The following is a 64,143-nucleotide window of genomic DNA, read 5'->3' on the forward strand; positions in this document are numbered from 1 at the left end:
TTGTCCAGTACTTTCTAATTTTGTTTGTTAAACGTTTCTCAGTTTAAAATGTTATATTAGAAGGATCTAGTATAATTAATATGAAATATAATATAAACATATAATATGAAATAATATGAAAATTTCCACGTAGGAAGAGAAGACGGTTGCATGGACCTCAGCCAGTAGAAGAACGGCCACTCCACATATCTATTGATATGGTATTTCATTAATAACTTTACTCACTACTTAATATCTGAACTAGCTGTAAAAAATTAACATAATAGTAATTACTCACCCTTTAAATTGTTTTATAAATGTCTTGCATTGTTCTATAAATGTCTTTTCCAAAAGAAAATATAAAAATGTAATGTTCATTATTTCAGTTGCCACCTCTAGTGTTGGAGGATATTTTTGCACTGGTTGTCCTCAGTGAAGGAGACGTGGCCATCCTGACCCTCTCCCTCGTTTGTCACCACTTCAGAGAAGTGGTGTCCACCAGGGTTTTTAGGAGGAAGGCACATTTTCTGTGGCTGAACAGTACGATTTTGAAACACCAAACTCATGTTATACCCATAAACCGCACTTTTTTCCAAGTTGAATGAATTGGTCAAAATTGTCTTACAGGTGTGGCATCTTGGAGCAGGTTCTCGGCAGGGTATCGAGCTGAGTACTATAAAATGTATTCACTTGATACGTGCAGAGAGTGTAACATTACATACAAAAACTGCATTCCAGGTAAGCAAAATGTTAATATGATAGATATTTTTGTTATTACCTCCAGAGATTGTAGTAGAGCACATTTTGAAACATTTGAAATTGTCAGTAATGATATTCAAGATAAGCACCAAATTCTAAAAATTAAGTGGGGACTCAAAAAATAACTCTTAATAAATTAATAAATCTTTTATTTACCCACAGGCTACGCAGGAAGGGGGAAGAGAGGGGAGCTGCAGGGGATTTACAGCGAGAGCTCACACCCGGCCTTCTGCCCCAACTTCTGCCAGATGTGCTTCCCTGAGTAGAGTTGTGAATTTATCGGTGAGTGTGTCTTATCTCAAAACATTTTTCAAAGCTCTGACAATATTTGATTTTTTTCATCCTTCATGATACGAAGCCTGCAAGGCTAGTTCAGGCAGACGACTCATGCTGCGCCCATCGTGATGAACTGATCAGTCACATGCTCTCCTCATTCAAATAAGGCGTGCTATTTAAACCCCCCCCAGCTTACCTGCTCATCCCAGGCTATGCTGCTGCTGCTTAGATCTTGCTGCTGCTGCTCCTATGGGGTTTTGGAAACCCACCTCCTACCTAGCATCCACCTGTGGGCTCTGTTTTTATGTTTCCCGATGGATGGGTCTGCAAAGCAGATCATTAAAGGAACGAATAACCAAGGCAGAGCCTGTCGCCAAACCTGCTGCAGCTATGCTCAAGGATGCCTGTGCTGTGCAACCATGCTCAAGAATATGCTACGGCAAATCGAGTAACATGTTATGCTTTCCTTTCAGGAGGGACAGAGATGACAGGACATGACCCTCTCTCATCATTCATGCTTCATTTATTTGTTTTCTACTGCTTATATTGGTCAGTTATATGTTGATATGTTTAACAGGCCAATAAATGAAAATAATTTTCTTGAGTCCTTGAGTCATTTTATCTGTAGTTAGATGCTGCAGATGATTTTTCAGTCTGTGGTGGCAAGATTGTCGTTTTCTTTTCTCATTCTGCTGGTGAGGTGGCATCAGACACAAGGATGCAAGGCAAAAAAACTGGGAAAACTACTTGGTGGTGGAGAGATGTACACTGAAGATGAGAGGCCATTCAGAACAACCACCAGGATCATCCACTTCATAACATCTTTATGGATCAAGAAAAAAGGCATTGAAATAACTTGGTCTGCATGAATGCTGCACCAATATTATATGTGTGTATACATATATATATATAGATGTATATTTTATTTTTTTTGCCTGACCTACTGAAACATTTCTTTTGGTAATGATTTGCATTATTTGCTATCACTGGCTTTTTCCAATCATCTATCATTATGATATTCCATGAAAAGGGTTGCACTTTTTTACTTAACCAGTCAACTGAGAACCACTGCCCTTGATTACCTGGACAAGTCCCAAAATACACTCCACATAAACGGGCACATACAGTAACAAAGGCAGTGACACATCAATACAGGTCATGATGCTGTATAGGTGAGAAGGGGTGAAAAAAAGTTTTTCAAGGTATGTTTTTTAGACTGATGCAGACCTACATCATTGGAAGATAGTAAAATTATAGAAAAATTATATAATGCTTTCTTTGATTGTTGTACAGTCTAATTTTTATAGCCTATATAATTGATGTAGCCTATAAAATAATCACTCACTTCTCTGCATTTTGCTGTTCTCGGGTTTCCGTTAATGACAAACAATGACAAACCTATCTATTAATAGCAAAAACACAATATGTCGCTGCAAAAGACATTGCAAAGACAGTTTTTATAGGGTAGTAGTAGGGGAAAATCCTCCCCAGGCGCTGTTTCTACTGAGTTTCCGAAATCCCGACTGTCCCTGAACTTCTACGCAGAGCTTGGCGTGTGACGCGTGTGTCATGGGCGGGGCTTGACCTGCTGGACGGTCAAGCCCCGCCTCCCGCTGCAGACGATTGTATTGCAGCAGGCCGCAGCCGTTACCCACTCAATTCTTTGGGGGGGGGGCACACAGAGACAGGGGAGAGCAAAGTAATGATCAGATATTCTCAGAGCACCTCGCCTAAAGCTTACTAGCTATTATGACATTTTTGCCAAATATTTCAGTAAAAAAATCACCTACCCTACCTTTAAGAAAGTGATGTGTAATATAAATGTATATGCTATATATATATGCAGCATATTACCATATATGCGCATATATGATGTATATATGCAGCATATGTGCAAATATCCTCATACAGGTTCTTAAAGATGTACGGAATGGAACAGAGAAGACGTCAACATGTTGTAACAAACTTGAATGGTTTAATGACCTTTTTAAAACGTAATTTGTACGTAATAGGATAAGAACAGCTTTCAAACTACTGGCTACTTATAGTTACAAAAGAATTGTGTAAACAGCTCAATACATTTTAAACACCTTGAGAACACCACTCAAGTATCACATTCTGGGGTTGCTATAAACAACTGCAACTGTAATAATAATATAAATCAATCAACTTGATTATGCAGGATAAGAACACCTGATACCTCATTTATCTTGATGTTACAAGATAAATGAGGTAAACATCTTTGGAGTTTTAACAATTTGTGTAAACAATTCACTTGCATTTCAAACACTTTGAGAACACTATACAAGGCTCATATTCTGGGGTTGCCAACTGTAATCAATCTACACCACATCCATTACCCACATTGAGCTTGTGAGAATGTTGTTAAATTCACTGCGAAAATCTGGATAGCTGTAGTAACCAATGGGCAGCTTCAGTACACATCCGCATGTGTGGGACTGTGGTCTGCGGAGGAAATCTGTGGTTTCTATGAACACAATTAGTATGGCCTTATCCAAGACATCAGATCCTGTACAGAACCGCAGGAAAAGCTGAAGGTTCTTGCAATCAATTTCTCCAATGTACCTCTTCAGGTAACGAGAAACTGTTGATTGGGCTGCTGTCATCTCCTCTGGAAAGTTTAGAAGCGCCTTCACTGTTTTTGCAGTTGGTTTTTTTTGTGCAATGAAATGATGCAGTCCTTCTGGTGGCAGTAAACTAGCTACAGAAACCATAACAGGACGCCAGCACTTAATGACATACATTGGGGCCTGAATAATTACTTTGTGTCCTATTTGTGACAAAACAGGAAGCAGAGTGTCCTTGGTAGGGACTTGTTTACATTCATGTGCATCAAGTACATCCAGTAATTCATCTGTGTCCACAGAATTAAAGTCCTCCAAAGGCTTCTCGAGGATAGATCTTTCCTCATGTGATACGTACAGCAAAAGAGAATCCTTGATACTACTGGTCGTCGAGCCACACAGCACCTCTTCCAGAAATGGTACCGCAAGTTTCACTGGGAAGTAACCAGCTTGTTTCCACCCTACTACAAACACTCTGGCTACAGCCTGCCATTCTTCCTGCTGAAAGTCATGCCTGATGAAGGGGACTTTCACTTCAACTCCCATCGTGCAGCTATCATAGAAATCCATCCAAAATTCTGTCAGGCAGTCTCGCAAGACACCACTTCCTTCCCCCTGTTCAAGCTCTTCATTTGGTAAACGCATTTTGATGCAGACCTCAGATGCCACAATTTTGGGGTCCTTGAAGGCATTGATCATGTCAGTGAGACAGTGACCTCTTCTTACAATCAGTGTTACAGGAGAAGATTGTGGTTCAGAAAGTGCTTGGGCTGAAACATCTGCCTCCCTTGCAAGCACTGGAGCAGACAGTGACTGATCCACTGTTTCAGAAGGTGCATCATCCTCCTTTTCTGGAATGGCTGTTTCAAGGTTTGGTTCATCTTCAGTTACATCCAGCCTGCCCTCACCTAAAAAAAAATCTGCATGGGAATCTTCGCCTTCGCCCAGAGTTAGCAGACCATCCCATGGTAATGTCTCGTCCAATTCCAAATATCCACTCGTGGAAGCTTCACCATTAACAACATGGTGGTGTGTTGATTCAGAATTTCTGTTCTCCACCAACAGATACTCAACAGCTTGATTCTGGTCAGTGCGATCTACTTCTGAGGGCTGGCTTGTTGTGTGATCATCCTCCACTCCTACTGGGGGCTGCTGTCCCATTTTCATTTTGGTGCACAGATAAAGTCTTAGCATTTTCAACTTGCTTTTGTTATACAGCTCATCTACTGTATTAGACACATTAATATGTATCTGTGAGCTCTCAATGTGAGTTGAATAGTTTGAAAGACTTTTTTTTTTTGGAAACGCCATTGGGGAAAAAAATATTTTCAGCCATAACATTGATATCTGCCACTGTTTCGTCCTTTTCAATAGAGATATGCCTGGTTCCTCCACCATTTGCAGACTTCACCTGTTTGTACCTTTCTTCGTCCTCATCATAATCCATCCAACCAACCTCCAGTCGTCTCACTTTACGTTTGGCATTTGTATTTCCTTCCAACTTAGATGATCTCTTTTTTGGAGGCATCCCCTCACCTCCAGACAGTCTTTGTCGTAGCCTTGAAAGTATGGATTCTTTCCTGGATGGTGATTTTTGTGACAGTGCTGCTTGTCTGCAGAAAGCCACAGTGGACACTCTGTCTCCAACTTTGGGGATGTACTTTGCCAGGTCACTGTCTGTCATTAATGGAATGACAGTTTCATCAATCTGGAAAAAATGGAAGATACTCCAATCAATAAATAAATGCATTAATACATCCACATGCATAATATAGAATGTCAATTGATATTTAAAGGAAATTAAGACCTATAAAGGGTTTAGGTATTCACGTCGTTTGTTTTTCATTTGACGTACTTTTGATAACATTTACATATGATAATGATATGAAATGATATTTTTCCAATTTAAGATGACTGAAAATTATTTTAAATTGCTGTGTAAACACACTTGACTTTTTAATGTATTAATGATGTATTGACTACATTAAAATATAATAGTCATAGTCAATATTAATCTTATAATAAAAATACACACACACAGAAAGACAGAGACAGAGACAGAGACAGAGAGAGAGAGAGAGAGAGAGAGAGAGAGAGAGAGAGCAAAGACAGCAGCTGGTGTGGCGTACATTTTCATCTTCAAGTTTCTGAATCACATCTTGCAATTTGCGCTCCTTCAAGAATTCTTGCAGTGGAGTATCCATAGTTGACCTGTAAAACACAGGAAAGTAAAATCAATAGTTAAACAGCCTTAAAAACTAATAGATTTTCCAGATTCTCAATCTATGAATACTGTTGCTGCAAATACTGGCGGCCCTGCTCCATCTTTCTTTCTTTTTTGATTCATTGTCGTGTGAGCTACTGGGCTAATTTGAATTCCCCTCCTAGGGATGAATAAAGTAGGATACAGTGTAAATGTATTTTACCAATCAACTCACTCTCAATTATTTTTTAAAGACAGATGCACATTGTTGAGCTCTGAGGTTGATTCAGCAGATTTAAACATCATCCTAGGCTACTGAAGAACAGCATCTGATAGCCTACTGTCCATGAAATTACTTTAATCTTTGATAAATCAAAGTGAAATGGTTTTATTATCAGTAGGCTGTGATAGACTGATCAATTTTCTAATCAGTGTTCTATCCAGGACCAACCGCATAACAGGAAACAAAATAGTTTTAAGGAATTGTATCACATCTCACTGCAGAGACTGATTAATAATATAGTGAACTATTTATCTGCTGTAATTCACCACCACTTTCCGGAGGATGACACTGGGTGTCGTCATGACACTGAGTGTCACCATAACACTCCATTCCACCGTTAGGCTACTGTATTGTTGATAGCATATTGGCTGTGATCATAGATGACTTTATTTATGATCATCACGTAATTTTAATAAGACAATACGGATAAGGTTTTAGCTATATGTCACATTTTCACGTCAATCACCGTTGCAACTACTCGGATGTTTGAAGTCTATAAAACGAATTGTTGAACAAACATTTTAGATTAGCTGGGCCAACCGTTAGCAAGATTGGCAAGTAGCTGTGTAATAAGCGGGATGATGTGTAGAACGTCGCCGGTCATTATCGAAAATAAGCCCCTTCAGGGCGAAGCAAGACACCTCCGCTGCACGTTGGTGTCCTGTTCGCCCTGTCTGGGATTATTTTCCCGATAATGACCGGCGTACTGTACATTATTCCTTACATTTATATTTAGCAGACTAGGCCTAAGTTGTGTACAAAGTTACACATGTATTAAAAAAATGTCGGGTTGAAATCGGGCTCGGGCTCATAATTACAGTTAATGTCGGGCCGGGCTCGGACAGAACGTGCTCGAATCGGGTCGGGCTTGATTTTCTGGCGGAAACACTGGCTGAGAGTCTACCGTAAAGATTGATTGCGGGGAACATAGGACCCTTTTTCTGAAAAAGGGTCCTATGTTCCCCGGTCACATACATATCGGGGAACATAGGACCCTTTTTGGGAAAAGCGGGGAACATAGGACCCGGGGAACATAGGACCCGGGGAACATAGGGATGACCGCCTTTATGCTCAGCATACCTCGCTCAGTTAGGCCACTGAGCTGAGAGCTCTACTTGAAAAGTGTGCTCCTGATGTCTGTGCAGGGCTGCAGCTCCGATGTGTTACCACCGCACATTGCACAACAGAACGCCGTGTAGTAGGCTAAGCGGTAGTATGGCAACGAAGTTTGTAAGTCGGGTGAGACGGTAGCTAACGTTACCGTTGTAATAAAGTATTAAACACAAACCTAATTAGCCTAAATAACTGTAGGGCATATCAAGAAGACAAGAACAGGACAAGAAAAGACACTCACCTTGGGCATCACGACACGACAGGCTTCTATTGGCGCTTGATTTGCTCACCCAGCTGTCCAGTGCACGTTAGACTATAGGCTACATATTTCGTGACCACAAATTACTATTTCGTGGGAACGAATTAATATTTCGTGACCACAAATTACCTATTTCGTGGCCACAAATTACCTATTTCGTGGGAACGAATTACTATTTCGTGGGAACGAATTAATAATTCGTGGCCACAATTTATTTATTTTTTTTCCCCATGACATATCCGGGGCTCCGTAAGTTTGTGGTGTAGGTTTCCAAATTTTTTATTGAACCTATCCCTAGTTTTCTTCAGAATTCTATTTTAAAGAGGAGGCCAGGAGCTGTCAAACACACAAAAAATATTTTTTCTATCATCTTTTCTAAAGATGAATGTATTTTAATCTTTGTATTTAAATTCGGATAACTAATTGTTTTGAATAATTTTATTTGAATATTTTAAACTATTTGCTTCACCATCATGCAAGATATAAGCCAAATGTTACCTGTAGAAAGTAGCAGCCCACCATTGGCAAGTAGCCTACTACAGCATCAGAATGAGAAAATGTGTAGACGCTCCGTAAAACAGATGGCAGCCGGAACGTAGATAAAAGTGCTGTTCTCGCCCAGGTGTCGATAGCAACAACTAAATGTCTGTGTAAGTTTTGGTCAATACGGTGTCCTATACGGTACTCAACAAACTACACCCGTAATGAATTGCAATTGTGTTGATCAATCCGATTGCAAAACCGAATATCCGACGAATATCAAACCTGCTGCTAACCAGCTCAGAGAGTCAGAATAGGTCGCATGCTGACACCTAGCGGTAGCTTTTTGAATATCACTCTTTAAATGTAAAAACATTGAACAATCAAAAAGCTACTGTTAGGGGTCAGCATGGGACCTCTCTTCTGGCCAATACTGCTCGGTAATCAAATTACAATTGATCCAATCATGTATTTTATGTTTGATATATTTGATTTTTATCATGTGTAGATTTAGATCACAGTATTAGTCAATCTATAACTGTATGTGTTCATGTTTGGCAATACAGTGTTCTGACTTGTATTCAGGGCTAGACTAACTAAATCCCTAAATAAGTTGTGGTATACAGGGTTTGAATCGTTCCTTCTTAACCCTAGGCGCAGCGCCACCTCTTGTACCAACACAAGGTTGCGAGCCGTAGGCTGCGTAGCCTTTAGAGAGGAACAGCCCTCTTGTGAACTGCAGCCCATGGAAGCAGGAAGAGGGTTGCTTCACCGACGTCCCCACACACATTAACATGGGAACCAACACTGTTCTCTCCTGGGTCCATAGCAGCAACTGAGCCCCGGGGGTTTCTACTGTGAGACGGAGGAATGCAGCGCGTGGGGGAGGGGGGGTCACGTGACAGGGGATTAGCGCCTCTTTTGTCTGGCTCCACCAATCCCACGCCCGAGAGTCACCGCCATGCTTTACCCAGAGTGCCTGTCGGTGTGGTGTTCCAGAATAGTCTAAACAACCATATACATAATATCCTATTCACACCAGATATTGGACTGGTGTAGCGAACCATTATGGCTTTGTGTTGTAGTGTTAGTCTGTCTGTGTCTTTTGTAGGTCCACACCAATAGAGAGTTTGCATAGTGTGAGTAGTGGTATATATATAACCCAGGATCAGGCTGTATTTGTGTTACTTCGGTATCACATATACTAAAATTGGAACGATACAGAGAAGATTAGCATGGCCCCTGCGCAAGGATGACACGCAAATTCGTGAAGCGTTCTATCTTTTAATTTTTAATTCATATCATAACTCTTATCATTTTAATTCTAATAATTTAGTTTTGGTTTTGGGTGAAACACTGACCCCTAGTGGCGGAGTGTTCCACTACAGCGGTGAAACAACGCCCCCTAGTTGCGGAGTAGTCCGCTACAGCGCTCCTCCGCTGCCCTGGACCACCGTTTACCAGGAGAATTTACGCCAGGAGGAGTTGAGCTGCTCTTTCTGAATTACTTAAATGGCCCATTTTCCCCCCCGGCTTATTGTTTTGTACCTGCATTTGTGTTTCATAACAAACTTATTTCTGCATTCAAATAACCGAATTCCCTGTTATCTCCCATGACTGAAGCGAATCTCAACCGTCAAAAATAGATTTATAATACTGCTTAATCGTATACACCCTTTGAAGATTCTTTATTTGTCATTGCACAAGTACAAGTACTTCACATGAAATGAGAGCTCTACATTTAACCATCATGATCAGCACTATGGGGTGCTGCTTAGAGCTCCGATTCGGGCAGCCACAGTGGTGCGCCCGCTGACCATCTCCAGGTCTAGTGCCCAATGCCTAGCTAAAGGGCACCGGCAGGAGTATTAACCGAGCAAGGATGTGTTTTAGTGTGCGAGGAAACCCAGGTGAACACGCGTTACACATGCGGTACAAGTGTATTCACGTCTAAACGTATACTCACTGGGAGGGTCGACCTCGTCGGCAGCGGCGAGCATTTCGGCGTCGGTGGGGTCCGAGTAGGAGACGCCTGCAAAGAACGACGACGAGACGACAACATGAACTGATGAATCGCTGCTGTGTTGTTTAAAACACCTCACGGGCTGTTTTGTAGACGGTGCAGTTACCTGGCCGTGGGAGGACATGTCGCGGCTCCGGTGCTGCCTTGGGCTCAGCGTCCCGGGCCAGCACATATTCCTTCAGGGCCCCCATCTTAGACATAGTTCCCACCTTCTGCTTCCTGAGCCAAGCCACAAAGCTGTAGCAGAGCAAAGAAAAAACACACTAAATTAACACACTCACACACGCAGCACGCACGCACACACACACACACACACACACACACACACACCCACACACACACACGTTGTAGGTCCGGTGTGAGTTCACCCCGAACCCCACCAGCTCGTCGTCCAGCCCCCTGGTAGACGGGGAGCCCTCGCACAACCTACGCCTGGCGACGGCCGTCACCATGGGTGGGAACAGCCCGGCGTAGGAGGCGAGGGCGTCCTTGTTCTCCATGAGGGGCGACTTGCTGGTGTCCCCTCCCTCTCTCTCCTTCTGGTGGGACGCCAAGATGGTGACGGCGTACCCCACCGCATTTTCCAGCAGCCACTGGAAAGTTTGGCCGCGGTACTGGCCAAACTGCACCTCGCTCTCGGCCAGCACAAACTCGTCCGACGCGCCACCCTTCTGCAGGGCTCTGGCCCTCGCCTCGGCTCGGACCACATCACCCCTCTTCACCTGTGACCCTGTGGCAGAGGCCTGGCGTTTGCTTGCCACTACGTCAGCGGCATCAGAGGGGCGAAGGGTGAGCTCGGAGGAAGAGGATTCAAAGCGGAAACGTGGAGCAAAAGACATTCTCTGAAAGACAAGAACAAACAAAACAAGTCAGTCAAGTGTATTATAATGCACTAATTGGGTGTTAAGATAACACTGTTGATATCAATGTCAGGATATCAGCCCATTAGGCACTCCCTATAGCAAAGTACACCATTAGGTTTGGCCTGATTAGGTCTCCCCCCACTATTAACACCTCTCCTATGCAAATCGCGGCTGCATTTCAAACACCGAAATCACACATTAATAATTCCACATTTAGACCAGCCTTTATACCAGAAATACAATACTACATTTTTCCCGATTTACCAGCTCTCGTTGTGAAGGCCGATCGCCGCGCCGTAGGTCTCAATGGGAAGCACGACGGTCCGTACTTTCAACAACTAATTGTACATATTTAAAATTCCAAGTTCTTCACAGCCTTTGTACCACATATACGGTAGGGTCTATAGCATATAACCGAGTCGTCTTCTCACATTTTAATGCATTTCTCCCGATTTACCAGCTGTCGTTGTGAAGGCCGATCGCCGCGCCGTAGGTCTCAATGGGAAGCGCGACGGTCCGTACTTTCAACAACTAATTGTACATATTTAAAATTTGAAGTTCTTCACAGCCTACAGCGTGTCTTCACAGTCTTCACTTCTACAGCGCTCCTCCGCTGCCCTGGACCACCGTTCACCAGGAGTATTTACGCCAGGAGGAGTTGAACTACTCTTTCGGAATTACTTAAATGGCCCATTACCCCCCCCCCCCCCCCCCACCCCCCCCCCCCCCCCCCCCCCCCCCCCCCCGGCTTATTGTTTTGTACCTGCATTTGTGTTTCATAAAAAAAATATTTCTGCATTAAAATAACCGAATTCCCTGTTATCTCCCATGACTGAAGCGAATCTCAACTGTCAAAAATAGATTTATAATACTGCTTAATCGTATACACCCGTTGAAGATTCTTTATTTGTTGTACAAGTACTTAACATGAAATGAGAGCTCTACATTTAACCATCACGATCAGCACTATGGGGTGCTGCTAGAGCTCTCATTCGGTCAGCCACAGTGGTGCGCCCTGGGACCAACTCCAGGTCTAGTGCCCAATGCCTAGCTAAAGGGCACCGGCAGGAGTATTAACTGAGCAAGGATGTGTTTTAGTGCGCGAGGAAACCCAGGTGAACACGGGTAGATCCTACTCCACTAAGAAAGGTAGTAGTAGTATCACATTTTGTCTATGTTCTACGTGACTGCTTAGTTGCGTATCCTTGCGCTCTTCTCATGTGGTTTTGCAATATTTCACTGTGCATTGAAGGCGATACAACAAAACACATTCAACTCACATGATTTTGTTTAATGAGAAACTTTTTGTTTAACACCAAACTTAACAAATTTAAATAAAATATAGTTGCAATTATTGACAAACTCTTTCCCATGTCTCGCCCACAAGCCTTGAAAGTTTAATGACGCTTATCTCTGCCTGTAGAAAATTAAACACATTTAAACTAGAAAGCCGAAAATATATAATATAATTGTTATATTGCAGTAGAGAACATATTCACTTCTGTCCATATATTTAGTCTATCCCAGAATACAATTAAGAACACTGTATTGCCAACACGAGTACATACATACAGTTATAGATATACTAATACTGCAATCTACTTCTACACAAAATAATTAAAAAATATATTTAAATAAACATAAGATTCTGTATCAGCCAGAAGAGTGGTCACATGCTGCCTCCTAACGGTAGCTTTTTGATTGTTAAATGTTTTACATTTTAAGTGAGATATTCCAAAAGTTACCGCTAGGTGCCGCATGCGACCTCTATCTCGAATTATAGAAAGTGCGCACAGTACAGAAACGATTGGCTCGGTGATTAGCCTTCAAAACGAGAGCTGGCAAATTGCATTCAACTGTAATCATCAGACAACCCAGTCATATGCTAGTATAGACTCTAGAGCACATGTGGTATAAATGCTGGTGTGCCTTTGTGCTTTTCTGATTCTTTGCACTGACTATATATATTCAACTTTTTATGTTACATGCTTGTCCCTTCTTTCTATTATGAGCAATAAGTCCAAAACAAGAATAATGGAATACACAAATGAAGACAGTCATAATACTTACAGCAAATATATTATACTACATTGGGCCAATCCCAAAAGCCATTATATCCATGAATAAGTTATTTCATTTCACAACAAGTCCACAACAATAATGAATCCTTTGTTTTTGGTTAATGTAATGTAAATGTATTTGTAAAGCACATTTAAAAAAACAACAGTTGACCAAAGTGCTGTAAAAAAAACTAAAGCTACAACAATAAAAAGAGTAACCAAATCATTTGAGAAAACGATAATAGTAACAATAGTAATAATAATCGCAGTAATAACAATGATAATTTAGGGTAGAAGTTGCCACAATGCAATGAATAAATGCGATCAGGATCAAAAGACTAAAAGATGAGAAAAATGAGGTAAAAGAAAGGTTATACTGAATTAAAGGCAATAGATTAGAGATGGGTGTTAAGATTGGATTTAAAAATAGCTACAGAGGGGGACAATTTATTATGCAGTGACAAGCTGTTCCATAGTTTAGGGGCAACAGCAGCAAATGCCCTATCTCCTCTACATTTGTCTCTAGTTTTGGGAACAGCCAGTAAGAGCAGGTCAGAGGATTTGAGACTTCTTATAGGAGTGTATTTGAATAGTAAGTCAGATAGGTACATGGGGGCTTTTCCATTTTAGCATTTAAATGTTAGTAGCGGGATCTTAGCATTTTTGAACCAACTGTAAGCGAAAGAGGGTGGCTTTGTTGGGACCAACATATAGGAAATTAAAGTAGTCCAGCCTGGGAGTTTCAAATGCATGGATTACTTTTTCAAAGTCAGTGACAGTCAGAAAAGGTTTTACTTTAGAAATATTTCTTAACTGAAAGAAACTTGATTTTGCAACAGACTTAAACTGTTTGTCAAAAGTAAGATTAGTATCCACCAGTTTAACATTAAACCCACGCTTCTTATAAGGGACTTGACATGGATTGAGGGTGCTTAAGTCCATACCATTGGTGTTACAAGTAGTACCTGGTCCTAATAATAGGACCTCCGTTTTGCTGTCATTGAAGCTCAAAAAATGTAAGGCCATCCAAGTTTTGACTTCCTCCAGACAGTTTAAGAGACATTTAATGGTGGTGGAGCTTCAGAAAAAACTCTGAGGCACACAGAGGCCTGGATGCGGCGGTCCATACACTACCTCAGCGTCATGGAGCCCTTCACGTCGGCGGATGTCGCCAGTGCACCCCACCGCAAAAACCCACGCCAGACGTGCCTCGGTACGGCTGGCTGTTGTTGGTGTACTGCCACGACATTCTCTCTCGCCTGGAGGACGTGAAAGCCCGGGCCACCTCTATCTTCGGAAAGACCCTGAAGATGGATTCGACCAATAAGGTAAATGAGGTAAACGCGTCAGGTGTCCCCATCGAGAGCTACCAGTTCTACCAGCCCTTCCTGCAGCAGCTGTCTGCCAGCGTCTTCCTGTGGGACCCAGAGGACGCAGCTCGGTTGCTGAACGCCAAGAAGAGGACGCTTGAGCTGTGTCGTGTCATTGCCATTGTATATGTCTTTTGCACATTTAAGAGCGACGCCGTCGCAGCAGTTGGTCCTGCGGGCATCCGATGCGGTGGTGGCCTTCACCGCCGCCATGGGGCCACGCGTGGCCCAGGCTACCGCCAGGGCCAAGAAGCCGGGGGAGGTGGAGGAGAAGGAGCCCGCGTCGTCTCCAAGGGCGGTGACCCTGGGAACCCCATGCTGGTGCTGGGCTGCCACAGCATCCAGCTGTGGAAGTACCAGGGTCAGACCTTCAGACAGCTCCTGGAGAACGACGTGGGCTACGCCTGCCATGTCGTCCCCAGTCACCAGCGGGAGCGGGAGACGAGTGCCTCGGACAGCCCGCTCATGGCCAACAAGGACAGCCTCGCCCAGTACTCCCGCGCCCTCCCCGCTTTTGCGGAGCACCTCAAGTTCCACCGGGCGCACGATGACGCCCAGGCGTGAGGGCGAGGCGCTTGTTGGATTCGGGATGTTCAAGGAGGCCAACCTGAAGGACCTGTACGCAGTGTTGGGAAAGTTCACTTTCTTCGTGAACTAGTTCAAAGTTCAGTTCACAAATTTTAAAATGAACTAGTTCAGTTAAACGTTCATAATTCAAAATTTTGAACTAAGTTCACAGTTCCAAAAAATGAACTAGTTCATAGTTCTTTTTTTCAAATGTTGCTGTGAGCTATTCGTTTATTCCGGTATTTTGAACATTGAGCACCCTTTGTGGTTTGTCTAGGATGACATAGAGTGGTTGAATCAAGTATCGTAGCGAAATACAGTTTCTATCGTGTTTTATTCCACATTTAGCGCATTTTGTAAATCCCATTGATTTCTGTTGGAAGACTCATTGCTCGTTGGCGGAAACGGAAAGGGGGGGTGTTCACGTTTGATTGTAGTCTTTTCGCTCGGTTCTAGCCCTACTGATGAGACGGAGAACCGAGCGAAAAGACTACAACCAAACGTGAACAGCCCCCCTTTCCGTTTCCGGCCAACAAGCAATGATTCTATGAGATATTCTACTCCGCTGAGCTGGGTCATTCCTAGTATTCGGTGCCATTTGAGTCCCCATAGCCTAATATGGTATATTTTTTGTAAAAATTGGCCAATACTTATTTTTAAAAGCTCATCTTATATCGTTAACCCCCCTCTACCGTAGAACACAACAGTATGTCCCCAGGATTAATTGCATTTTAAATAATTCCTCCAACTTTAGCACAAACAACTAAACTGCCATGTCCCCAATCGTGTTTGCTCAACTTCAGTTACAAATATAAGTAATAAAAATCAAAGAAATTCTACATTTGTCATTATTGTTGTATAGCTTTGGTTATAATATTCCTTACCAAATGTTATTTTTTGTGATTAAAACATTTTTAAGACTTTAAGTATTTAAAATATGTTGTGTCCCTGAATCGACTGTCCCCCCTGTTACTCTGATGCAAGTCCCCCTGAACACCCCCCTCCGACTATCCCTCTAGTCACATGACTCAACAAGTAACATTACTTTTTGGAGAGAAATCATCTACAAGAAGCAGAGTAAGTATCACTCTTTAATCAACCTTTTTTTCAATGTTTTAGAAAGCTTGACTGATGCGGTAAAGCATAACATGTCCACCCTGTTATGCTTATAAATAGTGGAAACTGATCCTTTTTTGTAATTTTGAAAATATGGTTAAAAAACATGTTAAAAATCCTCCTCAGTGGTCATCATTAGCTAGCTTCTTCTGCATCACATGAGTAGTAATAGCTAAATTTAGCATAAAATGTCCCCCCTGTTACTGTTTTACACAGTAACAGGGGGGACACATAGTAACAGGGTGGATGTAAGAGGGCTAGATGAAGTGTTTCCAGTTTGTATTGGATTTTTTATACATTATTATGCCTTTTTTGTTCCATACTTCCATAAGATTCCATAAGATTTTTTAAAAATGGTTTGCATGTAATTATCAGGGAATGGCGCCGTTGTCTGCCGCAGAAAAGCAACGGCGCTACAGGGCTCGTCGGGATGTAGACCATGAAAGACGGCAGCAATACCTCAATAAAGAGAAGGAGAGGTGGAGAAAGGACATTGATGAAGGGAGAAAAAAGAAAGTGTCAGACCTAAGCGAAAGAGAGAAGAGAGCAGTAAGAAAGAAATGGCGAGAAAGAAAGAGAAAGCTGAGGAAAAATGACAGAGCCAGGACGACCTTTCAGTCAATGAACACTCCTCCTACAAGTCCAGAAAAGGTCAACAATCACTGTGAAGAAAAATGTGATGACAACAGAGGATGAACTTGTAAGTGAATTTCGTGACAGGCTGTTTAGATTTAGGCAACACATCTTTAATATCAGGTGGCAGTACGGGGCCTACAGACAGCTCAGAGAAAACTTGAGGAACAACGAATGACTACTACATGTAGATTTCAGTGAGAACTACTCCTGTAAGTATTCTCAAGAAATTCAATCGGTCCATTTTGGAGGGTCACATCAGCAAGCAACCCTACATACAGGAGTGCTGTACACTGCAGCTGAGCAGTCCCCAGTGACGTTCTGCTCCATCTCGCCTTCTAGGCGGCACGATCCCCCAGCTATCTGGGCCCACCTCGACCCTGTGTTAGACATGGTGAGGGAGAGATACCCTCTGATTAATCGCCTTCATGTCTTCAGTGACGGCCCAGCTACACAATACAAACAGAAGGGAAACTTTTACCTAATCTCAAAAGAGCCTTTCAAGAAAGGCTTTAAAGATATCAGCTGGAACTTTTTTGAGGCCAGCCATGGAAAGGGAGCTCCAGATGGTGTCGGGGGTACCCTTAAAAGATCAGCTGACCAAATCGTCCGCCATGGAGGAGATATCCCCAACGCAGAGGCTATGCTCCACCAGTTGAGGAGCGTGGGTACTTCGGTGGAACTTTTTTTTGTGGGAGAAGGAGATGTTGAGAGGAAAGTGCAGGAAATTATGGAAGCGCGCCCACTTGTTCCTATCAAAGGAACAATGAAAATCCACCAAGTCATCAGTTTCTCTCCAGGGACAATTAAATACCGGGACATAACTTGCCTTTGTCAGGCAGACAAAGGTGTACTGGATTGTGCCTGCTATGGGATAAAGGAGGTGAGCCTGGGAGAAGAGGCAAGCCTGCAGTGCACTGAAGAGCCTTCACGGCCTGAGGCCATCATGAAAGAAAACATTGGGCAGTGGTGCATTGTCAAATATGATGGTGAACCCTACCCAGGAATCATCCTGGAAGTTGAAGAAGACGTAAGAGTAAAATGCATGCATAAGAATGGGATCAACAAGTTCTACTGGCCAGGTCCACGAGAGGACATTAGCTGGTACAGAGATGACCAGATTGTGTGCCTGATGAAAGAGCCACAACCTTTGAATAAGAGGTCTGTCCAGCTAGAGAAGGAAGTGTGGAAGTTCCTAGAAAACCTGGGTTGCTGGTCTGATAAATAGTTTGCTGTTGCCAAAACAACTGTGAGGTCAAAGACTGAAAAATGTTCCTGATGTTTCTTTTGGGTGTGCAGTACATTTGATGGTTGAAGTGTGTGTGTGTGTGTGTGTGTGTGTGTGTGTGTGTGTGTGTGTGTGTGGGGGGGGGGGGGATCTATGTCTAGGATGACATAGAGTGGTTGAATCAAGTATCGTAGCGAAATACAGTTTCTATCGTGTTTTATTCCACATTTAGCGCATTTTGTAAATCCCATTGATTTCTGTTGGAAGACTCATTGCTCGTTGGCGGAAACGGAAAGGGGGGGTGTTCACGTTTGATTGTAGTCTTTTCGCTCGGTTCTAGCCCTACTGATGAGACGGAGAACCGAGCGAAAAGACTACAACCAAACGTGAACAGCCCCCCTTTCCGTTTCCGGCCAACAAGCAATGATTCTATGAGATATTCTACTCCGCTGAGCTGGGTCATTCCTAGTATTCGGTGCCATTTGAGTCCCCATAGCCTAATATGGTATATTTTTTGTAAAAACTGGCCAATACTTATTTTTAAAAGCTCATCTTATATCGTTAACCCCCCTCTACCGTAGAACACAACAGTATGTCCCCAGGATTAATTGCATTTTAAATAATTCCTCCAACTTTAGCACAAACAACTAAACTGCCATGTCCCCAATCGTGTTTGCTCAACTTCAGTTACAAATATAAGTAATAAAAATCAAAGAAATTCTACATTTGTCATTATTGTTGTATAGCTTTGGTTATAATATTCCTTACCAAATGTTATTTTTTGTGATTAAAACATTTTTAAGACTTTAAGTATTTAAAATATGTTGTGTCCCTGAATCGACTGTCCCCCCTGTTACTCTGATGCAAGTCCCCCTGAACACCCCCCTCCGACTATCCCTCTAGTCACATGACTCAACAAGTAACATTACTTTTTGGAGAGAAATCATCTACAAGAAGCAGAGTAAGTATCACTCTTTAATCAACCTTTTTTTCAATGTTTTAGAAAGCTTGACTGATGCGGTAAAGCATAACATGTCCACCCTGTTATGCTTATAAATAGTGGAAACTGATCCTTTTTTGTAATTTTGAAAATATGGTTAAAAAACATGTTAAAAATCCTCCTCAGTGGTCATCATTAGCTAGCTTCTTCTGCATCACATGAGTAGTAATAGCTAAATTTAGCATAAAATGTCCCCCCTGTTACTGTTTTACACAGTAACAGGGGGGACACATAGTAACAGGGTGGATGTAAGAGGGCTAGATGAAGTGTTTCCAGTTTGTATTGGATTTTTTATACATTATTATGCCTTTTTTGTTCCATACTTCCATAAGATTCCATAAGATTTTTTAAAAATGGTTTGCATGTAATTATCAGGGAATGGCGCCGTTGTCTGCCGCAGAAAAGCAACGGCGCTACAGGGCTCGTCGGGATGTAGACCATGAAAGACGGCAGCAATACCTCAATAAAGAGAAGGAGAGGTGGAGAAAGGACATTGATGAAGGGAGAAAAAAGAAAGTGTCAGACCTAAGCGAAAGAGAGAAGAGAGCAGTAAGAAAGAAATGGCGAGAAAGAAAGAGAAAGCTGAGGAAAAATGACAGAGCCAGGACGACCTTTCAGTCAATGAACACTCCTCCTACAAGTCCAGAAAAGGTCAACAATCACTGTGAAGAAAAATGTGATGACAACAGAGGATGAACTTGTAAGTGAATTTCGTGACAGGCTGTTTAGATTTAGGCAACACATCTTTAATATCAGGTGGCAGTACGGGGCCTACAGACAGCTCAGAGAAAACTTGAGGAACAACGAATGACTACTACATGTAGATTTCAGTGAGAACTACTCCTGTAAGTATTCTCAAGAAATTCAATCGGTCCATTTTGGAGGGTCACATCAGCAAGCAACCCTACATACAGGAGTGCTGTACACTGCAGCTGAGCAGTCCCCAGTGACGTTCTGCTCCATCTCGCCTTCTAGGCGGCACGATCCCCCAGCTATCTGGGCCCACCTCGACCCTGTGTTAGACATGGTGAGGGAGAGATACCCTCTGATTAATCGCCTTCATGTCTTCAGTGACGGCCCAGCTACACAATACAAACAGAAGGGAAACTTTTACCTAATCTCAAAAGAGCCTTTCAAGAAAGGCTTTAAAGATATCAGCTGGAACTTTTTTGAGGCCAGCCATGGAAAGGGAGCTCCAGATGGTGTCGGGGGTACCCTTAAAAGATCAGCTGACCAAATCGTCCGCCATGGAGGAGATATCCCCAACGCAGAGGCTATGCTCCACCAGTTGAGGAGCGTGGGTACTTCGGTGGAACTTTTTTTTGTGGGAGAAGGAGATGTTGAGAGGAAAGTGCAGGAAATTATGGAAGCGCCCCCACTTGTTCCTATCAAAGGAACAATGAAAATCCACCAAGTCATCAGTTTCTCTCCAGGGACAATTAAATACCGGGACATAACTTGCCTTTGTCAGGCAGACAAAGGTGTACTGGATTGTGCCTGCTATGGGATAAAGGAGGTGAGCCTAGGAGAAGAGGCAAGCCTGCAGTGCACTGAAGAGCCTTCACGGCCTGAGGCCATCATGAAAGAAAACATTGGGCAGTGGTGCATTGTCAAATATGATGGTGAACCCTACCCAGGAATCATCCTGGAAGTTGAAGAAGACGTAAGAGTAAAATGCAGGGGGGGGGGGCGTGTTATTTTGCTGTTGCTGATTTGCTATATAGGTTTGGGGCAGTTATCCTCATTAATGGGTTGTTAGTGAACATCATTTTTACATTATCAATGTTTATGTGAATGTTCTAAGGTAAATTAACTGCCTTTCTTTCATGAAATATATATTGTGATGTCCACCCTGTTACGTTTTGTACACCCTGTTACTCTTCTGTCCACCCTGTTACCTGTGTGTTTATTGATAATAATTAAATGAAATCATCAAAAAATATGTATATCTTTGTGGTTGCTTAAAGGGAGTAAATTGACTAAATTAAATTACTAAAAAAATGGGCCAAATCCCATTAAAATTCCTTTTTATACTAAAAGAAATGTGTTGAAATTACATTGTGTCCTAAAATAACACATGTCTTTTCTCAAGATAATGCTTGTTTATGAGTTTTTGTTAAAATACATTTGCAGGGTTAAATAAGGGACATTATATCTCTAAGAAAATGTACATTTTATAACAGCTGCGAATTCAAATCATTTTTTAATAGAAATGAGAATGTCCCGTAACAGGGTGGACATTTGGCCTATGTTAGGTGTGAAGAATTTGGTCAAAATTATGAAAATATAATATCCTGAGCTGGACCAATATATTTTTCTTATAATTTAACATGCCCTCCTTCAGATGATAAGATAAAATCATGGAACATTTTAAAGTTTTTGATAGAAAGTTACCAGACTGAAATGGCACCGAATAGTAGGAATGACCCAGCTATGAGCCAGAGAGCAAACGTTATGGATTGTACATATTTATAATTCGAAATTCGTCTCAGCCTTTATACCACAGATACTCTAGGGTCTATAGCATATAACCGCTTTGTCTGATTACAGTTTAATTCATTTTCCATAATTTAACAGCTCTCGTTTTGAAGAATAATCACCGCGCCATTCGTTTCAATGGGAATCGCGCTGGTCTATACTTTCAAAATAAAGTGTACATATTTATAATTTGAAATTCGTCCCAGCCTTTATATGACAGATACTATAGGGTCTATAGCATATAACCACCTTTTCTGATTACAGTTTAATGTAACAGTAAGATGGCAACACCGCAAATGCAAATGAACCACACGGGATTACCATGGCAACCGGTCAAACAACACGGCGATCTGCGCGCGCATCCGCCGTGTTGATAGAGAAATAACCCCCCCATTGAACGAAGTTAAACCAAGTGAGCGTGCCGTTCACTGACACCAGAATGAACGAGTTCACAGTAACGTTCATCAGGCAGTAATACAGTACGTTCAGTTCACGTTCGCCCAAAATATGAACGAGTTCATGAACTTTCGTTCAGTGAACGCGTTCAGGCACAACACTGCCTGTACGACTCCAAGGAGAAGGAGCGTCAAACGTAAGTCGTATTGTGGTGAAGGGCAGTGGACCGTTGACAGGGTGCTGTGACGTGTTCATATGCGTGTTGATCTTCGATCATTGTCTTGCAGCTACGTCAAGTGGCTACGGCGGAAGACACCGCAGCCTGGGAGCGCGACGGACGCCGCCAAGAAGTACGTCCTGGACCGAGACAAGGAGCGGTCGGCGGAGGCGGCTGCTACACCCCCTCCACCCACCAGCAGCAACCCCAGCACCTCCACCAGCAAGAATGCTGCTTCCACCGTGCTGCTCCATGTGCAAATTTGTACTATTTTGAATCGTGTAATAAAGGCTAAATTAATTCAGACTAAGATGGTATTGGGGATTCGGCTGAAGCTAAAGTGTTGCAATATTTCATTGTGCATTTCATCAGAAATTCACAATGAATTAAACACAATTAAACACATTCAACTGACGTGATATTGTTTAATGAGAAATATACCAAACTTAAAAAATCGAAATAAAATAAACTTGAATTATTCTTAAATTAGCGCCTCATCCGCTCGTGCTCACAGGGGGAAAACAGAATAACTTACACCAATAGTAGCGCTGCATTTTGTGGGTTGTTAAGAATAACCAACCATTTTACAGTCAGATGTTGTGATTTTGTTTTGGAACTGAGCGCAGTCTGAATGTTGTTTTTACTGCAAAGTCACACGTGAGGACGGTCCGTAATCGGCAAAAGGAAATTGTGAAGTAATATCAAATTGAATACGTTTATTTCATGCAAAAAAACAACATAATGGTTAATGTATTTGGGAGCATTTGTAAGTGTTAAACCATTCAACAGGCGACACAACAACCAACGTCATACCATTGTGGCAAGTAGGACGGTTATGATGGGAAGTGCAGCTTGGTCCCGCCCACTGGCACTGATTATAGATCATGTGGCACAGGTGGCGCTTCCCTTTAAAATGTGTTGTGAGCCGTGAACGGGAGAATAATATTGCGGTGTGGATTGAAGCGAGAGCCCGTCGATGTCTCAGCTGTGCAAACAGGAGAACGTGAGTCTTGTTGGAATGTTGCGTTTGTTGGTCTTTTGAGCAGACTCATTCTTATGGAGTAGTACCTAACACGGTCCACTGTTTGTAGCCTCGGCTTGGTGTCTGTGCGTATGGTGACCAGTAAATGGTACACGCCAGCTGCCAAAGCTTTGCTTGCATAATAGCGAATACACGGGCCTGCAGCAACCTAAGTTTATCCATTCCCTTTCCGTAGACAGTCTTTTCGAACAGAGATCTAATCATGTCTAAATTATCACTAGGATTCAGAAGCAGTCCAGAAGCATAATCAGCCCTCTGAATGACTTGAGGAGGATTCGTCTGTTTAACCAGCCACTGTTTTTACTGAGCTTAATTAATTTATTTTTATTTACTCTGCTGTATGAGTGCCTCGAATATCTGCCACAGTTGTCTTTGGCTGACCTGAAGTCTTAAGCGGGTCTAGGGGGTAGGTCTGCTAGTTGTAGCCTGTTCGCCTAATTGCTTTGTCTGTCTTTGTCTGGTTTTTTTTAATATATAGTGCGGCCTATGTGCCTTGTGCAATACTTTTTGTAGGTGCAGCATCCCGTTTGAAGTTGTAGTGAACCTCAGTAAGGGTTGCGAATGCAACCCCATTTTAGCTCCTCCTCCTGCACCCAGGTGCAAGATAAAACGGCCAAGATGGCTGAACTCAGCCTCTGTTAGTTACCTCCTAGGGTGGTGAGTAGCGTCCCCGTTTTTTTAGCAGTTTTGAGTTCCCATTTGAACTTTTATTAATTAGTGTCTCTTGTTTTTTTAGGATTCACTGTTTTGCTGTTTTGTACGGGTTTAGTTCTGTTTTAGCTGTGCTGTTTTGTTTTGGTTTTGTTTTGGTTCTCTTTTGCTATTTCCCACACAGCAGGAGACCCCTATGCGGATCCGCAAAGGAGTCACCAAACCCGCGTTACTGTCACATCCGTGTTGGCGCCGCCCAGAGGACCCGTGTCGGATCCGCGAATGCGGATCCGATGCGCCTTTAAGTGTTGGAAGTACACCAAGAGCTGAGACGATCATGTAAGTTGAGGTATGATTTATTATTGATTCATTATTATTTATTTTATTTATTTGATTATTTATTGATATATTGCGGATCCCGAGTGGACCCGTGTCTGATCCGCGAACGCGGACGCGCCAACACGTTGAAAGCCTAGAGCAGAGACGATCATATCAGTTGAGGTTTTCTTTGCTGGAACACGGTTGCGTTACGTAAGTATGATTTATTATTGATTTTGATTTATTTATGTAATTATTTATTGACGACATTCACAATAAACATTGGCCTTTGTTTTTTTTTAATCATCATTTACGTATGATTGTAATGACGTTGTTTGATATTAGGACTAGCAGTAAGCCTAAATCATTTTTCAGTTAGGCTATCATTTTTTGCAACAGGCTAGCAAGCTAGTAGGCTAGTTAGCTGAGAGGCGATTATCATGTCAGTCTGTAGCCTATTTGATTTAAAATGGAATAGTAATTTTGCCAGAATATGTTATGGTAGTTAAGTTATCCTTCTTTGTCCCTTTTTGGGGGAAATTCTTTCGCTGCTTCTGACTCATCCGGGAGCCGGTGAACACACACATACACTCAGATTAAAAAAAACACACATTGTTATTTGGTCTGGCCTGGTCTGTTTTAATGTGTCGCTGTTATGTAAGGAATAATGTATAAAACGCCGGTCATAATCGGGAAAATAAACCCAGACAGAAGGGGCTTATTTTCGATAATGACCGGCGACGTTCTATACATAATCCCGTTTATTACATGGCTATTTGCCAAAACGAAAAAAATAACTTCACACGGTGTGTCTTTTTACAATCTGTTACCAGCATTCGTAGTGTTGATTAGCAGAGAAATAGCCTAGCAACCGAGTACGCTGTACGTTGTGCCCTCAAGAAAATTGCCCCGATGCAGGCCTAGTGGCCTTGCCCCTCATATCACGAAATTCCAGGCATGTGTACCATACAAATAGATTGCAGCAAGTTAACATTTTGGCAAGTTTGGTCTCGTGTAGTGGTTATCTGCCATCCTCTTTATAATGAAAATTTGCCATTTTAATCACTTTAAGTCGGTTCACAACTAATGGGTATTCGCGCCTGTTTCTGATTTCCTATGCTACTGTAGGGAACTTGTTCCCCATCTTCTATTTTGTGTCTTATGCAGCATCTGGATTTGACTGTTGCCCATTGACTGTTCGCTTAATCAAGTAAGATACTTTCTGGTTTCGTAGAATGTAACGTTCCTTACACATTTTCTAGCAGTTGGAGCATTTCCTGCAGAAAATGCAGTTAAATGGCGTAAATCAAGTGAAGGGATACGGTTCATACAACTAATGGTTATTCGCGCCTGTTTCTGATTTCTTATGCTACTGTATGGAACTTGGTCCCCATCTTCTATTTTGTGTGTTCTGCAGCATCTGGATTTGACTGTTGCCCATCCCCTACAATTGCCTCTGCTGGGTTCGCTTCATCAAGTAAGATACTTTCTGGTTCGTTAAAATGTAATGTTGCTTACACATTTTCTAGCACTTGGAGCACTTGGCCATATAACAAATAATGATACTACTGCTACTACTACAACGGCTTCTACTACTAATAATAACTACACAATGCATTTCATGCAGAAAATAGCAACAAATAGCTAATGTTATCAAGTTTGAATACATTTGAGGTAAAATATAGAATAGTTGTGCTGTTCTGTTGGCAATTTCCAGCTGAACAATAGACTAAAAACCTTTCAATCAACCAAAAACCCACCCAATCGTCTTAGAGTTTTAATTTATCCAATAATACCGGCTGCGGTTGTTCAGCTGGTTCTATTTGCAGTTTATTGCTTCATTTTCGAAATGTTTCAAGGTGCTTGCTCCAGTAGTCTTCTCCTTGCTGCTACAGTAGGCCCAAAACAAAAGACTTGGTTTATCGAAGCACTTTGCATGTTTGCATGCCTAACAGTTGACATTAATGCACCCTGTTCACCAAATGTGTGCATTCTTCTTAAAGTTAGTAAAAACCTATTACATAAAATCTGTCTGTTTTGATTACAGGTGCTGTGAGGAAACACTTGGCGACACGGTCAGCCACGGACGCGGAGGTCACCAAAAACGCCATCAGGTGGTTCAACCTGGCGGCGGATCGGGCGGCGAGAAGACGTGTCCCTCCTCCACCCATTAATAATTAAACAACCTTTTGATTGTACTTCTTCCACCAGTTATTCATTTTCTGATATTTTAGCTGTATATAGCGCAGCATTTCATGTTGTAGCCTAATAGATAACATTTTATGTCTGCACCTACCTATGCCTATAAAGCACTAAATTAGGCTTTGACCACAAAATGTTGTAAAGTAGCCTAGCCAACGTAGACTACTTAACAACAGAATAGTAACCTATAATTTTCCATAAATGTAAAGGTCAATTTTATATTTTTATTGAGTAGTGATTACTTTTGTACAGTAAATTGATGTCTTGACTTGGACCTTTTCTGTTATTATGCCTATTGACAATATTGTTAGGTTAAAAATACAAGGCAATGCATATTTAAGCTTATGCCTATATTGCTGTAGTAGCCTAGGCCTAGTGATAGTTTTTAGTTTTATCCTATAGTTTAGTTTCTCCTATTTTATCCTACAGCAAGAACAGAAGGGATATTGAAAATAAGAAACGGGTCCAAAACGGACCCGGGCAAGATGAGCCAGGATCTTTATGAGTCCGTTGCGGATCCGCGGCGGATGTCTGTATACATTTGCGGGTCCAAAACTGACCCGCCACGGAGGTAAGGTTTTAACCGCGGATCCGGAGCGTATGCAGCACGGAGCCACTGCGGATCCGCGATCTGCCTTCGTAGCAGATCCGTCACTGAGGGCAAGTGGACGCCGATACGGGTCCGTTCCGGAAGCCGCAATACCTCCGCGGCGGATCCGCCGCGGAGTCCTTTTGCTGTATGGGTTTGTTTTGATTGCTTTAGTTCAGTTTGCTTTTGTGTTTTCCCTTTATCTGTTTCATTGTTTGACCATTGGGTTGCTGGGTTTTAGAACCCCTGTTTTGCTTGTGTCCGTGTGTGTACAGCCTATTTGATGTGAAGTCTGTCTTTTCTGTGCATGCGAATCGTACCTATTTAGTCAACATTATTTACTGTGACTTGTGCTGTGGGATTTCATCTGCTGCTGCCTATATGACCGGTGCTTGCCCTGGTTGCCAGCCAGTATATTTATTGTGTTTAGTGTTTAATAAATTTACATTCTTGATTACGTTCCCATTTCTGTTTCTTCATTGGACATAACCTGCATAGATAGTTTGAAAGGGAGTGCTGTTTGGTTTTATAGCTTAGTGGTACAAATTGTGAGCTTCAGCACCCCCTGGGGGTTACACTAGGTAGACGGAGGCTTTCAGAAACAATGACGTTCGGTTTCCATGATGCTGCCACCAGTGCTCAGCGGCCAAGCCTGGTATAGGCTACTTGCCCAAGCACTTCCTGATTCGCCGTAATACAGCTCATCAGCTTCCGGTTCTAAGATGGCAACGTTCTGCACCCGGTGTTTACAGGAGCTGCCGGCAATAAATATCACAGATGTGCACCGTTTATGTCGGGAAACAAAAACTGCTGTTTAAGCGGGCTGTGGACGGGTCCCTCGATTCAAGGGGCCCAGAAGTAGATATCTCCGTTCACTCCAATACAAGTGGGGAACAGGCATGTGTCTCCGCAAAAAAATGCCTAGATATCAATCAAAGGCTCATAATTATCTTTATGCCATGTACTAAAAAACGTAAGTTTTCTCTTTTTAAAACGCCACCTCAAGCGTTTTATTAGCCGTTTTATGTTCTTTTGCTGAAAAAGGAAGGGTGGGCAGCTGAAAGGAGTCGTAGTGAAACAAATGTTTCGGCCCGGCATTCGAGAGGGCCTAGTAGTGCACGGCTCCGTTAACTTCTCGAGTCCAAGGTTTTCCCTTTACTTAACATGAATGACGTTGGTTTTTAGGCACTGTGGTGACTTTATCACTTTTATCACGTTTTAGTGATAAAGGGATTTTTAGACTGGTTCAGCTGCTGCTCAATGACTCTCACGTTCCTCTGCAATTGCGATTCACCATTTATTCAAAAGATCCAAAGACAAAGAAGGTGCATTACGGTATCATTTTTATAATAATAGCCTTAAAAACATTTCAGTTGTGTAAGTATTGTTTTTTTTTCATTTGCTTGTTTAGCTATGTATGACAGTTAACAATGTTTGTAGGTCCATTACAAATATTTATGTGGGTAGACTACTCCAACCTCGTTGCTGATCGATATGTAACCATTTATTTGTATATAAATTATTGATAAGTTTCAGGTCCAAGTTTTATTGTGAGCACTAAAACAACCCCGGCAGAGTAAGGTAACATTCAAATAATATCGCACTTTTAAGGCGGCAATATTAAGAATTATCAATATAATCACATGGTCAAAGTGGGTTACAGAATCTAGACTTTACGGAAAAGAAAATGAAGATGATAGCTGCTCCAAAAATTTTTGATTAAATAAATCAAATATAACCCACTGATTCTATACTGATAGTATAATAACCTTATATCAGTCGTTAAAGCGGTGTAATAACGGTGTACTTTTTCTAATAACCAAATCCGAGATCAGTAACCAATGATAACCAGTATTAACCAACCCTGAGATCAGTAGTAACCAGACAAATATATAAGTAACCAACCAGGATAGCATTAACAAGTAGAAACCTACCAGGACTGCAGAAACCAGTAACCTACCAGGACTGCAGTAAACAGTAGTAACCAACCAGGATAGCAGTACTCAATAGTAACCACAAACAAGTAGTAACCAACCAGTATAGAGGTAAACAATAGCAACCAGAAGTAACCAACCAGGACAGCAGTAACCAATAGCAAACAGTAGTAACCAACCAGGATGGCAATAAACAATGATAACCATTACTAACCCCTAGTAACCAACCAGGATAGCAGTAACCGTAGCAACCAGCAGTAAGCAGGAGTCCCCAACCAGGGCGTCAGACCGAGACGACCTCTGCTCCATGGAGTGAGCTGAGCCTGGGACCAGTCTGTCTGTCTCTCCTCGCCTCCAGCCTGTCTCCCACCAGGGCATGCTCATGCACCCATGACTGCTCATGCAGCACCTCATCAGTGCTGTGGGGTAAACAGGGGATCCCCCTCCCTCCCAGGCCCCTCCAGGAGCAACAGCTGAACTGCTCCACTCCGGTGCAGGCGGGTTAGTGTGGGTGCAGAGGACCGGCACTGAACGTTGACTCCAAGGGCTCGGGGTTCGAGCGGCATGGAAGGACGACGGAGAGGAGACTGGGGTGTGTGTGTGTGTGTGGGGGGGGGGGGGGGGGGGAGAGCATGAGAGAAAGAGGGTGGGATGAAGGGTGGGAAAGAGATCACGTGAAGGGTCCGAACAAGGAAGTGGAGTTGTTGTGAAGAAAAGTAAAGTACCGCTTGAGAAAGTCATCCGTCTCCATCCTGCTGTTTATTCTCATACAGAGTGATCCACCACATACCGAACCCTCACGTTACAGAGGGAGGGATGAAGGGTGGGAGAGAGAGAGAGGAAGGGGATTAGTGTGGGAGAGAGAAAGAAGGAGCAGGAGAGAGACATTAATGAGGGGCAGTCAGAGAGAGCTAGAAAGTGATGAAGACAAGGAAACACACACACACACACACACGCCCTACTTAGACCGTGTTATTGTCAGTCGATAAAGTCTGTAAGGCCCGGCTCCTGGACTGTTAGCCTTTGTCCGCGCCTTGTTGTCAGGGGCCAAGTATGTTGGGCATGAGGTGAAGCTCCTAACCCCTAGGACTTCCCAGTGAATGAGAGGAGGAACGGAGAGGTGGAGAGACGCAAAGGAAACACCCGGGAGAAAAAAGACAACGCATCGTCTCGTTAAAGAGAGATGGTGGGGGGGGGGTTGGGTGGAGGTCCGCAGTAATGGGGGGCTTTGTTCTGACTAGTGAATCGAGAAGCCCCGGCCGAGGCCAGGTCCTTGTTTGCGTTAGCAAACACTAAAGAAGATAAAGAGACACTGGGGACAAGGACGGGGGGGGGGGGGGGGGGGGGGGGGGGGGGGGGGGGGAGAGAGAGAGGAGAAGAAGAGAGAGATACAGAGAGAGAGAGATACAGAAATGGGGGAAAAGAAAGAGATAAAGCTTGGGAAAGCAGTGTGACAGGAGAGATTTAAGGGACACTTATCCACTTACACAAGTATTATGGGCTGCATCTGAATACTGCACACTGTGTGCTCTACCTACTACATATGTGTACTGTTTTCTGACATACTAATAGGCAAGCGAAAAGCAGGTGACTTTGTGAACATGGTGGTGGGGGTGGGCTGAATCGTGTTCGTTCTGGAGTCGTCGTTCAAACACACCAACAAATCCCTCTGAGAGGTTTTAGGGCATCTTCCTCAAAGAGTTATTGTTTACTTCAACAAAAGGTGGACATTTTGTACATCTGTGTTCAACCTTGACCAAACTATTAAAATTGTTTTTGTTATGTGACCCCTCTCTGGTCACATAACAATAAAAACAAACAAGCTATGTTACGCAATCAAATTATCAAAGTGTGTGACACAAAACCTTTTGCATTCCATCACACAACCACGCTCATACGTGCGTGTTCTGCCTGTCCCTGTGTGTTGAGCTCATGCAGTAAGCAGGATGTCCTGTCCTCTGTCTCTATTGTCGAGTGGTCAGTCTGTCAGACTCTCCCCCCCATAAAGGCCACTTCCGCTATGTCAAGCCTCCACGCGCACACATACACAACTTCACACACACAGACACACAACCCCCCCCCCCCCCCCCCCCCCCCCCCCACATACACACACACACAAAGACACACAGTGTGGACATACAGCCCCATGCCAGCCTAAACACAATGGTAACCTGTACAGCGCCCAACCAGTCACCTGATTATAAATAGCAGCTTTGGTAATCTAAAGTGTAAAAATGGTCAGGGCTTTGATCGGAACCCAAGAAAAGTACTGTTGTTTTGACAAACAGGTATCGAACCATATTTTAATGAGGTGTGTTTCACATAGACTTAAGATAGAAGAAATATAAGATGTTAAACAAAAATGAACAGATTTTGTAGAAGCCATTGTTGATCTTAAATTGCATTTTAAGGTGTTTTGGGGTAATTCCATGCACGCTTTATGGTACTATGATTTATATGATTTTTATTTCACATAGCCTATTACTTACTATCATATTATGTCAGCGTAGTATTTGAAGTATTATCCAAGTTCTCGTACATTAGGTAGGTAGGCCTATTCTACAAAAAAAACAATTACTAGGCTATACACTTAAGCAGAACTAATTCTTGATGTTATTTTAGCATTTGTTTAACAGAAGAAAAATGTATATTTATTATATTAGATGAATTGTGTTGTTGCAAATGTGTCATCAAATTCCAATTAGGCTATAGGTCAAAAGTGAGCTGCGCCGTTGTCCAAACCGGTTCCATCCAGATCAGTACACTTGGCCTTCTAAGGTCTATACCACAATCATTTTAGATACATCCTGCTATCACGTTTAAAAAACGACACAAAATTCCAGGGTCACTATTTTTTAAATAGCTACCAGCTTCTTAATTTAGCCAGGGGTGACACATGCAGCCTGCCCTCGTCTCACTCCCTCCTCTCGACGGCTCGCCATTCACTCCCCCGCGGTCCCCCCTTGCGCTCGGCCGAGGCGCTATTGTCTCGTTTCCTGTGGCCTGGCAAAAAATACCCCCTCGAGCCACTTATATTCGCCCCACGTCCGAACACGTCGACAACCACAAACAGCACGCACCCCATAGACACAGACGCGCTAACGCCTTGAGCACGAGCCAGGACGCGCACACGGGGAAGAGTGCGCGCGGTGGATTTGACGCGTTCCCGACAGCATATCCAAAGCGGAGCGAGTCGTCCGAGTTAAATGATAGTTACGACCGCAAGGGTTTTTTTATGTCTGATTTCAGTGAAGGCTGATCAATTATTGTCATTTGGTCGATATTATCGCTCTCAGCGGCACTGGAGTCAAAAGAAAAACAGTTTGGACTATCGCACTCACACAAAGTTTATGAACTTATGTCAGTATTTGTATTTATCATTTTACTTGCCTATGGAGGTGTTCTGTTGACAGCTGCACCGCTGCTCTGCTGCCATACAACCAGTACGAGGTGAGCTGTCATCTAATTTGCTGGGTAAATGTTGATATGGATGATTTGAAACGTGTTTTTTTTAGCGCTCATTGAAAGACACAGAGTGAGCTCTGTGGTATTGCGATCTGTGATCATGCCTTGCAAAATGTGTATTAAATGTTTGATAAAAAAAAACAACATAATACAAATATATGGTTAACCAAATAAAACCTTTGAAACGTTTGAAATGTGACAGTTTACCGATTCACCGATTTTAAATTTGAATAGTCATTGAAATGCTAATGTATAGGTAAATAATTGCAACATTACAGTTTTTAAAATTTTCCCCATTTTTTGCACATCTATTGCTTAGGTCTGTCGTCAACTTTTTAAACTTTTACTAAAGTTATTTATAAAGCATAATATTCCTTAATTATCGAATGTAGTCTTATGCCGGCCTGCCACACAAACGGTAAAACTGTTTCCTGCCTCTTGTCCGACATAAAGGTTTAATGTAGCCCCGTCACGTCACCTATGCAATGGAAATCGCTCCAAACTTTAACACGTATCCGGAGGGGATCATTATTTGGCCATAAATTGTAATACAGCTTAGCAGGTTTTATGAGTGCTTATCCTTGGCTTTTAAGTTCTCCTTGTCGCTGTGTGTGAGAGAAAGCAACAGCTGGATGCGAGCTGAACCTGAATCTGATACGTTTAAAGCAGTCTCCCAGAGGCTATGTTCTCAGAGTCTGCCGCCCGTAGCCGGCAAGAACGAGGGGGAAACACTGTCACGCTGCAGCTGTCAAGACCCGGACTGTGACTGACTGACTGACTGACTGACTGACTGACTGACTGACTGACTGACTGACTGACTGACTGACTGACTGACTGACTGACTGACTGACTGACTGACTGACTGACTGACTGACTGACTGACTGACAGACAGACAGTGTGTGTGCACTAGGGTACAGTCAATGGAGGCTTTTAGGGAGGCGTGTGAAACCGTATTAAAGATGTCACATTGCAGCTGGCATGGGACTAGACTGATGGACAGCTTCCACACACAGCTCTGTCTTTTGTGTGTGTGTGTGTGTGTGTTCATTAGCATTTTTGGTTAGGACAGGTGAGGTTAGGTAGGTCATCATAACCTAAACGTAACATAGTCATAACCTGATCATAACCTGATCATCCTTATCATAACCTAATCATTACCTGATCATAACATAATCATAACATAATCATAACATGATCATAACCTAATCATTACCTAATCATAACCTGATCATAACCTAAACATTAACTCCTCATAACCTAATCATAACCTGATCGTAACTAAATCAACTTAATCTTAACCTAAACATAACCTAATCATATCCCAAACATTACCTAATCATAACCTAAACATGACCTAATCATAACCTAAACATTACCTAATCATAAACTAATCATAACCTAAATATTACCTTATTACCGTAACATTATCTAATCATGACCTAATCATTACCCAAACATTACGTAATCACAACCTAAACATAACTTAAACAGAGAATGACTAATCAAGGACAAATCCTTGAGGTCCAGACTATCGTCTGCAGCAGTATAACAACGACCCTAACGTTTCAAGACATCATTGTTCCAGTGGTCGGAAACAGAGCTGGTTGCAAGGCAGGATGTTTTCATTGTTGTACAGTTATCCCATGAATAACCCTCACATTGTCTTATCATAGAATACCCAGCCCCTTGATAACAGCAGAATTCAGTTTGAGCTGAAGCTCTTCAAATGAAGAATCAATCATTTGCGCTCTGAAGGGAATTGGATTTAGATTCACCCTACCCTGTTGGAAGGGTGTTTCCAACATTAGAGAAAGTGTTGGTGTGTATGGCTGCAAACGTGTAGGGTGAAGGGTTAAGCATTAACACTGGGAAGTGTTTATAGCCATAACTACAGATGGAGGGCCCTGGAATTGCTCTGGTTGTCACTTCACTGACTTCCAACACGCTACGTGCAACACTTAACATTCAACATTCAACATTGAGCCAACACAGAAATGCGCATAACAGAACATTTGAATCAAGCATTTATGCACAAGAACTAGCCCTAGGACATCAGCTCATACAGAGAGCCTTTCACTCTGTTCAATGGAGGCATTTTATTATATTGCTATCAGGAACCTGATCTTCTTATTGTCATACTATTTTGAAACATCTTTATGGAAATGGTTTGTGATTGCTGATAAGTTGGAAATGACTAAACGTTCTTGTTTTGTTTGTATAACGTACGATTCAAGTACAATCCAGCATTCATGATTATACTGAAGGAACGTTCTTTCAGTATTCAACTTTTATTCTGCCCTGTTGGGCGGAATGAAGGACACATTGTGTATTTTCATGCATATGTTAAATCGTGGGCTTATGATTATATTATTTGTCGCTTCAGACATTCAGTTTTGTGTGAAGCAATTGTCTGGCTAACAATGGCTTCCAAAATGAAAGGAACTGCGCCTAAGCAAATTTAAAATATGTGATAAACATGAGGCCTAAATACTTTTAACAAATCATGTTTTAAAACCACAAGCTTTTGGTTTAACACATTTTATAATTAGCTTAATACTGTCTGAACATAGTTTACAGTATTTTTACGCTGTTCAAATGGTCGGCCCATGTTAAAGGTTGAGTACAACATTAATAACATACAACCCTTAACAAATACCCCACTGTCTTAAATGTTTCTTTGACAAGCCGGTTTGCGTCTCAGGGCCCTGTCGTGGTTTTATTGGGAGGAAGTGACCTTGTGCTTTTTCCTTTCTCCCTTCAGGAGAACTCAGCCGGCGGACCCTCCTGCATCCTGAGTGTGTCTGCGTGCGTTTGCTTTTACGAGCGTCCATGATGGCTTGACTGGTGGACCCTTCATCGTCCCCCCACCCACTGCAACCGTTGCGGATCCGTTCCTTACAACCTCCCTGCACACCTGATCAGAGGACGCTCTCCCTCTCACTCTTCCTCTCTCTGTCTCTCTCCCGGTAAAGCGAGCGTCATGGCTAGCCTGGTGATCAACGAGACGGGCATGGAGGACTGCGGTATCGATGATTCCTTCAAGTACAACCTGTACTCGGTGGTCTACAGCGTGGTCTTCGTCCTGGGCCTGATGACTAACTGCGCCGCCCTCTTCGTCTTCTGCTTCCGCATGAAGATGTGCAACGAGACCACCATGTTCATGACCAACCTGGCGCTCTCCGACCTGGTGTTCGTGATCACGCTGCCCTTCAAGGTCTTCTACAACGTCAACCGCCACTGGCCGTTCGGGGACGGGCTGTGTAAGATCTCGGGCACTGCCTTCATCACCAACATCTACGGCAGCATGCTCTTCCTCACCTGCATCAGCGTGGACCGCTTCCTGGCCATCGTGTACCCCTTCCGTTCGCGCTCCATCCGCACACGCCGCAACGCCGCGGTGGTGTGCGCCGCTGTGTGGCTGACCATCGTGGGCGGCGGGATATCCGTCACCTTCTTCTCCACCATCAACCGGGCCAACCGCGCCACCACCTGCTTCGAGGGCTTCTCCAAGAAAACCTGGCAGAACTACCTGTCCAAAATCACCATCTTCATAGAGGTGAGTCCGTGGGTGGGTGTGGTGTCCGCACTGACACTGGTTCGTGGGATGATGTTTTAAAAAATTGCCAAAATCATTACCATATATCATGATTTGATTTTGGTATCATCAGAGAACTTAGATGGCTGATCCTTCAAGTAGTGGACTGTTTCTGCTTTGGCTTGGTGATGCAAGCACAAGAAAGTGGTCCTTTTTGAGGGTATAAGGATATTGAGGGAATTCTTTAGTGTCTTTGTTTGGAACCCTAAATGTTTAAGCGCTGTTTGTTTACAACTGCGGCCAGGTCTTTGGATTCCTACTCCCGCTGCTGGCCAACCTGGTGTGCTCCTCCCTGGTGCTGCAGACGCTCCGCCAGCCCGCCTCTGCGGGCCACGGCTGCGACAGCAAAAGGCGCGTCCTGCGCATGATCCTGGTCCACCTGGGCATCTTCATCATCTGCTTCGTGCCCTACAACTCCATCCTCTTCCTCTACGCCCTTGTGCGCACCCAGGCACTGGCCAGCTGCAGCGTGGAGCGGTTTGCCCGGACGCTCTACCCCATCACGCTGTGCATGGCCAGCCTGAACTGCTGCCTGGACCCCGTGGTGTACTACTTCACCTCTGAGAGCTTCCAGAAGAGCCTCACCACAGGGGGGAAGGGGTCCGGGGCGCGGCACGAGAGCATCCCTCGCAGCGAAACCCACCCTAGTGCGGACACAGACACCCAGGGGGGCACGGGCACACTCACCAGGTACACCACGCCCGAGCCCGCCAGCAACGGCAAAGAGACACGGCAGTCTGAGACCCAGTTCTGATGGGGCGAGGTGGGAGAAGAGGAGAATGGACCGGAGTCGGGATAAATATGTAAGGATGCACCCCTGAATAACCTCGAAACTCTTCGAAAGAGTCGGACCCTGAGCTTGAGAAATAAGGCTGTGAGACGGAGGATTTTAGAAAGGGTTGACAAACACATAACTCAGCAGATTAGTCGTCCTTGGGTAAGTCCTGAGGTTCGCCCTGGGCTTTACGGATTACGAAATGGAAGGGAGGAGGAATGCGTGAAAGGGGTTAGGTGTTTACCGTCGGGACTAGAGGTGGTGCCATGCCATAACAAGCCTTGTGATGGACTGGGATCGTGGTAGCTCCAGGGTACCTCAACGAAAACTATTATTATTGTATAAGTATTATTAGGCTTGTACAAAGATATATAGGGCAAATGACTACTCCGCACACATACACCGCACACAAATGCACTGGATTATTGCGAATAAGATTTGAGAGTGTTATTTTTGTTTGTCCTTGTCGCTGCGACATGCCACAACGATTATGCTTGTAACAAACACACACTAAGCCTGCAGACTTTTTTTTTTATTGTTGTATTGTTCAAGTTATATCCCGGGATTGAGAGTAGTAGCTTCATACAAGGACACCGTCTTGCGTGACGAGTTTTATTGCTCCCCAGCCAGTAGACCATCCTGACCTGTGGAGGAGAGTGACTCACATGGAAGGCAGGAGCCATTAAACCTCTAAACTCAACTATTTTCTTGGATATATTCATTGTTGCAGGCCAGTCCCTGTTCTGACCTTGCTGTTTTAAATGGATATAAATGCCTTCATTGGGAGAGTAATCCCAATCATTAAATCAGAGCAGAAAGGTTTTGTTCAGCATTTTGACCTACAGAAAATTAATGAATAATTTTGCAAATAATGATAATAACCAAAGTGTGCTTCAGTGTAGCTTCAGAAACGCAGTTATTTGGTTGATTCAACTTCATGTCTTGGCTGCTTGTCAGACAAAGTTAATGAAAGTAAATGAAAGACATCACCGTTGACCCTGGTTATTGTTATGTATAAATAAATAAATAAATACATTTATTTATTTATATAGTATTGGTGGGTGCCATTACGGCATTTTATGGACAAGGCAACAATTGGTTTATTCAAATCCATAGGTTGAAAGCAATCATTGGTTGCAGACCCAAATTTAAATCTTTAATGAAGGCAGGTTGGTGTGGGGGAGTTTCTCATCTCAGAGCTTATTCCATAAACAATCATTCAAGTAATTGTAAAGTAAATTGGTTGAATAACAAAATATATCTATACATTGATCAGCCCTAATTGCAATAATTAGTGTAGGTTGCCGTAGTGGAGTTCATCATTTCTGGAAAGTCTCTCCCAGCTAGGGGTTACGTGCTGCTGTTTCAATCAGAGGCCTAATGCTTATTATGACTACAGAAATGGTCCATTGTTTCCTGCTGAAAGAGCCGTCTCTGTCTTAATCTGGCCTCTAAGTCTCTTACACACACTGCTTTATACACACACACACACACTCACACACATACACACACACAAACACACAGTCACACAATTACTTATTCAAGGAAAATATTACATTGTTGTCAGAAAATCAAAAAGATGGAGTCATTCATTTGTCTTTGTCTGTTGGGTGTGTGCTTTTATTACATGTACATGTTGTAAATGAGGTTAAGGCCCACAAAATAACAAATCTGATCTATGAGCCTTTTGCCAGACACTAATTGGGAAGTATACACAATGAGATTGGCTGATATTGAAATCCCCTTGGTTATGACATTCATATCTGTATCTTCCTAAAATGATCATCTTCAACTGGTGCAGAGGTCCTGAGAGACAGTGAGATAAACAGGCAGTGAACAGATGTAATCCAAAGTAATTAACGTAGTAATTGGAGGAGCTGTTTTTTGTTTTGCTAAAGGTAAAATTATATCCTTTGGGTAAATTAACTATTATGATTACAAAAAGCATGGCCCATATATTATGATGATATCCTACGCCGACGTAAAAAAAGTGTGAGACTTATTGCCGACTGAAGAACAGCCACATTTGTTAATGGGATAAACACTGGGAGGGAGATATACAAGTTAAGTGTACATGTCCATGTGGATTATTTTGTTCATGGCCAAATGGTGGCAAAAATACCTTGGCCAGTTGATTTGGCTTTAAGTGGGTTTTACTTAACATGCTTACTGAAGGAAAGAGAATCCCCTCCCTCTAGTTGTGCTGTCCCCAATTTATTCACAGTCATACCCAGCTGTCTGTATACCCATCAGGTCTGTATACTGAACAGATACCTTGGAAATGTTTGTTTGTCAAAATCACAACATCTGTAGTCGTTCACTGCATCCCCTTTTCACTCTGAAATACACACACAAGGATTCACTGTTATCAAGTATGAAGTTTTTATAGCCATTTCAACAATATAGAAAATACAGTTGATAGGAATGTGCTTTGGTATGCTCACATGTATCACACAGCAACAATAACAACACAACATAAGACAAAAAGCCAAAAACGGCACATAAATAACAAGGAGTACAACACACACACAAAAAAACACACAATGCATGGTTTGCAGAGAATTGCAGCAGTAAAGTACAGTACAGTAGTGCAAAAACTGCAAAGTGAGGTAGACCATAAAGACCGTAAAGTGCTTAGTGCACGTTCAGGTGGCGTATAGCTTGTAGATAGGTACTATCCCTAAAGCGTGATGTTTTACTTGTGATGCTTCTGTACCTCTTCCCTGATGGTAAGCGTGTGAATAAGTGGTGTGCTGGATGAGAGGGATCAGAGATGATCTTTCTAGCTTTCCTGGAAATTCCGCTGTCATAGTGCGAGTCTATGGTAGGCAGACTACAGCCAATGACTTTAGAGGCCCTGCGTACTACCCTCTCAAGCTGTCGTTTGTCCTGGCTGGTAGCACTACCATACCAGACCAGGATGGAGAAGGTGAGCACGCTTTCGATGGCTGCACGATAAAAATGGTTCATGCCTGCCTGATTAACCCCAAATTTCCTCAGCTGACGGAGGACGTATAATCTCTGATGGACTTTGGAAATAATAAGACTGATGTTCGGGTTCCATGATAGGGACTGGTGGATAGTGGTGCCTAAGAAACGGAAGCAGGAGACCCACTCCACGACTTGGCCATTAATGGAGATGGGAAGGTGCTGGCCTGCCTTTTTCCTATAGTCAACTATGAGTTCTTTGGTTTTGGTTGTATTTAGGATTAGGTTATTGTCTTCACATCACTGCACCAGCTGTTCAGCCTCACTCTGGTAGGTAGATTCCTCCCCATCAGATATGAGGCCTATGACAGTGGTGTCTTCTGCAAACTTTAGTATTTTGACAGATGCAGAATTTGATGTACAATTGTTAGTGTAAAGAGAAAATAGTAGAGGTGACAAGACACACCCTTGTGGGGTGCCAGTGTTCGGAACCCTTGGTGATGACACATTATTCTGGATTTTAACACAGTTTTCTACAGGATAGGAAGTTTAAGATCCACTGACAAAGTAGAGCACTAACTCCTGCGGCCAGGAGAAAGTTGCACAGTTTGACAGGAATGATGGTATGGGAATAATATCTTATATCCAACAGAAACTGTTTCATGTTTCAAACAGACACAAACAGGAACAAGAAAAACAGAAGTGAAAAAAAGTTTTATTTTGTGCGTTGCAGAACAGGGAAGCACGGATGTGCCGACACCAGCGCCGTGATTCAATGAAGACACTCGCACATCCTACCAGGCTGCAGAAAACTAGAACGCAAATGGCGCTTCACAAAGTCTTACATCTTGAATGGCGTGACAGCCTGCTCAGATGCGCACAACCTCTTCCTATAGCGCCTACTTCTAAAGCCAGCACCAGCCTACTCCTGCTGCTCAGGTTACTAGCTTAGTGGGTACCTATATGTTCCTTGTCCGTCCTTCCCAATCTAGTCTGTTTTAGTGTTTTGCTGTGATTATGAGGGGATGCCTGGCCACCCCTGATGGCTACCAGCTTGCTCAACACCCCATCACAATGTATAATGGTGAAAATAAGTCACATCCCTGGAGGATGGATCCCTCACCTTGCATTCTTTCTAAAATTTCTACCTTGTAAATTAAGGTTGTTTTTTGTTTTCCTTTGGTGTAGTGAGTGTTTCGATTAGGGCCTGTAAAGCTGTAACTGAGGCTGTGTGTTAAGGGCTATACAAATAAAATTCACCTGTCTTGAGTTTATATTGTCACAACCTGGCTCTTGGGTCTTACAATAAATGGGAAGACCACAAATAATGACCATAACCATTTTTAAATGTATTTCTCAATATTGTTAACAAATACTCAAAACCAAACCTTGATCATGGTGATGTGACAAACCGACCAGGGAAGAGAGGGACTGAGTGGTTCCCTCAGACTTTATCGCCAAGCCAGCAAGTGTGGGTGCCTTAATGATCAGTGGCCAGAAGACATCAAGACCACTAGATGGCGCCAAAGGGCCGTCACAATATTAACCAAGTATGTAAAGAGAGTGTTATGATTATGATAATGATTATTAACACGAAGGCATCAATAACCACAATGTTCTTCTAGAGTGTTGGAAATTTAAACCAATACAGTAGGTCGCTCTCATAATATAGGCTTAAAACCTGCTCTACGATACATTAAAGGCAAGACATTTAAGTCTGTCTGTCTGACCTCCTTCTGTCTGATCAAGATCTGTTTGTCTTATGGCCAGTCCATCTATTTCTCTCCCTCTCTACCTAACTGTTCCTCCATTCGTGCGTGTGTGTGTGTGTGTGTGTGTGTGTGTGTGTGTTTGTGTGCGTGTGCGTGTGCGTGTACCTGTATGTGTCTATCTATCTTCATTCTACTGTAAGCTATGAACACATCTTCCTCTGTGCGCATGTCCTTCTCACAGTTTCCCTTCCTTATGCAACCAAGTTACAATATAACGCTTAAGTGGATGCCTCAGCAGCACCCACACACGTTTCACTACAAAAAAAACGACTTCCTTTTGTCACTGTACTGCGGTTAACATGTACTGAGTTGCACATCAGACAGCCACCTGGACAGAGTCGCTCTGAGCACTCGTCAAATCATGAGAGCCTTGGGTAATGCAAAGGATAGTGCTTGAGCTAAGCCCTAGGTTTCAAAAGGTGTGCATGTGTGGCTGCCGGTGTAGCATGTATGAAGGGGAGGGCAGAGGAGGACCGTCTGCCCGCTGAGAACAGCCTGCCATTGGGCTTACTTTTGGAGAGGAGAGCCACACACCAGAAAACAAAGTGACCCTGCAGATGTTACTTTTGGAAAGCGTAAGTCATGATTATTATTTGAATGTGCCATAGGATGTAGCGTTGTTTATGCATCAGAAAATATAGGTATGTCGGCTGTAGCCTCAACAGCACCCTAGATTTAAAAAAGGTGAAATTTGACTAAGCATTTGCAGCCGTTCTTAAATTGCAAAGTTTGTTTTAAATACTCAAATTTTCAAAATGTATGTTGAATTATAGGAGATGTACACGTCTAAATGTGAAGTACCTGTTGCCCATGTACTGTATGCTTTTTATTTTCTTTCTTTCTTCCTCGGCCGTCGTGTCCCCTCTAGGCAAGGGTCCGAATAGGAAGGGCGTAGGTCTCGCCTTGACAGATAACAGAAAAGTGGCTTAGGGGATAAGCAGAACGATTGCCCTCTCTCTCTCTCTCTCTCTCTCTCTCTCTCTCTCTCTCTCTCTCTCTCTCTCTCTCTCTCTCTCTCTCTCTCTTCCTCTCGCTCTCTTTCTCTCTCTCTCTCCTCCACCAATGTGCTTCCTGTGTGAGTCTTGGCGGCTGAGGCCTTTTAGCTCCACAGTCATTCCCTCTACGGCACAAGAGAGAAAGGGCTTTGGATAGATATTTAAGCCGTGGTTATTTGTTTTTTAGTACATATTTCCATTCTCATTACGAGCATTCTGATTGGTTCTGCTGCAGGTGTGTCTTCAATGATGTGCGAGTGCAGAACCGGTGTCCACAGGAACGGCTGACTGCTGAACACCCCACACTCTACCATCAGAGACATTTCATCACAACTCGTCAGATTCCAAACTATTCCATTGGACTTTTGTCACATGGAAGGCCATGTGTTTGGTTCGATAAACAAATTACTTTCCGACAAGAGCAAAGAATGACTTTAAACAATGTCTCAGGGGGCATCTCCTCGGAATGTCCCGATAACATGATCAATTGGGAGAAGACCATGGACACATTATATCTCTACTTCTACCTGTTCCTCTTCATCCCTGGACTCTTGCTCAACACCGTCGCACTTTGGGTCCTTTGCAGGCATATTAGGTGTTCTACTGATGCACACGCATTCACACAAACACACACACACACACACACACACACACACACACGTATAGTTGTATGGTACTCAGTTTAAGCCTTTTGGATAACCCATCTCTCTCTCATTTCTCTGCATGTCACGCTACTACAGCAAGAAAATGAAGACGCTGATCTTCATGATCAACCTGGCCTTTGCAGACCTGGCGCATGTCCTCTCTCTGCCCCTCAGGATCTACTACTACTTCACGCACACCTGGCCCTTTGGACGCGCCGCCTGCCTGCTCTGCTTCTACCTGAAGTACCTCAACATGTACGCTGCCATCGTCTTCCTGGTGAGCAGCCCATCAGACTTCAGACCGAATGATATAAAGCATAACTGTGATGATATGGTGGGGGGGGGGGGGGTCTTATAGAAGTTCGACAGAATTTCAACAAAGTTCAACAGAAAATTGGTAATCAGACAAATGGAAAATACATGGAATGTATTAAATATAATCCAATCGTTTTGTATTATTGTCATTATGGAGTCCAGCCCCTCGACTCTTAGCTGATGAGCTCAATGTAGTTTGGGTTTTTCAGGGCCAGTGAGGATGAATCCACAGCATCTGCCCCCCCTTTGTCTTCAGGTGTGCATCAGCGTGCAGCGGTGTTTGTTCCTGCTCAAGCCGTTCTCCGCTCGCCGCTGGAAGAAGCGATACGATCTGCTGATCAGTATTATTGTCTGGCTGGGGGTCGGAATGGCCTGCTCCCCTTTCATCGTGGTGAGGGGCGGCCATGATAACAACACCAGTGTCAACCACTCCCCCTACTCTTCTCCCACCCAAGCATCCACAGCTGGGAACATCCCCTACGGATCGCACTCCACCGCCAGCCCAGGCTCCAGCCCAGGGTACGGCGCCGCCGGCTCTTCTGAAGCCAAATGTTTTAAAGACTTGCCCACCCGTAAGCTGTCCCTGTCCACGGTGGTCACCATTATGGTTCTGGGAGAGTTGCTTGGCTTCCTGCTTCCCCTTGCTGCCATCAGTTACAGCTCAGCCCGCATCACCCACTCCCTCCTCAAGGCCCAGAACCAGGATCCGGTGGACCCCCTCCCCCGGGGACGCACCTTCACCATCACCTCCTCCGTCTCCCAGACGGATTCGCTGGGGGACAGACAGACGGCCGAGGACAAGAGCAGAGCCCTGCGGATGGTGTTGAGCTGCTCTGCCCTCTTCCTCGTCTGCTTCGCGCCGTACCACGTCAACTTCCTGTTGTACCTGCTGGTGATGCAGGGCATGGTGTCCCACTGCGGCCTGAGGCTGGCCGTCATACGGTTCCACCCTTTATCGCTGTGCCTGGCCAGCCTCAGCTGCTGCCTGAACCCCCTGCTCTACTACTTCCTCACCACCGAGTTCAGGAAGCACCTCGGCAAGCGCGCCTCCAGCCTCTCCTCCAAGCTCCTCTCCTCCCCCGTCATCGCTGCGTACAGCTCGGGCCGGGTCAAGCTGCTTCAGAAGAGGCTTGAAGAGAGCACAGACAGGTCCGTCTCTCTCAGGCAGGAACAATGAGCTGAGGGAAGGGCCGCTTTGTTAGTTTGAATAGAGAGGAGTTATATATATTCGGAGTAGAGGGAAGCAAGGTTGCTATAATTAGAGAGAGCCCAAGTTGCCAAGTACTCCCCTAGGGACCCAGATATGTGTTATACTGCCACACCCGTTTTTGGACATCATAAGCTAAATGTGAAACACCTCAAGTCAATTTACCCAAGTCCAAATATGAGAGCTATTAATTGTTGTGTGAGTGTATCTGCTGGACTGGGTAGCCCCGCCCATTCTGCGGGCGATTTGAGTTCGCCCTGCACAAGGGTCTGGAGAAGAGCAATACATTTCTTTCTGCTTCCGTTACGTTTTTGCGGGAGCCAATCACCAAGCTGGCTTTTCCCCTTGGCGCGCTATTGGCCGATTTAACACATTGACAACAGGGAAGCGACGGCAAGCAGCCAATCGTGTACAGAGTCAGTTGAACTGGCCTGTTGATCACGCCTCTTGTGCTGAAGAAAATGACAGCAGCTTCCCCAGATCAATGTGCAATCTACGATTGATCTTGGTGTGGCAAAGCCAGACTGAATTTGCTGTGTATGCTGGGTTTCAAAATAAATTTCATGTAACCAAAATTTTTGTACAATCTGTATAAATCTGTGATTTAATTAAATTCAATAAAATTGTATTTGTATAGCCCTGAATCATAGGTATAGACAAGCATCAATACAATCAGAAACGTTAACATAGTCAGACACAGACAATGACATCCATCCGTATCAGCATTCAAAACCAGAGAACTTGACCGGCATCAATTTATTTTATAATGGTTTCAATTTTGAGTTAAAATTATTTCATGAATTGACTTGTGTGGCCCACATTCTGAGTCTGGTTTGAGTCAGACTCTTAGAGCCCTATTTTAATGGTCTGAAACGCAAGTAAGAAGCGCCAAGCACAAGTAGCTTTGTGGGCGGTTCTATGGTGATGTTGCTATTTAACCTGCGCATAAATGACTCTTGCGCCCGGCGCAAATCTAAAAAGGGTAGGTCTGAAGTAGCCTAATTACTCGTAGGTGTGGTTTGGGCGTAACGTGCAATAAACCAATGAGAGTGCCATCTCCCATCCCCTTTAAGAGCCATGAGCGCATTTTAATCTGTCGAGTTGATATTTTGACAGTACGTTTACAGTCTCCGATGAGACAGATGCATGACCACATGAATTTCAAACTTCAAATGGCTCAGTTTATGGCCAAATAATATGGCCTAATTCACACATGGAATAGCGTATTCTTCCACAACTCCAGAAACACTGAGTCCTCAAATAAATTTCAGCAAAGAAATCTTAACACACATATGATATGCGGTAACTGTGGTTCTATTTAATGATATACGCAATACATTAAAAAACATCGTTTCTTACCAGTATTGTATGCATTATCATTATCGACTCGTGTTCCTAATATGCATGTGTCCCCCCGTTAATATACATTGCCATGCACTGTATTATGAGTTATGTGTTTAGTTTGTGTTTAAACAGATGGACGCACACACGCATGCCCGCTTTCATTAATTCTTTTCACATACACACATGCGCGCCCGCATTCATTCATTCATTCATTTTAACACTCTTTCGTGGTAAACAATGTTTTCTCACAATCAAATACTCATCAATCCTAAAAGTTATGGTCTTATACACGATGTCTATGTCAAGAAAATATGTGTTTGCTGTACGGTGTTTGCAGATGCATTGATTTAAAAGTACAACTTATTACCGCTGTATCAGCTGTTCTTTCCCAAATAATTTTCCAAGAATGTGTGGCTAGGTAGATGAGAGAAGCAAAGTGTATGCGTGAGGTGCATAAGCAGCATTATGCATGCGCCCCTAAAATTGCATCTGAACAACGCGCCACTGACTTTAAACCAGGTATTTCCTGGTTTGTGGCGCAATTGTTTTCTGAAACTGCAAAATAGCACCAGGGAGCGTTTGCGCCAGAACACGCCTCCTCCTTTCGCCGAACCGCCCCTTGGGGCTCAAGATGATTCCCTAATTTGCAGGCGTGAGCCGGTGGAGGGAAAAGAACGCTCTGCGCCAGTTGCAAACTAGCAACGACATGCGTCATTGTAGAAAGTCAATTGCGCCGGATGCAAGATAGAGCCCTTAGGGCATCGAAAAGATACTTACAGGTTTTCTTATTTAAGTTGATGAAACTGGAGAATTATGCCTTCCTGGAAGTAGTTAATGCAGTTTTGTAGATGAGCATGCTGTCATGTCATGCAAGATGTAAGACTTCATGTTGAGTTGAGTGCCATTTGCGTTCTAGTATTCTGCAACTTCGCTTCGCTTTCATTGTTCGCTTTTTAATTACAAGCAGAGCAACAGAGCCAATGGCTGCAGATAAGGCAAAGTTCAAAAATCATCAGTGAGACTATCTACAGAGCCCCTGTGGTTACAAAGGGGAGCAAGTGAATGGGGTAACATATCTGCCATAGCTGTAGTGGTGGCATTGGTGGTAGGACGTAATTTGTTCCTGTACGCACCTTATCAACATGGCTAACCACTATGCTTAGTGACTCTTTATACACACGCATTACTCAACACACCATAGAATTATCTTGAGTTCAGGTGAAAGTTAAAATAAATATTATTCAATAGTAATGCAGTATGTGGGTTTCCTCTAGATGGTGAGGTTATCTCCCACTGCCAACGACATGCAACGGATGCACCTGCACAGTTGAGCAGTAGCAAAAAAGTAGGGTAGCTGTAGGGTATAAAGTGCAGTAGAATATGCTAGATCAGAGTTGAGATCTGAATGTGGGGCCAGTTGCCACAGTAGTCCCAGACAACACAATGCTTAATTAATAATAATGATAACAATAATAATACATATAATTAATATAGTGCTTTTCAAGGCACTCAAAGTGCTAGAGAGTTGGGGAAGTGACATTCTCCTCTGCCACCTTGCAGCACCAGGGTGGTTGACGTGTGCCTGACTCACCACCCACACAGCAGCCATGCTTATCCTTCAGAGACACAGCCGTTGCAGCTGGGTGAAGACACTGTTCTCATACGCTTAAGACAGAACAGACACAAACAAGAGAGCAGCCCCAAGCAGACACACACTGGAGGTCTGATTAAATTATATATATATTATATACATATTTGTAAACGTTAATTAAGTCTCAAGCGTTGCTCTAAGATTCGAAAGGTATGGAAACTTGCACATCACATAGTTGAAACTAACTTGTGGTTTATCCCCCCCCCCCCCCCCCCAGCCCACAGCTGCACAGGTTCCCCTTCTCTGAAGCAAATTGCTGTTATCTTTTATTTTCGCCAGTTCCTTTTTTATGACACATTCAATTTGGTAATGTTTAAAGTAGAATCTGTTTGCTTTTCAAGACAAAATGATCTCTCTGGACTCTCTCCACTGGTGGGCCATCTCTGGGCTTAAAGTAGCCGTGCTGGGAGTTCACCACGCCCACAGACCAGTCTGGCTGACCCAGTGCTAAATAACACAAGTAGAGATGGTGTGAAAGTTCTGCTAAGCCCCTCCCCCAGAAATAACAGGAAGCATCATCTTCTCTGTGCATGTTAACAGAAAGTGAAGCGGAGGAAGGAAGAGAAGTATAGTAGAATAGTACCAAAAACTGAATGAATGGCGACCCAGGTTAGGCAAATTAGGTATTATTTTAAAGAGTTATGATGACACAGGAGGGAGATTCAAAAGGGTGAGTTGAGATTGTGGTGGGTGTTCATATGGGTGGGATAAGGAAAGTAAGGGGCGGGGGGGAGATGGGGGGGATTGACTTTTGTTTTTCGGTGGCTGTGCTCTTCGGTCTTTCTACAGAGTAGGGAACGTTGACAGACGTCTGAGCTCCGGCAAAACACCAGGACGTCCCAGATAAGAGGTGGGACCACGCACTATACCGCACTCTGAGGGGGATTGTTGTATTGTCGCGTTTGAATGTCAGTGTGTCGGGAGAACATGGAAAGGCAGGAGAGAGGGGTTGGAGAATAGTTTAACTCTGGAGTCATATCCCGCGGGAGGCCTTCAGCGGGTGGAATGTCTGTAATGCAGGGGAGGGCGGCCGTTGGCTTGCCCACGCACATGTGTGTTTGTGTTTGTCTGTGTTTGTGTGTATGTGTGTGTTTATTTGTGTATCAGTAGGTTTAATTAAGCAGACTTAAGTCTTGTAAATGATGCACGTGGAAGGACCTCATTGCTTACCCATACACACACACACACACACACACACACACACACACACACACACACACACACACACACACACACACACACAGAGCTGATGTAAGATGCTGTGTATCAGCCCCCTGAGAGATGACTCACTGGAGAGAATCATCAGTGGAAATTCCTGTGAATCTTGCAGTTGAACTGTATTTCATTAGGAAGACTATTTTCTGTTACATTGATATATTTTTTTATGTTTATTTAATATTACATCTTATGTCATTTACCTCGCTCTGCATAACCAAATATCGGCCAGACACAGGTAGCCTTGTCTATATGTGTGTGTGTGTGTGTGTGTGTGTGTCATACATGCAGTTTTCGTAGACTTGTTTGGGAGGAGGGGGATGCGGGGGGAAGGTTGGGGAGGTTGGAATCTGTTCATTTACACTCCAACCACTCTATGTTCTGTTGGTTATCTGACAGCTCCAGGGCTGCTGTCAGGGGGGGTCTGCACACACACAGCCCTCTGAGAATGAGTAGGTGCATGGGATACCATGGAAGGGAATCAGAGACCACAATAATTTAACAGGCATAATCTCACTGGGGGCCACAGAACAGAGAATACATGGCAGCCCCGGTGTATCCATCTCCACACTGACCATGCTCTGACCGAGAGTTCAAACCCCTGACAGCAACCAACCACTACTTTCCTGTTACCTGTTCTTATTTGCAACCTTCGTTGCCTCTTTTTACTCACAATATCAAGACAGCTTAATGTATCGATACAGTACAAAAATATTTCAGCCATTTGGCCTGTTTGGCTTAGTTCCTTAAAGTTCATTCCCTTACCAAATGTATTTGATGGCAGGGATGCGGGAAATCAGTCCGAGTCGGGGGTGGCCAGGAACATTTTACACCATGGCTCAGTTTATGGCCAAATAATATGGCCTAATTCACACATGGAATAGCGTATTCCAGGAACTCACCAGACATGTTTAACACCAACATGCTTAATGTCAAAGAAGAACGAGGCACTTGAACTTAACTAACACACACACACACACACACACACACACACACACACACACACACACACACACAACTATGTTTTTGCTGCTATGACTGAGGGGTCAAAGCCTAGGAATTGTACTTATTATAGCTAACGTAACAATAGAGAAGTTCAACTTAACGTAAAAATAAATGAATACGTTTTCATTTCCAGAGCCCATGGCTGGGAAGTCAAACTCCTTTGGCTGGCAGGGCTCTTCTACAACAGAGTTAGTAGGTGGTGCCGCAGGTGAGGGATTAATCCAACATAGGATCGACCGGAGGGGGGTTAGAATTGCTGCAGTCTTTTTCTCCGCTACATAGCTGGGGCAGGGGGCCGCTGGCAGGGAGTCGGCTGTCTGGCTGCTGTTTTGAAGTTTGGCTTTTTTGGGGCCAGCATTTAAAAAAATCGGAAATTCGCTTCTCATGTTGAAATTTACCGGCGTACCATCCAAATGGATTACAGCATAGCTCTATCGATCTTTCGCGCATGTGCTGCCTTGTGCGTCATACGTCAGCCTACAGACAATGTTATAAAATGAAGCGGCACCCTCAGCACCCCCCCTCCCGCGTTCCTGTTTGATGGTGGGCAGGTGGGTGAAATTGGTGAAATGATAAAATTTTAAGATTCCCTGTCATTCTTTGAGTCACTATTTGCCAAATCCAATCATCAAATCTCTGAGTGATGAATAAACCAACGAGTATAACGGCAGGCCATGCTAGTAAGGGGAGAGATAGTTGTGCTTTGTGACTCTGGAAACATTCGGCAAAGGGGATGTTTTTTTTATTTTGATGTAGGCCTTGTTGCAAAGGCCTGAGGTTGCAACGTACATATGTGAAAGTGGCTTTTTTACCATGCACCTGACAGAGCCAAGTAGAAAGGCTACACACCAACCACATTTTCACCCAATATATAACCTACTACAGTAGTTTTATCATAAAGTAATGTAAGCAATAAACTACAAAACCCATCTAAGAAAAAAGGTTTTCAAACATGTTAATTTTTTCAGACAGACTTCACCCCCTTCTCTCCTGTAGATCATTAGAGCAGTAATCTTATTCTGAATGTTCTTTTAGCAGTGAGTTCATGGGACCACGACTGGGACATTAGCGGCTCTACTTGTCAATGGATGGCGTGGACGAAGTTCACAGCAATCACCTCACCCAACAGACGACATCAAAGAAGCTTGGCTGGATATACAAGAGGAAAAGCAAGTGAGTGTAGGAGGAAGCCCAACCCCTCGTTTGATCGAGGTGCTAGGCAGAGCCAGAGATCACAGCATAACAGTCATGAAGATGAGCGGAGTGAACCAGAGCTGTGTCAGCAACAAGGAGCTCCAGAGCTACCAGCACCAAGTCTACGTGGTGGTGTATGCCATCATCTTTAGCTTGGGGCTGCCCTGTAACTTGGTAGCGCTCTGGGTATTCCGGCAGTACGTGAAGGAGACCAAGAAAGCAGTGTTGTTCATGATGAACCTGGCCTTGGCCGACCTGATGCAGGTGATTATAAGCCTCCTCCGTAGATTGCTTCCGTAGGACTTACGTTTTAAAACATTTAATGTAGCGAGATCCAAAACTGCATATACTGTACTTTGATGGTTAACTTGTTGGTTGCAAATTAACTAGATGTGGTTGCTCCTATAGTGACTGATCAAGGCCTGATTAATCATTAATTTCTTGCAAATATAATCCCTATTTGAGACACCTGAAAGGTGAGTCCTTTCATGTCTTAGGCCAAACAAAGAGATTAAAATTACGCGATAATCAGGCCGCTGTAAAGTACACTATGACACACTACTTAATTTGACGTTGGTATACTATCTTGCACTACTTCTTTGTTCACTTAAATTGAAGAGATCTGAATGTGCCCGATGTGTGATCAATCTCCTCTGCCCAGGTGCTCTCCTTGCCCCTGCGGATCTACTACTACCATTACAACAAATGGCCCTTCGGCCAGCCCTTCTGCATCTTCTGCTTCTATCTCAAGTACGTCAACATGTACGCCTCCATCTTCTTCATGGCGTGCATCAGCCTGCGCCGGTGCGAGCTCAACATGTACCCACTGAAGCACAGCTCATCCAAGAAGAAGGGAGACTTGGTCATCTGCGTCTCAGGCTGGCTGCTGGTCTTCCTTTGCTGCATCCCCTTCCCCCTCCTCCGCACCCCCAGACAGCACCAGGCTGAACTTAACACCGAGGCCGGCGGCGATGCTCTGGTCAGTGCTATGAGCCCCAGCATCCGGGATTCAAACGAGGTTTGCTTCTCAGAGCTGCCCATGCAGCCCGTGAGCATACCGGTCGCCTGGACCCTCATAATCCTGGCCGAGTTGCTGGGCTTCATCCTGCCCTTAGTCCTGGTGCTCGTGTGCGCCTGCCTGAACGTAGCGAGCCTGCGGAGCCGGACGGAAGGGGCGACGCATGACCGGCGGGAGCAGCGGCGGGCCATGAGGATGGTGATGAGCTGCCTGATGGTGTTCCTGGTGTGCTTTGTTCCGTACCACGTGACCTTTCCCCTGGACTTCCTGGCCAAGGTGGACGCCCTGGGCTGCGGCCTGCGGGAGCGGGTGCTGCTGAGCCACCCGGTCACGCTGTGCCTGGCGAGCTTTAACTCCAGCCTGGACCCCATCATGTACTACCTCACCACCAAAGAGTTCTGGAGGCGGGGGCGCGGGGACGTCGGCTGACACGCCGAGGAACCCTAACGTGCGCTGCCTTAAAAACCGCCAACAGGTTATTCTTGTTGTGGACGCTTTGTTGAATGTGATTTTTTTATATTGCATCTTTATTTTAGGTATGTTTTTTAAAACACAGGGGTGTTTTACTATTGTTTCCATTTGTACTACTCCGTTAGAGTAACATTTCCTTTGCAGAAGAACGGATTTTCCTTTTGTCTTCCGGAAAGTCCCCAGACCATTTAATGTGAACCGAAAGATCAAAGCTCTGAACACCGAAAGACAAAGGTGGTATTGACACAGAACTTGTCAATGCCAATGAGTGAATGTATAATATACCGAAACCATTTAAAGAAGCATTTCTTTGGGAGATATTGGATGAAACTATTGTATGATTAAACTATTTCATAAATAGTTTGTGTAATAGTTGTGCATTATAGTAATTTAAAAATAAACATGTAGAGCAGTCTTCTAAAGGTAAAGAAATGTAACTTTATTCAACAACAAATTACAATTACAAAGTGACATTAATTTCAGTAACTTTACACAAAACCATATGATCTTTCATCAAAACATTTTGAGTATCTCCATGTGTTTAGAAACACACTTCACCAGGCACAGCTCTTTCCTTTCCGATTGTCCTTCTTTACAGCTAGATTTTTATGGGAGGCCGTTTTAATTGTTATTTCACAATTTAATTACAAAGATTTAAACAATTATTTACAAAATTTAGCAGTCGTATTTGAATCAATTGGAACAACTTGAGGTATACAAATAAAATCCTTGGAAATGGTAACGAAAAAGCTAGTCATTTGCAAAATTGCCAAAAGTCTCAATTCTGTTAGGTCAGTTATTAATTGTTTTTGCACCTTCCACTTCTCATTCTCTCAACCAAATCTTATACATTAGCATGTCCTGTGGGGGAGCAATCTCTCCTCTTTGAGGTTTGATGTCATCAATACAGTAACAAGTTCAGACAGTAGAAAGGAACTTCACCTACAGACTAAGACCTCCGGTCCGGCCTCATTATGACGACACAAAATAAACAAACAAGTGCATTGTTGTGGGGATTCATCCATCCGTCTTATGATAGGTTTTTAAAACGTACACCATTGAAGTCTGGAAGGTATAGGACTCTTCTAAACATCTCCCTAAGGTCTCACATCACGCCGACATGAGACGGGTTTCACATATAATAACGCATCTGTGTGAGGTGATCGGATGTTGTAACATGCCAATAGATGTAGCATCACTAGCTAATATATGTACGAAAGATAGCTTATACATGTAGGATAGCTAGCTAATAGATGTAGGATCACTTGCTTATTGATGATTCAGGTTGTTATTTATCCCAGGGGGAAATTGTTTCATTGCTAGCTAAAACATGTAGGATAGCTAGCTAACAGGATCAAACTAAACAGCCCCAGTAAAACAAGCTAGCATTATGGAAGAAATGACCAGCACAAGACTAGATAGGGACCAGGTTAGTTCATAAGCAATCAATAACCTATAGATGTTACATTGTGGTAGCTTATAACGCTGAAACATCAAATTCACTTGGGGAAAGAGCGGGAAAAGCATAATGTTCAGTAGTAAGGTCATTTTTTACAAAAATACTCTGCTAGTGTGATAGCAGCTTGCTCTCTCTCTCTCTCTCCCTCTGTCTCAATCATTCTCTCTGTCTGAATCATTCTCTCCCTCTGTCTCAATCATTCTCTCCCTCTGTCTCAATCATTCTCTCTATCTCGCTCTCTCTCCCTCTGTCTCAATCATTCTCTCCCTCTGTCTCAATCATTCTCTCTCTCTCTCTCCGTCCTTCTCTCTCTCCCCCTCTCTCCCTCTGTCTCACTCTCTCTCTCTCTCTCTCTCTCTCTCTCTCTCTCTCTCTCTCTCTCTCTCTCTCTCTCTCCCTCTCTCTCTCTCTCTCTCTGTCTGTGTCTCTCATCAGGCCTTGCAGATTCTGGTCTCGGTAACAAACTTGTTCTCAAAGTGGTGGATGGTGAAGCACTTCTCTTCAGAACGCTTCTGGATTCTGCCACCTGATGGAGACAAGACAAAAGTTCTAGAAAGCTTCCCACATCGTTTTCAGTGGCCAATCTAGAGCAAAAGGTATGATTTTATTTTCAATAATTATAGTAGCGATAGAAACAATATTTTAATACATAGGAAGTTATGCTGCCACCAAACCGGGGAGCTCCATATAGAGGTCAAGAAAAATCTCCATTGTTATTGTGCAACATGTTTAAAGGTCCACTATGTAAAATGTAGGTGCTACCCACTACACCTTTAATGAATTAATCTTAAATATTAGCGTGACGTTATTAAAACGCTTTTCCTTTGTCAGCTAAATCTTGATTGTTATTCTAAAGTTGAATGTTTACAGCGATAGCATTGTGATTAAATGTGTTCAATTAAAATCATTGCAAACCAAAGGATTAGTCATAAATCAAATATCTGTCATGCAGTTTATACATGTCATTTTTTTATATATAGCCTATGCATTCTAACGCGCATTGGAGCTAAAGCCTCAGGGTCCTGACCTGGCAGCTCGGAGCGAGGCTGCATGCGGTACGTCTCCTTGCCGTCACACAGCCGACGGATGTAGAAGCCCAGGGGCTTGATGTCGTCAACGCGCTCCGTCACCACCAGGTCCTCCTGCACCAGGTAGCTACGGTAGGAGCCAGACTGACAAACACAGCCAACGGTGAACAACTCACAACTGACATTAAAGCTCAGCATAGTATACGTACGTATATACATTTCAGAAAGGTCAGCGATCGGGTTTGACATTGGATTGGTCGCTTTTGGATCATTATAAACATGACTATTGGAGGTTTACGTTGCTGCATGTCGGAAAATGAAGGCTAATTCAAGAGGTCATGTGAACACTGGGAAATAATGATGGGGATTTGCCCCTTTGACCTTGACTAAATAAATGTGTCAGTGAGTGCAGTTGGCGGTGTCAGGCCTCTAGAGGCCCCCGGCTCACCATGAGCTGCATGAAGAGGTCCATGAGGTCCTGGGGGGGAAGAACCACGGACGTGTTCAGCGGGATCACGAAGCAGGTCCTCAGAGTCAGGTCGAGGTACGCAGTCAGCTTCTACGCAAGGGAACAAGCACACACTGCACGGTTAGATCGCAGGACATTTCCACATCAACTTTTGAGTGGCAGAGAGGGAGCGAAGGAGAAAGAGGTTAACTGAGGGATACTGATGGAGCGAGCAAGAATTGTTGGAGCGGTGTGTGTGTGTGTGTGTGTGTGTGTGTATCTGATGGTGTGTTATGTGTGATGTGTGCGTGTCCAGTCCGCACCCTGTGGAAGTCGTGGAGGATGTAGGCGGGGTCGCCGGACCGGAAGCGGGGAGGGGGCACGCTGATGACGGCCATGTTGTCGGAGATCTCCACCTCCTCCTCCACGCGGGGCAGGTAGTAGGGCTGGTTCTCGCCGGCCACCCCGGCGGACACGTCGCTGAACTGCATGGATCCGTGGTACAGCCGCTGAGAGACGGAGAAACCCCCCCCCCACTGTACCGTGAGCTTCATTGCACTGGTACACAGGGGTTACTCAGGGGGCGGTGGTTAGAGGAAACCCAACCCCCTTGTTTGGGCTAGTCGCGGCCCACTGGAAGTCAAACATACAGGCCTAAATAAAAATTGTAATACTAAGAGTTTAGTCGTTTCGCATTTTTGCATGGAGCCAGAGTGTTTAATGTTACATAGTAAACCAAACAGTCAATAACAGGTATGTCATGAAATGGCAAGAGTTTTTTAAATCCATAAAGGGACATTTGAGTACATATGTACATCTTGTCCTACTTTCAAGTCTAGATTTGGACATGGGTCCATCTTTAGCGCTAATATGTGACCCACAGCATCTGGTTTTCCTTTGAATAAGGACAGCAGTTGACACTTATAAATAGCAGACAGTCAACTGTTTATGGTTTCGTTCTGCAAAAAACACATAGGTTGCTGTAAAAGCACCTGGTGTGGTTAAACAACCGTTACAAGGTCAACTGTTAGCCGAGTGCATGTCTGTTCACCTTGTATCTCTGAAGAAACCACATGTTGAACCGTTACCACCCTCTGTCATACCTAGCTCGAAACAACGATATCGGAGGATTAAATAATGTGGTTTCTCAACCAATGTTCATTTCAAGCATCAAATGAATCATACATTAGCTGTTGCCTGAATATAACTGAACTGAATAAAACTGCTATGGAGATAAGACTTTCTTTGTATAGTAAAATAATCTCAATAAGACAATTGTTTACACATGGGCTGCGGCCACAGAGGGAAAGTTCTATAGATGGGAATGAAGAGGCTTAAAATAGATACTTTTAGTAGGCCTAGATTTATTCTATTTATATCATTGGAAAACATCATTGGAAAACAGGAGGAAAGAATAACCATGATATCATTAGATCCATCCCCCCTTTGATATTATTGTAGTAATTTAGTTGACACTTTTATGAGCACTCATGGGATTAGTTATTCTGCTCAGGGATGCCTACAGCTAAACTGCAAACCTTAGAGTAGGCTATTAATAATTAATTACAATAACATAACCCCCTGTCCACTTCCACTTCACTATGTGCCATTTCGACCCTGCTTTCCATAGCCTACTTACTTTCGGGGTGAAGTAGCGGTAGAGGCATGCTCCTCCAACGATGAGCCCGCTGAGGATGAAGGCTATCCCCAGCAGAGTGAGAAGAGACCCCGCTGTGGAGCCCTCGCTGCCCAACCGAGCACCCGCCAGCTCGGGATCCTACGAGGAGGTAACGGGTCAGGCGCACGTATAAGCGCGCACGCAGACAGGCGCATGACACATGCAGCGCGCAGACACACGATGCACACATTTAGCTAGTAAAGAGAGGTCAGCTATAACCGATATAAAACATCACTTCACGGACGTGCGTTAATATGAAAGCAGAGGACTATTATTCCTAAAGATGGGCGGGCCTATACTATTTGTCAACCCTCCGCAGGTGTAATCCATAATCCATAGACCGCTTCCACGAAACAAGAACAAATACAATGCAAATCCATATTATACTGATGCATACAAAACGTTTATTTTCACTCTAATAGTAGGACATATTATGTTTGCCCAATAACAACGTCTACAATCATGAAGGGCATGTTGATTGTTGCGTGATGGCGACTGTAGAGGCCTCACGCGAGTCCTGCGACAGACAGCCAAACACGCAGAGCCGCTGGCGCACCGAACAAAATAATCATTTACCGTCTCTGAAGCCGGGACTTCTTTCCCTAGCGCCTTATGCGCCAAAGCGGAGTTGAACGCGATCTTCACCATGTTGAATTGACAGTATGGCCTTCCTACGTGAAATAGTTGGATAATCAGTGCAGACAGTGATGTCGGTTTCGGTTATTCTCGGCAGCTCCTCCGCTCTGTGACGCACTTTACAACCTCGGATTTGTTCTGCACTTCCGGTTTTGCTGGATGACCTGCAGACAGGGGCGGAGCTGGCCCACTGGCCACCAATTTTTCCGTTACTCTCGTTCTCAGAAATAAATATGGTAGCAAGTGATAAGTGCAATCCACCCTTCTCCCCCCCCCCCCCCCCCCCCCCATTGATGATGATGAAGCATAATAGCACCCAAACATCGTTTGATATAGTAACGCTATGTGGTTGTGATCATTGTGTACATGCATGACGTGAGACAATGTATCATCAGTTTTATTGACATTTGTGCTATATAGTGCCCCAGCAGTTGCGAGCATTAAACTAACAACACAAAACAAGCTGAAAGGTCACACACCCAGGTAGGACATCAATAGAATTGATAATATAAACACTATATATATATATATGTACACATAAAATTGTTAGAATACGTTGATCATTTGCTCATTAAAACAACGGCCAACCATGTTTAAAGAAGTTGAAGGTTTTTTTTATGAATTCAGCCCCTGCCTAACCAGTTCTCCCTTACTAAAAACCCTCCCATGGGCAGTGAAATACTACAGAAGTAGGAAAAGGAAGAAACATTCAGAAGAAACACATAGGAATTCATCCTTCAAGGGATGGGTAGGAGTATAGAATAGACATATACAATACCATTGTAAGGGAAGTTAATAGACATAAAAGTAGGCAAGGAAAACTTGCTCCCAAAAGTAAATTGTAAGCAGATGGTATAAATATATCGGCTATCAAGAGCCTTTTTTAAGACAAAGCCCATTTAATTTGCCTTCACAAAACAAATACTTGGCCAGAGAAATGTCAAACTAATGACAACCTCAAGTTGTGTGTGTAGGCCTAAAACATGAAGCCGCAGTCCAGCGACGACTTCAGGTGGGATTAGGGGCTGTTTGTTTTCATAAATTATTCATTTATGAAAAATGAATTATACATAATGTTCAATTTAGGACAATGGGTATTTCTAAAAGTTTGATCATATCTCCGAGCTGAACGGCCAAGTAGTGTAATCCATAGGTTAGAACAACTGTAGTTAATAAAATATCTGAGGCCTCCAATTTATAGCCCATGTTAGCAATAGATGCAATGGACCACTGAGTGTTTTCTGAAGTTGATGCCAAGATGTTCCATGTGATGGTGACCAGCATGGCGTCAGGATACAGTGACGGCCCAAGACAAAATAAACACTGTATTTCAACAGCGTCTTACAACATTGGAAAACCATAAGATCTTCAGCCATTTAGCAGGCACCATTTAACAGACATTTGCTAAAATGCACTACTGAGGCCCGACGGAGAGAATCATTTTCACCAGCGCAAATGTGTGCGTGAGTCCTGGCCGTTTGGATTTCTGAAAGCTGATGTCCTCAAAGCCCACACAGTGCAATACAGTGATCTAAAGCGGGGAGCGAAAGGGTCACTCTGCGGTCCCAGTCATTTGAGTCTAGCAGTGTTACCTGCTGGAGCCTGGGTAGCGGCCCACTTTACTGCCATTCTTTCTGTGTTTCAGTTTTCAGTTAACATCGCTAGACTCATGCCGCTCATTGTCATATTCATTCTTTAGTACTATACTAACACTTTTGTACTAACAATTTGTCTCTTTAGCACTACTAAAGAGATTCCACAGATCTATTACTAGTTGACTTGTTGGCTTTATCAGACAATTTAGCTTTTAGACCGGTCCTGATTAATTAATGACCAATCAGGGCATCTCTCCTCTGATTGGTTAGAGAAATTCCGTCATGTGCTATTGTAATGCGAATGATTATAATTTTTTGACTGCGAGAGAATTTGAGTCTACTCGAAAGATTACACTATTACACGTTTAGGGTACAGCCCAATACCGCTGCTTGGCTCTTTCTCAGAAGCCTTTCCCCCTCCACTAAACTTTTTTTTGTGGGAAAATCTGTGCTGACTGGTTTAAATTATTTCAACTTGAGGGCATGCAAACCTGGCTAAAACTTAAATCTAACGTTACATTCAGGTTCCTCAGACAGGTTACACTAACTTTAGTAAGCAGTCCAAAGACAAGGGTCAGGCTAAATGGCACAGAATATATCCCAGGCTCGTATATAACAATGGTGAAATAAGCTGCTCAATTTGTGTAGATTTGTATAATTTATTGGGAATTCACCCCCATTTCGAAAAAATGAATTTAAGGCACAGTCAATTTAATTGAGACAATATGTTATTAGGTTGAATCCAAACTTAAAGAAGAGGCCAGAGGTAAAATAAGACCTATTTTTATGGTAGGCGAGACATTTCTTAGCAGAACTTTTGCAACATTGTGTCAACCCCAAGCAGGACACCGGACCATTACTTCTCTAACCCAAAGCATAATAAACTTTGCATGGGAACCAGACACAAATCTGTCCAGCTCATGTTTTATTTGCTTTGAAGATAAGGTATGGCCCCTTCCCACGCAATTTTTTTTTTCGCTCGGAATGAAATAGGCCGACCAATCAGAACCGTTTATCTTACATGAGTCAGGATAAATACAATGATTGTTAAAGTGCACCATAGAGGCATTTTGACAACAACAAAGATGGCTGCTGCTGATATAGGACAGTCTGCTGAGTATCCTATCGAGACAGTAATTAACTGGGTGGCTTATTTTCAGTAAAAGAAGAACGATTGCACTTAAGCTTCGGTTGAGAAGAAAGATGTTTATTCGTCGCTGAGTTCTGGGTCACCCGTTTCGTTGCTATGATTGGTCTTAGGCCTATCCAATTATGTCCAGGGGGCTTTTTGTCTGCATCCATTAGGGACGCCGTTTGGAAAGAGGATCCAGACTAATTGCAGACCATAAGAAACTGTCTGCAATAAATAAACAATTACGAACACAGAGGCAAATGTGATTAAGGCGCCTGCATCAATGCCTGTGGCGACACTAAACAGCCCGAAAGGTGTAAGAGATTGTTTTTCTTTAACCTGCACTACACCTTTGGTCTGCCTTCAGTTAGTCAGAAGAAATCAAGTGCATGTTTGTGACAGCAAAGATGGGCATAATCTACCTCAGAAAACTATTCTGACAACCAATTTGTGCAACATGGTAGGACAATGTCAATAAAAAAGATAACAGGTGTTGATTGACATAAGGCTCATCCAAATTCATGGTCTTGAATTAGTTTCTCGAAGACAAGTTTTTTCAGAATAAGCTGCTTATCGCCGGTCGACTGACTGAATTTCCCTCTCATACATTCCCGTAGCGTCACAGTACATTTACCCCTGATTTTCACCGGGGACGTACGCGCCGCGGAACGGCTGCGAACTCTGCCCTGCGTCCATTTCCACCGGGCGCGTAACGGCAGCGTAGCGCTGCCTTGCGAGCCAGCTGTATTCACGGGAGATCACGAGATCACGCGATAATCCTAAACCTAATGTACTCACCTTCCACTCCCAAAACTACTGCAATTAAATGCCAGGCTTTGTCCTTTCTGACATTGTCCTTATAAAAAGGATGATTTATTTCATAAATTATTTTATGTTGCTCCACTTCGACAATCAGTCTCTCATCGTCCATGTTGCCGACCCTCGAAGACCCTTTGATTGATTGACTGCTGACCTGGTGCCACCGGTCATGACGTAATGTTGATGTGAAGTTGTGATAGGCTACATGAGCTGAGTATTGTGTTTTATTTTGAAAATTGACCGGATGCTCTATGGCTTTTACTTTTTCACTTCCTGCCCGGCTCGATCTGCTCTGTTGAAATTGACGGGGTTCAGCAACGGCTCGCGTGTAAAATAGAAGTGCTGCGGAATGACAGCGCTGCGGCGCGGCGTGCCGCTCCTGGGACGGTGCTGAGACGTTCTGCAGCGCGCCCGGTGGAAATGGTTTCATTTATTAGAGTGGCAGCGATCAGCAGCGGTGACCGCGGCGCTTACGTCCCCGGTGGAAATGAGGCTTTACCTGTTGAAGCTCAGCGTCCATCGACTTCACTGGGGCTGCGTTGAACAGCTTTTTTTAGTGTGTCGAAAGTCGACCGTCATTGGATAATACTGCGATTATTTCCCTCCCACGGACGCTCAGCGTCTCTGGGGGTGAAAGGAGGAGTGGGCTGGCCTGGACGCTGGGCTTTGAAGCTGTTTTGAACTATAAAACGTCGCTGGAGCTCTCTTTAGTCCTCAGTCCCATGGCGGATTTTGCAAGCGAGTCGAAAGACAAACTGCAACCTATTTCTTGATATTTGCTTGGCAAAATTGCTAGACAATTTTTATCGTACATTTCATACACTTATACACACAATTCCTTGTTTCAGTTTAACAGAATTCCAGATTTCCTTGTGGGAATTTCCCTCCGTTTAATACCGTTTTGGTAGTTGGCCATCACTTTGATTCAGGTCTGAGGTCTGAACTTCAAGTCCTGTATACAGATCAGGACTTGCAGGGTGACAGGGGAAAGCTGTGTGATTTCTTGGTGTTCCTTAAAGACATGGAGTTGGACAGTGCAATGCTTCAGCTTTGCAAACTGTTCTCATTAATGGCAACAATTCGATTTACTTCTGCAGGTGTAGAAAGCAGCTTCTCCTGTTTAAAGTGGCTCAAGTCCTACACACACCCGTAACACAAGACCGTTTAAGTGGCCTAGCTCTGCTGGCCATTGAGAGGACAATGGTAGTGTCACTGGAAAAGACAGCTAGTTGGTATGACATGGTCACAGAGCATTTCCTTGAAAAGGAACAGAGAGCAGATTTAACAAATAAGCCGGCGCCACTGACTGCAAGATACCGGTATCTTGATACCGGTATCTTGCAGTCAGCTAGATAAGGGCTCAACTTAGACCACAGCGCAATCTAGTCCATATCACGTACGTGCGGTTTGAAGGAAGTCAGTGGGTTTCAGATCCGCTCATGTTCCAAGTCTGACTCGGTTACGACAAAGCTTTCATGTAAAGCAAGCAACGGAGCTCGTATGTAAAAATGTATGTAATATATATATATATATATATATATATATATATATATATATATATATATATATATATATATATATATATATATATATATATATATATATATATAATATAATGGATTCCAGCGCTTGATGCTGCGATGCGTGACGAGTCTGATACGTTCATACTCACAGCCTTCCAGCTGTTAAAGACTAATGCCCACACCTCTTTGTCTTCCTTTTTAAACAAGAGCTGCACAGTGACTTACTTTACATGGTGTAATAAAAAAAAATGTAGGCAAGTAAATGTTTAGTAAGGGCTCTGCCCCACCAAAAGCGTGGCGTCAGGTGTGTCCCTCTCCTCCCAATAACTTTGTCTTGGACGTGTGCTCAACGTTTTAAAGGCCCACTATGAAGGATCGGGCATTTCTTCGCTGTATAACATGGGTAAGGCTATAATGGAGGTTCACGTCTCGTGACATGTAACAGTTCTGAAATGTATCAGACTCCCGTGAGAGTGGGCGGCGGGTCGCCGGCAGAAACTTGCATATTCCCTTTCTCTGCCAAGATGCGGTACCAATCGACCCATAAAGTGTTATAGAACCATCACAATGACTATTAACCTGTTATATTAAGGTAAACTCAAAAAGTTGCATTGATCCCCTTTAAGCACTTCGATCGACAATGTGGTAAACTCCCACAAGCTGCCACTAGAGGGTGGGGCGTAGTCAAAAAGGTGACCATGCCTTTGGTGGGCCCGGGCAGTAACTCCGCCAGCAATCAACCTTGAGTTTGTGAGTTAGAAGTTGTGAAAACCGGGGTGTTTTAAGCTCCTGCCTTATAGTCTGTTAAACTATACCATTATTATAACGAAGTACGGAGCCTTTAATACTATTTTTAATCATAATTAATGTAATTTCTTAGCAACACAATATAGCCTATCACTCAAAAAGAAAATGCATCAGTCTGCATATGTCGCTCCAGACCCCGAAAAAAACAGATTAAGAGGCGTTTTTTCTCTATGTAAGTAGTCAGTAAGAGCAGTAAGTAGTTGTCCGACCAATGGGAATTTGGTTGAACAAGTGGATCTCGACCAGAGCCTGGCACCCCTAGAGTTCATCACGTTGTTGATGGAAGTGCTTAAAACCAGGAGATTAAGATTCAAGATTCACTTTATTGTCATTTCAAAAAACTGTACTTCCATACAGGAAATGAAACGAAATGCCGTTCCTCACTAGTGCATAGTGTTTAAAATTCAAAAAGAGTCTGTATGGAACACTATATCAGTACACTCAATGAAGCCGCTGGGACAATTTACTTGCAAATAGCAGCCCACGCGATGATGGATTAACTGTCGTCTCTGTGTATCGCTGTCTTTTTGACAGAGGCAGTGATGCTTGCCTGCCCAATTCGAGATACAAAGAATGTGGCGTGGGGGCAAATGGCCACCATTGCTAAGCCCCTGGAAGAGGCGGTGGAACTATCCAGTCTTCTAACGGCCAGTCCGATTCAGCTGGACCCACATCGGGAACGTGCATTGCAATTCCTTCCCGCCTTTCTGTTATCTTACCGCATCTATGTTTTGGCGGGATCCGCTTGCGTCTGACAAGCGCGTAAAAGCACTTTTACTCAGACATGCCCCCTGTGTGC

At 43.5% G+C, this 64,143-nt stretch overlaps 5 protein-coding genes and 1 long non-coding RNA gene across 15 annotated transcripts in view; 5 read left to right on the top strand and 1 right to left on the bottom strand.

Moving 5' to 3' along the window:
- Positions 1-1,555, top strand: part of LOC307081985 (uncharacterized protein) — a 17,853-nt gene extending 16,298 nt beyond the window's left edge. For all 4 annotated transcript variants that reach the window (XM_079745382.1, XM_079745379.1, XM_079745381.1 and 1 more), the window contains 5 exons: positions 134-200; positions 366-519; positions 607-717; positions 901-1,020; positions 1,488-1,555. In XM_079745382.1, the coding sequence (XP_079601508.1) occupies positions 134-200; positions 366-519; positions 607-717; positions 901-1,004 (436 nt within the window). In that variant the 3' untranslated portion in view covers positions 1,005-1,020; positions 1,488-1,555. The remainder of the gene's footprint in view (positions 1-133; positions 201-365; positions 520-606; positions 718-900; positions 1,021-1,487) is intronic.
- A 21,221-nt stretch (positions 1,556-22,776) lies between these two features.
- On the top strand, positions 22,777-27,144 carry LOC307081247. Of its 4 annotated transcripts, none has more exons than XR_013812133.1 (5): positions 22,777-22,891; positions 23,444-24,112; positions 25,028-25,109; positions 25,317-25,376; positions 25,947-27,144. It is a non-coding gene; the product is annotated as an uncharacterized lncRNA (long non-coding RNA). The 4 variants fall into 4 exon arrangements; XR_013812134.1 differs by having other exon boundaries at positions 25,067-25,109; XR_013812135.1 differs by having other exon boundaries at positions 23,444-23,587; positions 23,766-25,109.
- Positions 27,145-35,070: 7,926 nt separating this feature from the next.
- On the top strand, positions 35,071-36,439 carry lpar4 (lysophosphatidic acid receptor 4; the record flags this gene model as incomplete). Its single annotated transcript, XM_079745370.1, has 2 exons — positions 35,071-35,646; positions 35,930-36,439. The coding sequence occupies 2 exons, from the start codon at positions 35,071-35,073 to the stop codon at positions 36,437-36,439; spliced, it is 1,086 nt and encodes a 361-aa protein (XP_079601496.1).
- Positions 36,440-41,483: 5,044 nt separating this feature from the next.
- Positions 41,484-45,105, top strand: p2ry10 (P2Y receptor family member 10). Its single transcript, XM_079744713.1, has 4 exons — positions 41,484-41,735; positions 42,391-42,750; positions 42,896-43,076; positions 43,371-45,105. Exons 2-4 carry the CDS (start codon positions 42,584-42,586, stop codon positions 44,289-44,291), a joined length of 1,269 nt encoding a protein of 422 aa, XP_079600839.1. The 5' UTR covers positions 41,484-41,735; positions 42,391-42,583; the 3' UTR covers positions 44,292-45,105.
- Positions 45,106-47,864: 2,759 nt separating this feature from the next.
- gpr174 (G protein-coupled receptor 174) lies at positions 47,865-54,105 on the top strand. 4 transcript variants are annotated; one of them, XM_079744252.1, is made up of 3 exons: positions 47,865-47,986; positions 50,572-50,994; positions 51,392-54,105. In XM_079744252.1, exons 2-3 carry the CDS (start codon positions 50,785-50,787, stop codon positions 52,175-52,177), a joined length of 996 nt encoding a protein of 331 aa, XP_079600378.1. In that variant the 5' UTR covers positions 47,865-47,986; positions 50,572-50,784; the 3' UTR covers positions 52,178-54,105. The 4 variants fall into 4 exon arrangements, with proteins under 4 accessions (XP_079600378.1, XP_079600379.1, XP_079600377.1 ...); XM_079744253.1 differs by lacking the exon at positions 47,865-47,986 and adding an exon at positions 48,056-48,166 and having other exon boundaries at positions 50,575-50,994; XM_079744251.1 differs by lacking the exon at positions 47,865-47,986 and adding an exon at positions 48,070-48,166.
- On the bottom strand, positions 52,635-57,603 carry LOC307081171 (integral membrane protein 2A-like). The gene is made up of 6 exons (XM_079744255.1): positions 57,409-57,603; positions 56,794-56,931; positions 55,478-55,663; positions 55,155-55,265; positions 54,706-54,850; positions 52,635-54,204 (listed from the first exon to the last, which is right to left on the bottom strand). Exons 1-6 carry the CDS (start codon positions 57,478-57,480, stop codon positions 54,110-54,112), a joined length of 747 nt encoding a protein of 248 aa, XP_079600381.1. The 5' UTR covers positions 57,481-57,603; the 3' UTR covers positions 52,635-54,109.
- Between the last annotated feature and the right edge of the window lie 6,540 nt (positions 57,604-64,143).

This window comes from Pollachius pollachius, assembly GCF_949987615.1.
Source record: "Pollachius pollachius genome assembly, chromosome: 10".
Lineage (NCBI taxonomy): Eukaryota > Metazoa > Chordata > Actinopteri > Gadiformes > Gadidae > Pollachius > Pollachius pollachius.

Coding starts and splice junctions, on each gene's coding strand:
- p2ry10 (XM_079744713.1), top strand. CDS start 42,584: ATGACTTTAAACAATGTCTCAGGGGGCATCTCCTCGGAATGTCCCGAT. Junction 42,751..42,895: donor GTCCTTTGCAGGCATATTAG/GTGTTCTACTGA, acceptor ACGCTACTACAG/CAAGAAAATGAAGACGCTGA. Junction 43,077..43,370: donor ACGCTGCCATCGTCTTCCTG/GTGAGCAGCCCA, acceptor CTTTGTCTTCAG/GTGTGCATCAGCGTGCAGCG.
- gpr174 (XM_079744252.1), top strand. CDS start 50,785: ATGAAGATGAGCGGAGTGAACCAGAGCTGTGTCAGCAACAAGGAGCTC. Junction 50,995..51,391: donor CCTTGGCCGACCTGATGCAG/GTGATTATAAGC, acceptor TCCTCTGCCCAG/GTGCTCTCCTTGCCCCTGCG.
- LOC307081171 (XM_079744255.1), bottom strand. CDS start 57,480: ATGGTGAAGATCGCGTTCAACTCCGCTTTGGCGCATAAGGCGCTAGGG. Junction 56,932..57,408: donor AAGTCCCGGCTTCAGAGACG/GTAAATGATTAT, acceptor ACCTCCTCGTAG/GATCCCGAGCTGGCGGGTGC. Junction 54,205..54,705: donor GCCTCGCTCCGAGCTGCCAG/GTCAGGACCCTG, acceptor TGTCTCCATCAG/GTGGCAGAATCCAGAAGCGT.